The sequence below is a fragment of the Melospiza georgiana genome, chromosome 22 (assembly GCF_028018845.1).
Source record: "Melospiza georgiana isolate bMelGeo1 chromosome 22, bMelGeo1.pri, whole genome shotgun sequence".
Taxonomy (NCBI): Eukaryota; Metazoa; Chordata; class Aves; order Passeriformes; family Passerellidae; genus Melospiza; species Melospiza georgiana.
Genome location: NC_080451.1, coordinates 7,999,121 through 8,069,404, shown reverse-complemented (window position 1 = coordinate 8,069,404; position 70,284 = coordinate 7,999,121). Strand labels below are relative to the sequence as shown.

The window sequence follows — 70,284 nt, the reverse complement described above, 5'->3', positions numbered from 1 at the left end:
GCATTCCCAGCTCCAGGCAGTCTCTGAGCCTGGCATTCCTGTTCCAGGCAATCATTGAGCCTGGAGGGCACCAGGTCCCTCTGGGCTGGCACCTCCTGCTCTCCACTCCTGACCTGGACCTTGCCAGGTGGGAAAGTCTCCATCACTTCCAGGGAGTCACTGGCACCACCAACCTCCAGGAGAGCCAGAATTGCCCTCCATGCCTGCCTGTCCCCTCTGAGAGCCCCCAGGCAGGGGCTGAGCACCCCAGCTGCCCCTCTGCAATCACGTGCCTGTAAACCAGGGCAGTTCCACACCTGATATAGCCTAGATGCAAAATAAAACTGATTCCTTGCTCCTGCTTCCTCCCACAAACTCCTAGGAACAGCCCTCCAAGGGGAAGCTCCAAAGAAAGGAGCGATTAATTCTCGGTGGCACATTTAAACACCGTTTTTATTACAATTCAGCCTTTCACGCTCTTTGCCCTTTTCCGATTCATTCTTGCTCTTTTGAGGTGGAACAGAGGCTGATGTTTTGCAGCTCCTGTTTTCAAGGGGAGTTTTTTTTAACTCCTGGTTTGCTGTTGTGACTGTGCCAGGGATGGGAGCCTTTCCCAAGAGGATGCACCTGGGGAGCTGTGGGTGCATGATGTGGGTGCAATGGGATTCAATGGGGCACAATGGGGTGCAGTGGGCACAGCCAAGCCTCCAGTCCCCCTGATTCCACCCCACAGTGCTCCGTGCCGTGGTGTTTTACAACACACAGCAACAAAAAGCCTGAAATGTACTGGAAATAATTCTACTATCGAATGCATTCAGCTCTGTTTGTTTGCTTTTAAATTAACATCGGGGATGAAATGATTCACTGAACTACAAAGAGATCCCTCGACTTGACAAGAATCGCAGGCAGGATTCCTTCCACTTTCAGTTATCACAGGAAAAAACATTTCAACATCTTGTCTGCTCGGTGCAAGAAAAATAGTTCTGTGCTCTGTGCATAGGAAACAAGGAGCTTATCAAAACAATCTCCAGCATCAGAGGGACGAGATGGCAGAGCCTCCAGTGAGGCACCTTTTCTCTCACTGTGGAGCCGCTGCAAGGAAGGACAGAGCTCTGAGCAGCTCAGGGCCACTTTCATGGACTGCTGGTGACAAAGGGATGGATCCCAGAGGAGCCAGAGCAGGAGGAGCAGCCACTCTAAAAGGATGCTGCAGCTTGGACCCAAAGAAATGGGAAAAGGGGAATGATTCTCAGTGATTTACCCACAGAGGGAAGGAGGAAAGCGTCCCAGAGATACAGGGAGAGGACAAGCAGCAAGCTCTGTGCACCCATTGCCCCAGATCCTTTGGAGGTCACTCATCCCTCTACACTGTGCCCATCCTCTCAGCCAGAGCAAAACTGGGTGGATTCCATGATCCTAAAAGGTTTTTCCAACTTAAATGTTTCTCTGGATCTAAGAAAATCTTCTCCCTGCTCGCTGTGTGGATGAGGATCCTGTCTGCAACCACAGCAGGGCATTCCAGGCCCCTCCAGGAGCCACTTGAGGTTGGGATTAGGAGCCATGGCAGAGCAAGCACGGATGGATAAGCCGGACTAGTCAAAGAGCACTTAATCTTGGAGTCATAATTAGTCAGGTCTAACGGGGACAGGGGGACAGCAGCCACGACCTTGAAGGTATCAGGGAAGAGCACTGACAACAAGGAGGGAAAAGAGCTGCTTTACCTGTTCTGAAAAGTGATTCAAACAACTTGAACAAGTTCATTGCCAAGGAGTTTTGGAGGATGTGCTGACAAGTGCCAACAGTGGGCTGGCAGCAAGGCCAGGCTCTGCTGCACTCACCCCCAGCACTCACCCCCTCCTCAGGCTGCTCCTGCCACCAGCCAGGGATGGACCCTCGCATCCCAAACAGCTCCTGAGAATCTCCATCAGCCTGCCAAGGAGCAGGAGCATCTAACAGCTCCCTTTGCTCCTTTGTTTGTGCAGCAAACATTTCTGGGTGGTTTAGGGTTGGGGAAAGATGTGTAGCTCCAGGAAGGGACTGGGAAGGTTCTGCTTCTGGGAAAAGTAAATGGAAAGATGGATGTCAAGGAAATGCTGCGGGAAAGCATCATGTAAAAAGTCATAAATTTCCAAATCATTTTAATGAGCAAATTCCTTTAATTTTGATGCCGTGAGGCCAAACATAAAACAAAGAAGCCTAAGGAATTAAACGTTTCTCTCCTTGGGTTGCCCTTTATGAAGGAAATTTCAGTGTCCAGGTCTCCAGTTGTGCAAGGACTTCCAAAAGTTCCCTGCTTTGCCAAGGCCTTTTTCCTACAACACCAACACTTCTGTGGGTGGGCTTTGGGGGAAAGCCAGAGTTTGGACATATGCTGAGGTATGTGGAAGTGGAAACTTAAGTTGCGTTTTATTTCTTTTTTTAAAAAGGGATTTTTATTTCTTTTAAAGCTGGTTTACTAATTCCAGTTTGAAAGCTTCCGACTTTTCCAGAGCCAACAAGGTCATTCACCTGACAATCAAACTCCCTGGTTCCATCAAGGCCCTTCCACCCAGCTAATGAAAACAAATGCTGCTGGCACAAGGGCCATCCTTCTTTCTGTCCTCTGGGGCCCTGAGAACGGGCTGGCCTGAGGCTTCTCTTTATGAATGTTGTGTTAACAAATGAGCCCAGTGATATTCTGGCTGCTCCCAGGTCCATCATGGAGCTGCTCCTGGGTCACTAACGCTGACAAGTGTCTGGTCCTGGCACACCAAATTCATGCTCCTCTAAGGAGGCGCAGGGGCAGAAGAGGGGCTCAGAAGCCAATTAATGGTGGCTAATTGCCTCTTGCCTCCTTGCCCCTCAGAAAGAGGGAGCTGACACTGCCTGGTGGTGGCTGAGCTGCTGGAGGAGGTGGCTTAATCCCCTTTTATGAAGTTTGCGATCCCAGCTTTGTTGTAAACCCAGTGCTTCAGGTGGTGAAACGCCTTTTAAAAGCAGCATTGTCCTGGGTTGACTATATGATGCTTTTATCCCAAATTGTCTCATTCTGTTTATGCTGAATAGTGGGTGTTGCACCTTAAGACATGTTCCAGAGAGTGCAGGGGGGAGAGAAGAAGCATGCAGCTTGTTTTCAGACCCCGCACTCGCTCCTCCACATTCCTGCTCCTGGACTGTGCTGTCTGCGGATGGACAGACAGCGGGACAGAGCTCTTTTTTGCTTTTAGTTAGTTTAGATACCTGAGGCAAAGAAGTTCCCTGGACTGTGGTTTTTTCCCTTTTCTTTGGTCTTGTTCAAACCTGCTCTGGACTGATCAACCAGGGGAGCACCGGCAGCTGCACCTGAGGCCCACTAGGCCAGGCCTGGGCCGCGACATTTCCAGCACTGAGGGACTGATCAGAGACTGAGTGAGCTCAGCTGCACTCCAGGGAGGGACTTTCTCAGTTTGTCATCTCTTTTGGAGCAGCAAGGGGTTTTATTGTTTAATATTGTTTAGGTTTCATTGTTTAATAAACAGGTTTTTTCCACTTTTCTCCAAGGAAGTAGTTTCTCCCAGACCGACTGCGGGAAGGGCCGATTGAATCTGCTTTCCTACCAGAGCCTCTTTGGGATTCTCTCCCAAATTTGCTCTCAACCAGGAAAAGCATTAAACCTCCCCAGACAGGTCCTGACCAGGGGAAATGCCCAGAGAAACCAGGCAGCAGTGTTAGTATTCAGAAACACATAATCATGAGAATGATTACATGCAGGTGCTTTTATTGAAGAGCTCTGGGTGTCAGGGGTACAAACCCAAATCTGACCCCGACGTGGGTTCGGGATGAACATGTTTTTGTATTCTATTGTTAAATAACTTTCATGTTAATTATTAAGCTTATATTGTTCTATTGTATACATAGATTTCAGCAAAGCATGGGCTTTTCGTGGCCCCCCTCAAATTTCTAACATAGTTTCTCATGATTCTTCTTATGATTATACAATAATCATATTTAATTACTAAACAATCATCACATCTAACAATTATATCATTTATCATCCTGCTTACACGGGTGCAATTTCACATGATCTGGCAAAACACAAAGCCTGACATTTTCAGAGTCTATCTTTTAACATTTTTCCAGGGCCCCACTATCAGCAGGACAGCACAGGATGTTTGTGCCACAAGCCAGCCCTGAGGGAAGGCAAACATGACCTAATGGGGTTGGTTTGCAGCAGGACCTTGGCTGCAGCAGCTTCTATTTCCAGCTGCATCAAGCATCCCTCACTTCTAAGGGCCTCCAGCCTGTAGGATGTGGTTTTTTTTCCCCCTCAGTATTCAAGTGCTGGCACAGACTCTGGCTGCTGGCCCTGCGGGTACCGGGGGATGAATGAGGGCAGTTGGAACACAAGGGAAATAACAGCTTACTTTTATTGGGAGATAAAGAAATGGAGACAAGGCGGGAGTGGAGAAAGGCTTAAATAAAACTGTGCAGCTCAGGGATGGAGGCTGTGGGAAGCAGCAGGGGACAGAGGCAGGAGACGCCGTGGGCATCTCCAGGCTGGTGAGCAGATCCTTCCCGTCTGTCTGTCTGTCTGTCTGCAGCCTCAGCACCTCACAGCCTCTGGCACTGACTGCAGGAGCAAGTGAGCATCCCTTTGGAGGCAAACACAGGGAACCCGAGACCTCTGTTCTCCCCACTGCTTCCCTCTCCTCATTGCTGCTCAGCTGGAAAAAAGCTGCAGCTGTGGCACAAAAAAAAAAATAAAACCCAAAACAAAAAAAATTAAAAATAAAATAAAATAAAATAAAATAAAATAAAATAAAATAAAATAAAATAAAATAAAATAAAATAAAATAAAATAAAATAAAATAAAATAAAATAAAATAAAATAAAATAAAATGTGTTAAGTGCTTTGTTTGTGGAATAGCCCTAATATTTAGGCTTTTCTCCCAGATTCATTTCCGGGAGTGTTTCCTTCCTCCCTGCATTGAAACCAGCAGCAGGACCTGGGTGCATGAGGGGCAGGAGGATGTGCAGAGCTTTTCCCTGGCTGTTCTGGGGACAGCAAGCCAGGCTCCCCAGAGCTGTCACCTCTCCATGCACCCTGCCCTGTGTCTGTAGGGGCAAAGGAGCTGGGAGGGATGGTCAGGATGCTCTGGAACACCTGGTTCAATAATGTTTTACACCTCCCTCTCTGGGGAGACTGAGGAGAAGCTGTGTCCTTCAGCCAGAGGACAGTGCCATGCCAAGGGACATCCCACACTGTGAGAGCCAGGCAGGGCCACCCTCACTATGCTGGGAGCTGCAGCACCAGGGTTTTACCCTTGAGCTCTTGTTTTGCTGCTGTTCTCTGGAGCAAGACACCTTCTCTTCCCACAAACAAAGCCATAAATCCTGGAGCAAGCAGGCTTCACAGGGAGAAAAAGTGAAGCTGGGATGACAGCGCCAGGGAGTTGTGTGAGGAGGTAAATTACTTGAAATATTGCTGAAAACTTCCATGCCGTAAATATAGTTCTGATCCCAGCTAATCAATCATCACAATTATTCTATAAATAAGGGAAAGGTTGGCTCTGTGGTATGGGACTTTTTTTCCACAGGCCTCTGGTGCAAATTTGTTAGCATCTTAAAATAAACTATTTGCTCCAGGTAGTTTGTTTGTTCTCTCCAGGCTGCATCATCCTCTCATTCATTTTTCATCACCTTTGGATTGGTCAATGGGAATCTTTTAGTGCTCTTTTTTCCATGCCTGGCTCTCACAAAGGGATTTAAAAACCAACCAGACAAAACACGTCCAGGTAGGTCTCAGCCCAGAGTTCTCCCCCTCCAGCTCCTCCCAGTGCTCATGCTTAGGAAGCCTCTGTTTAATGTCTTTTCCACAGGGCTATAAACTCACAACAGGCCATTTTTTCCCCTTTTATAGATCAGCATTACTAATTTATTGGCAGTTTACTATTTGGAAATGTTCTCGTATAAATTAATGGGAAGGTGATATTACACCTGAGTCCCTGGGGGAGGAGGAAGCCAAACAAACACACGGTCCCGGTGCTCAGGGAATGGCAGCATGTTAAATCACCCCTTTGCTCTGCAGAACCTGCTGTTCCAAGGGCAGAGCTTGGCCTCTGGCTGTCCCAGAGCCCATCCTGAGGAGCCAGACCCATTCCAGGGCGCACATGTTGGCATTCTGTGCTTTCTACATAATCTGCTTCTCCCCAGCTCCCAGCACCACCTGATCTTCTTTTCTTCTTTCTCCACAGTGCTTTCCAGGTGTGCAGGCACTGCCAGCCTCTTCACCAGGGATTTAATTACACGCCAGGGGAAGAAGCACCAGCTCAGCCAGCTCCAGCCACTGCTGTGAAACAGCAGCATCCAGTGCAATTGTGTCAGTGAAAATGGGATAAAAGCAGCCAAACCCAGACAAATTGGGATGGGGAGTCACAGTATGTGGGAGGGGGAGGAGGAAGGGTTTTTATTAAAGGCTGATCCTCCATTTCATGCGCTTCAGGAGTAAAAATTGAACTTTTCTGCCCCAATAATACACCTCCTGCTTGATAGGAGTTTTCCCAGTCCCAGGTGCATCCCACTGCAAGCTTGGAGCTGGAGAAGAGCTGAATTCTCTGTCTCTGGGGTGTCCCACACAGAGGGCAGGATGCAAAGCCACTCAGCTGGAGGGGAACACTGTGTTCATCGACACGCTCCTTTTATTTTATCAAACCATTGCTATTTATGAGGGAAGCTTATTGAGTTAAATCACTCCTCCTGCAGTAATATAAAAACACTGGGGCTCGGGAATGCTGACAGGCAGGAGAGCCAGGCTCACTTTTCTTGCTGAGCAGACGAGGAACAGGAATGATTATTTTGTATCGCTTTACAAAAGAGACCTTCTTGTAATATACCTGCTGTGCATTGATAAATAGCACCAGCAGATAATAAGGGCCTTGGGCAAGGAGCAAGGAAGAAAAAAGGCTTTCCAGCATGTGAACACAAATGCTTTAAATGTGAACTAAATTGGCCTGATCATTCCTCAGATTTGCAGAATTAAACCGTGCCCAATTGTCAACATCAGTGAGATTGATGAGACAAATACAGCCAAAGCAAAGGGAATCTGTAACAGCCCTGCCAGAGAGCCACACACTGCTCATGAAACCCAGCGCTATAATTTCATCCCCCTCCCAGCAATGGGGAGCTGGGAAAGTTCATCAAACAGGGATGCAGGAGGTGGAGATAAGCCAAGCTTAGTGTCAGACCTCTGCTCTTACAAAAACCTCTTTGCATTTTGCCTGTGAGCACTGTGCACTCCATCGAGGTGAAACCCCGAAATTCAGCGCAGATAAAGGTCCTAGGAAGCAGAATAGGTTTCTTTATTTCACCCTCTGCAGCACACCAGGATGGGATTAGCTTTCCTTCCCCTTCCCTCTCCTTCACAGGGCAAGGAGACCTTTGCTTCAGCTCCACTTCTCTGGTTGTTAATGTCTCCCAGCTGACAGCCACCGTGAAGGAGAGAAACCTCGCTCCAGCCTGCAGCAGCTCAGTGCAAAACCTGGGGAAACCATGGCAATGCTGAGGCCAGGGTCACCCTTCTAATGCTGCCAAGGATTTCTCAGCAAAGCTCACAAAGGCAGGTACCTCTCCTGCTGGTGAAAGCACCGTTCCCAGGCTCCTGCAAGCGCTGTTTCTAAGGCTTCTGCTTTTGACCCCAGCCGTGCTCCAGGTTTCTCCATCCCCTGTCTCATCCTCCTGGGCTCTCCAGGCTCTGCTTGGCCCCCTTGGGCTCTCAGATCCCTGCCTGACCACCCTGGCTCTGCAGCCCACGTGCCAGAGATGAATCCAGCACTGCCAGTGCCTCCATCAAACCAAAAGGCGCCTGAGGACAGCGCTCAGGGTGGGCAGCTGGATTCCTGCTGCCTGTGCTGAAGGTGATTAAGATGCTCACTCATCTGTCCTCAGGGTCCTGCTTTGCAGCCTGGCCAGGGAAGCCAGTGAGTGACAGATGATTGATTTGAGCTCATTCCTATCAACCCTCACTCCTATCACCTATGCTGGAAGAGTGGCAGAGCCGGAGCAGTTTCATCAACACAGTCCTGGACCTGTGTTCAAGACTCTTGTACCTGGAGATATCTCACATAAGGAGCATGTACTGGACCTCTGTTCAGGACTCTTGTACCTGGAGATATCTCACAGGAGGAGTGTGTCCTGGACCTGTGTTCAGGATTCTTGTCCCTGGAGATATCTCACATAAGGAGCATGTCCCCATCCCACCCCACACACAGGCACGCTGAGCATCGTGGCATCCCACACTACCCTCAGCTCATAAATTTCTTAAGCCAGGGCTGGAAATAGGAGGTGTAGGAGAACCTCAGGGCTGCTCCTGAATACCAAGAAGAAGAGGCAGCACTGAGCTCCCTGCTCTGCTCCAAGGACAAAGCATTCCCCAGCTCCATCCCCATCCAGTGTCCCGTGAGTGGCTCCTAAGGGATCTGCAGGCACTTTAGGGTGACAACCAGAATCTGAGCAAGCTGTGGGGCTGTCAGGGATGGGGATTTTGGGGTTTGGCTCGCTCTGGGGCTGGAGAGAGCTATGGAGGGGGCAGGCATGTTCCCTGCCTTCATTAAAATCCGAGGCTTTAGCGCAGCTCTGCTGCCGGGCTGCTAAGTCAGGGCTTCACGCTTTCTAATTTTTTCTTTTGTCTTGCATACACACACGAGACAGATTTTGCTCTCACAAGGGATATTTATAGGACATATGTTGGAGCTTGAAGAAGCTGATTAGCGATGTTTAGCTTGAAAAACGGAAGAAACTGCATGAGAGCAGCCTGGCCAGACAAATACTACAGAAGATGTGAGCTTTGGGGAGCAGCTCTGTGAGAGACTGACATGTGCAAGGTTATGGACTCAAAGAACCATTTCCAAAGCATCAGGCGCCAGGTTTGCAGCCCAAATGGAAGAAGGGAAGGTTTTGTGGGTGTGGTATCTAAACTTCTGATTTTTGACATTTTTGGGGTCCTCCGTTGTGGGGAGGAGAGATGAATTTGACTCCATGTTCTTAGAAGGTTAATTTATATTATATTATATTATATTATATTATATTATATTATATTATATTACATTACATTACATTACATTATATTATATTATATTACATTATATTATACTACATTATAATATACTACATTATAATATATCATATTTCCTTTCCATTGCAACAAAATTGTTTTAAAATAAACTTCTCATATATATATATATACACACATAAAAAACACTGGTCATTTAATGTCATTTCACTCTGATTTGTCCCAAGGGGTCTATTAACAAGAACCTCAGCTCATTTTCAGCTCCCTCCCTCCCTCACTTGGCCCCAGGGGTGTCTGAGACCACTGGTGCTCCTGGAGCTGAGGTTGTGAGGTGGGCTCTGCCTCCCCTCCTTGGGGAAGGACTCTGAGACAGAGCACACCTCCCTGGAAAAGTGAGCTGGCTGACCCCCCCAAGCAGGCAGATCCCACAGCTGGGAGGCTCTGGGGGTTTCAATGACTCCTCTGGGCTTGCACAATGGACCCACAAAATCCCATCCAGCTTTTCCCCATCTCTGCCCTCTCCTTGTGCTCTCCTGCCTCGTGATTCTCTTTCTGTGGGTCCAGCCCGCCAGGTTGGAGCTGTGCCTTGCCAGACAATGTGGTTGAGACCATTAGAGGAGTTTGGGGCTGTGGAGGATGCTTTCTGAAGGGAATGCAAGTCTCAAGAGAGCTGCTCAGTGTACACAGTCCCCGGGGTGCTTTCCAGAATCCTATTCCCTGTCAGCACTGGTCTGAAGAACGAAAGGACGGCACTACAAGGAGGCAGAAATTGCATTATGCTCCTCTGTGCTTCACAAGCTCCAAGTAACACTTCTGCTTCTCCCGTATGAAAAGGAAAATGGGTAATGACAACCTACTTCTACTGAAGAGACAATTTTCACTCCTCCTTGGCAAGTGTAGCTGGGACAGTGCCTTTCTCTCCACTCAGAGGCAAATTAACAGATTTTGCCTCAGAACACGGCGGATGAAGTGCAGCTGGCAGCGTTTCCCTGCTGTGGTTCACAGCACTCTTGGGGTGCCCACACCTGGCCCAGCTCACAGTGGGTGAACACACGGGGGCTGTAATGGATAATCTGGGAAGTGCAGACCCCATTGAAAGGGAAACCCCCTCTTTTCTCCCCAAACACAGCCTCTGTGCACCACAGCCCAGCAGCCAGCCCCAGCCAGCGCCTGCAGCTTTGCACCAGCATCAGGAACTTTTACTCTCCCGGCACGATGACTCTGAGAAGAACAAGTTAGACAAATGAATTCGCTAATGACTTCCTTCCCTCCTCCTTCAACGGGGGGATAATTCACGGTTCCTGCTCCCGCAGCGGGGCTGCTCCATCGCCTGCCCGCGGCAGGCTGAGGAGATGAGTGAGACAAAGGGGGCCGAGATTGCCGGGTGGCACCGCCCGCCTTTTCAAACACCACAAAAACACAAAAACGCTGTGCTGGCTGCTCTGGGGAGGCACGGAGGGAGTGCTGCACGTGTGGCTGGGCCGGTGACAGGCAGGGCTCTCCAGAGAGCAGCAAGGATGCACACACACTCTGCCCAGGCATCTCCTTCCCTCTGAGGTTTCTGCTCCAAGCATCCCAAACCAGCCCTGAACCCAAATAATTGCCTCCATAGAAAACCTTTGCCTGCCCACCTGCTTTTGGTACTGTCGAAAACCTCAGCTGTCCTTTGATCTCTTTTGTTTCTGGAAGCTTCTGGCTGGTGGTGATGCAATGTGGAATGGAGCTTGAGAAGAGGTTCAGGGCCAGAGGAAGGCTGATGATGAGGGCATGGGGCCTTTCCATGCTTGCAGTCACTTGCCTCACCAAGATGTACAGATTATAACAGATATTTATAGCAAAAAATTCAGCCCTATTTTTATAGCAAAAATTCAGCCCTATTTTTAATAGCAAAAAAATCAGCCCTGTTTTTTATAGCAAAAAACCCCAACCCTGGCACTGCCAGGCCCCAGATCCCTAGCGTGGTCCTCCCTGCAATCTCCCCTTAGCTCCACACACTTGGTACAAATGGAGAAATAATATTTTTTTTAAGTGAGGCTGAGTTAAGAGGATTTGTTTGAGATACAAGATAGCTCCCATTAACGTTTGCTTGTTTGGGTTTATTTAAGCCTTAATTGAGTGTCTTTTACTTAACTGCGTTCCAGTATCTCTCTCAGCCTCTTAAGAAACAATCACATGCTCTTCCCTTCTTCTCTCTCAAGATCTTTCATGTTAGTGAGCTGGGTTTAATGGCTGATAAAGTCCATGGGCTTGCAATAGAGCTGAGCTTTCTTTCAAGTCCCTGCATACGCAGCACCAGGAAGGTGTGCCCAGGTCAGCCCTGGGTTTTGATACCTCTCTGCGGCAAAGCTGCCTTAATCAGCAGCTGTGAGCATTGTGATCATGGGATTTTTGGTCATGAACACCCTGGGGCTCGAGGCTCCTTGCCTCCCAGAGGCAGATTGGACAGACCCACAGCCAGTTTGTAACTGGTCTGGCTCCAGGAGGTGAGGAGTGGACAGTGGCACCACTGAGGGTGGAATTGATGGATGGCTGTGAGGGAACTAAGCCCTAACTACTCTGATAGACAAGGATTGTGTTTAATAAAAACCAAACACAGCCTGGCCATTATTTAGGTACTTTTGTTGGTTCTGTCTGGGCTGGGATGGGAGATGTTTGTTCCCCAGGCAGCTGCCACCTCCCAGCATTAGCTGGTCCACAGTTCAGCCCCTGGCATTTCATCCTTCCCACATGAGGCTCCTTCTGACCAAGAGGAAGGGACGTGGGGGTTTGGATGCTGAACTACAGCACCTCCAGCAGCAGCTGGAGCCGATCCAGTGGGAGCACACGTGAGCAGCACGGGCTGGCAAGGTGTCCAAGGGACAGTGCTGACCTTCCGTCCGGCTGCCCTGCTCACTGGAAGATTTCCTCTCTGAGGAATAAGTTTCTCTGGAGGCAAAAAAGAAACCCAGTGAGTCCGAAAGGCAGCAGAGACTCATCTTTACACAAGCCTTGCTTTCTGCTGTGGCTATTCAGAGCAGAGCTGTGGTCTCTGGGGTGCCCCTTCCCTGCAGGTGGTTTGTCCCTGGGAAGGGACACCCCAGCTCTGTGCATCACCATTCTGCTCCTCTTTCATATCCAGGAGCAGCTTTGAAGAATCTATCCCCAAATGCACACCAAAACTTATTTTATTGCAGCAGCTGAACAGAAAAGCAGCTCAGCTTTTGAGAGACACACTTTTCTTACAGTACAGCAGGAATAATGTCGCTCCTTACTGGCAGCACCCCCGGAAAGAGAGAAAAAACGCATCAGGCTCTGATGAAACACCTCCCAAAATAACCAGCGCCTCTCCCCGCACGCTCCCCTTTGTGCTCGGCTGTCTTTGGGCGAGCACGGAGCACGAAAGGCACTTCCAGCCGAAGGGAATTCGGTGGTGCGGGGGCCCGAGGCGGCGGCGGCGGATCCGCGCTCCCGCTGGCCCGGCATTGTACCTGCGGGCCAGCTGTGCAGCTCGGGATGGAAACTCTCCCAGGGCTGGCTCGGGAGCGGGATGCCCGCTCCGGGAGCAGGATGCCCGCTCTGCCGGCTGGTGGAGCCCGCTGCAGAAACAGCCGGGCCCGCTCCACCGGCCAGCGGGCCGGGGCTCCCGACCTGCGGGGGACCCCTCGCCCTGCCCGCAAAGCACGGACCGAACCCGCACTCCCCTGCTGCCCGCGGGGCCGGGACGGGCTGTACGGGACACCGGGGCTGCGCGCGGCCACACCGCGCTCCCGGGGCGCGCAGCCGCCGGGCCAGTGCCCACATGGGTTGGGCCAGTGCCCACCGGCGGAGCGGGGGCTCCGCGCTCCGGGGCCGCCGGCGAGCGGCTGCTCGCGGGGTCCGGGGAAAGGAGCTCTCCAGCGGGGGAGCGGCTGCCGGAGCGTCCCGGGGAGGGACGGGCCGATCCCCGGCGGGGTCCCGGCACTGCCCGGCCATCCCCAGCGGAGCCGGAGTCGCAAGCGGGTGCGAGCGCGGGTGCCGAGCCGGGTCCACCCCCGCTCGGCCGCGGCGCGGAGGGGCCGCGCTCCGCCCCCGCCTCCGCCCCGCGCAACTTCCCCGCGCCGCGGCCCCCCGCCCCCGCCCCGCGGGTGCGCGCAGAGACGCGCGCGCGCCCAGCCCCGCCGCGCCGAGCCGAGCCGAGCCGAGCCGAGCCGAGCCGAGCCCCGGTGAACCGCACCGCGCCGAGCCGAGCGGAGCCGCACCGAGCCGCGCATGGGGCGCGCAGCCTCCGCGGGCGCGCAGCTGCCCCGCCGGCGCTGAGGAGCCGGAGCACCGGAGCACCGGAGCACAGACACCCCGTCCTCGCCGCCGCCGCTGAGCGCCGCCGGGCATGCCCGCCCCGCCGGCCGCCGCCTGCCCCGCCGCTGAGCGCCGCCGCGGGCGCGGGGCGGCGCGCCCGGATGGAGCGCTGAGGCGCTGAGCCCCGCCGGGCCGGGCCGGGCCGAGACGTGACGATGTGGATGCGACGGCTCCCGGGAAGCAGGTAGGAACGGGGAGAGATGGCCCCGCCGGGCAGCGCTTAGGGCATCCCGGCGCCGGGCGCGCTCGGGGAGCGGCGGAGTTAAACCGTGAACTTGGAGAGGGCTGGGGAGCGGAGCGGGGTGCGGGATGGATGGAGAGCGGTGTGTGGAGCGGAGCGGGGAGCGCACGGTGCAGCCCGGGGAGGCGGCCGGTCCGCGCTCCGCGCCGTGCCGGGCTCCCCCCACCCGGTTCCCCCGCCCCGCTCGCCCGCCCTGCCCAGGAGATGGAGCCGCGGTCAGCGTCCCCTCGCCCGCTGCTCGCTCCCCTCTGGCCGCCCCGGCGGGGGCTGCTCGGGGGAAGGGGCTGGGGGGGCGTCCGGGGTGCGGGCAGATGGATGGATAGACGGATGGATGGATGGATGGATGAAGGGATGGACGGATAGATGGATGGATGTGTTTGGGAGATTAATCGAGAATTGCCAAGCAGAGGAGACGGAGGCAAAGTGTTACGTAACACATTTTCATTACCGCTGCGAAGTCATCTGAGCCGAAATCTTGTTATTTCCATGGTGCTGTGGCTGGAAAGCCCTGGCCCCGGCCCCTGCCTGTGTGCGGCCCCGGAGCCCCAGCAGTACCTGGGTTTTGGTGCTTTGAGCCCATCTCAGTGGCCTCAAATGCAAGCAGCAGCGGGTTAAGCAAGTGAGACCCTAAGGAAAAGTGAAATCCACGATCTGTTTTGTTCTCCCCAACTCGATTTTTTATTTGGAAAGCCCTGGCTTTGAGCGGTTGTGTCGGGCAGGGGTCAAACCCCAAACATCCCTCCAGCGAGCGGGACGGTGGCTCCGGCACATCACCTGCTGCTGGGGACAGGGGGTCCCAAGGCGAGCAGTCCCGAGCGGCCACCCCACTCCCGCCGCTCGCAGCGGGCCCTGTGGCTGCTCCCGGGGGAGCAGGGCTGCGTGGGCAGCGGAGCTGCGGGGTGAGCGGATGGTGGGTGCAGCACCATCAGCCCGCGCCGCCCCCCGCGCCCCTGCGCTCCGGCAGAGCGCGGCTGCAGCCTGGGGGCACGGAGGGAGGCAGGCAGGGCCCCCCGAATGCACCATGGACAGCGAGTGGTGATGCCAGAAGCCCTTTGTCCGCCAGCGTGGGAATCGCTGCTGGAGGCTTTGTTCCTCTGTCCGGGCTGTGCATGGAGTCCTGGAGGGTGAAACCTGAACTGAGGTTTTGTCTGTGCTGAGCAGCTGGGGGAGGCCCTTGGCCTCTCTCTCTCACGCTCCCGTGCCGCGCCGCATATTCCAGAGGCACGTGGCGAGCTGGCTGCCAATGCCCCCCTCCTTTGTCCCGTGCCTCTGGCTGGTGCCCCCCGACAGCCCGGGCACACGAGCACCTTCACGCTGCCGCTGGGGATGTCCGTCTGTCCGTCCGTCAGCCGAGGATGCGCTGCTGCGTGCGGGAAGGACAGAGTCTGTGGTGATGTAGTGACCTTAGGAATTCCTCCCGGCGAGAGCACCCGAGGGTTTTCTCAGGGTGCCACGCGTTTGGATTTATTTCGTGTCAGGTGAAAGCCCAGTGGAGCTGGAGGGCCGCTTCCCGAGGCTGGCGCGGCAGAAAGCTGTAATCCTGGGAACAGAGGACGCCCTCTGCTTTGTTATTTTTGAGGAGAGTTTAGCAATGGAAACAGGAGCCCTCTGCTCGCTTCCCTCCTCGATTCATTCGCCTTGCGAATTTCTGTGCTGTGCATCCTGGATCCCCAGCACCAGGCTGTCCTTTCTGCCACCTCATCAGCTTCCAGTCCCTCCGTGTTTTATTTTTAATAAGAGATAACTTTACTGCTAACCTTGCCTGCTGCTCTCCCTTCTCTCTTACTCTAATTGCTTCTGGCTTTATTTCTGACATTTCCCATGTCATTTCTCCTCATTTTCTCCAAGACTACTAGAAAAATAGCTTCGGGAGGAGCAGCGGAGCTTTGCAGAGCCCGTTTCACCCCGCGCAGCCTGTGCCTGGAGCGGCTGCCTGCGGCGGGGAGATGGTACCGTGCTGCTCCTTTCAAGTCGGATCCCTCTCGCCCGGGGCGGTGGCAGTGCCTGACCTCGCGGTGAGCTGCCGGGGAAGGGAGGGCAGGACCCGTGTGCAATTGCATTCTCAGAATTATTCGGTGAAGGGGAGCTGCCTCTCCCCGATTTGGAGCAGGGCAGAGCAAGCAGCGCTGCCCTGAAAGCCCCTGCGGGGTCCCAGCGATGCTCCAGCCCCGCTCTGCTCTTGGCAGGTGTGGGTGTTGCGGGGCAAAATCTGTTCTTTTTGGGAGTTGGCAGTGGCTCTGTCACTTCCCTGAGTGTGCACAGACATACGTGTGCGTGCACATGCCTGCGTCAGTGCCTGCGCCCGCCTGCGAGGGCACGGCAGCTCTCTGCAGCGTGCCAGGCTTCCAGAGCTGCCGAGGACTTCCCCTCCATAGCTATGAATATAATGTTTTAAACAATATGCCACGGTTTTTACAGCGTTGAGCTCTGGAGTGATTTGCAGTAGGAGTAAAAACCACCGTTCGCAATTTCTCGGCGATTGTATAAAGCAACTCATTAAAAGCATACATCCCTGCACGTCGGCTCCGTGGAAACTTTATGGGCCTTGTAGTTACTGCCAAAGCAAACATTTTCCATGAATTTCACTCATCGGGTTCACACTGTCAAATGTAGATTCAGCCGCTCGTCAAAGATGCAAGCCTTGCAGTCTGGGAAGTAATGAGAGCAGTAAGCAGTGGGAGTTAATGGCCTCCACTGAGGAGTCCTTACTCATCCTGCATCCACACAGGGGCTGAGCTTGCTGCTCCCGGGTGGATTGATTGCCACAGAAATTCATCTGGTGTCACTGGCTATGATACTTAACAGGCACAATAATGCTTGAATAAACTGCACTTTTATGCAGCGGTTCGTACCTCCGTGCTGGCAGCAATTTCCCAGATGAGGCGAGGGGAGCGGCGCTTCCCAGGGTGTGAATAATTGTTCTAATAACAGCAGAGCCTTGTCGTGGTGGTGCCTCCAGTGGGGTGGCAGGTGGGAGTTGTCGTGGTGCTGCTGGGGGGTTTGGGGCTTGGTGTCCTGTGTGGCAGCTGCTGTGCCAGCCTTGGGCAGGCGGGACAGGGACAGGCAAGCTGCCGGCCCAGCTGCTCCCGCGGCCGGAGCACCACGGCTTGGCTCTGCTGTGCATCGTGGTCATCTGCTGGAAAGAAGGGGTTGATAATGCCCCTTCAGAGCCCAGACTGAAACAGGGAAGGGCAGCCAGGCAGAGGACAGATCTCCAACTGTGTTTCCACCTTCCCTCAGCCAGCCTGATCCTCAGGCTGTCCCAGCGTGCCGTATTTACCTCGGTGTCTGTAGGTATGGATGGATGCAGCCTCCCAAGGGCAGCTCCGTAGGGTGTGAATAAGCAAAAGGACTTCCAGCAGGCCTGAGGTTTATTATGAAAATGTATGCATGCCTAAGCTTTTAAATATAGCTAATGGGAGAAGGACCGGGAGGAAAGATTACCAAGATTACTGGAAGCTCAGTGTGCTGAGCAGGAGCTGCTCTGCTCTGGGTTGTGGTGCCTGTTGTTCTCCTGGAGGGCTGGAGGTAACCAAGTGGGCAACAGCAGTTCAAGCCCAAGAGAGTTTGGGTTTGATAGCAACACTCCTCCAGCAGGATAATTCCTGGAGGCCGAGTGTGTTGGGTGGGATCAGTGGATGATGTGACATTGTTGGTGCTTTCACCCCCTCCTTTAAAAAAAAGAGGTTTTACTTCTGTTCTTCCTTCCATCTTTCCTCCCTCCCATCTTCCTTCACTCCCACATTGGGTGGTGCTGCTGGGAGAGGGCTCCTCTGCCAGCATCCCAGCAGTCACTGTGGGTTATGTGGGGCTGTTCCCAAACCTGCAGCTTGGCCCTTCTTTGTCTTGGCTCACTGTTTTCATCAGAGTGATTTTTTTCACTAAAAAAAACCATTAAACTCTGGACCTGAAGTGACTCCTTAAAAATGGAATTTGAGTAGATATGAATATTTCCTGTGGCTCTTCTTTACTGGGACTTGCACCTACAGACTTTGATAGCTTATATAATTTCCTGTGATGGAGATGTACTTCATCTAATTTCACTTGGAAATGCATTGATTAAATCAGAACTGCTGAGAGATTTAAACTGAGTCTCAGTGGCCTGAACTTAACCGTGGGAGGTTTACCTGCCTTCATCCTTCAACATTAATTTGGTTTTATGAGGATTCCTTGTGAAATGAGCTTTTGTCTGCTGCTGAATCTCTTCTGCTTTCTGGGTTTATCAGTTACTTTCTCCGGCCTCAGCAGCTCTGCAAGGCGAAGCTGCACTAAAGCCTCCGTTCAGTGCAGCACTGAGATCCTTCACTGGCGACACAGTGGGGACTGATGAGCATTTTGGCTCCATCACCCTCCAGTGCTCCCAAAACTGCCCAAGCTGGAGGTAGAGCGCCCACACTGCCTGTGGTGTGGTGGCAGGGCTGGGTGCTGTGCTCACAATGGGGCCAGGGATGCTGGGTGTGATGCTGTAGGAGCAGGGTGGGGACCTGCCCCAGGTGCAGCTGTGTGGGTGTGTGCTCCCATCAGTGCTGAGAGATTTGGCATTTATGGTCCCAAGCAACACCCAGAAAAGGAGGAACAACCCAGCTTGGTTGGAGGTGGATGAGCAGCTCCATGGAGATGAGCAGGGGTGGGGTCAGCAGGCGCTGGGTGCCTGGGGCAGGGGGCCAAACACCCACTGGGACTCGCCTGAGGACTTTATGGAAATAAATAAATCCAGTCATTCACAAAGTGCTCATTTCCAACTCCGATCTGCAAAATGTCTCCTTGTGACTTGGAAATGATGTGTAGGCAGGAGATACACTTTGACATGCGATGATTTCTGTTGAAGTTTGCTCTGAAGGTCTTTCTCAGCAGCTCCGCTTTCCTGGCAGTGCTGGAGCATCCCAGGGGCACTGTGTCCCCGCTGCCAGTGGCTGCTGTGTCCCCATGAGCCAGAGCCATTGGGAGCAGAAGCTGTTCCCTGGCAGAGCATCTCTGTGGGTATGGAAAGGACTGTTCAGCTCCTGCGGCAGGAGCTGGCAGGGAGGAGAAGCAGCGCCTTGGCTGCGGCGCTGCTCCGGACCCTGGTGAAGCATCCATGGGATGAGGCTTAGCTGTGGCAAGGCAGGAGCAGTGAAGCTTTGCTGGCCTGGCTGCGATGCCAGCACTTCCAACTCCACTGACTTCCAAATAAAGGCTGAGCAAAAGCTGCTTCAAAAACATCACGTAGCCTGGGAGCAGCGAGGCGCTTCCTCCAAGAGGCGAGTCTGGATGACTGAGGTGGAAAACACTGGAGCTCACCAGAGGGCACGTGCTGTAGCACAGGAGAAGCGTGGAGATGGGGACGTGCTGGCACAGGGGTGACCGTGTGCCTCGGGACAACGGCAGCACAGCACACACCACGTGTGGGACCGTGCTGTGCCACACAGGAGAGCAGATTTGTGACTTTCAGCTACAACTTAGTGAGAATTGATGGCTCCTGTCCATGAGGGTTTTGGCTGTGCCTCTTCTGCAGCGTCCTGGGATGGTCAGGAGAAACTCCTGAGGCTGCTGAGGAGGGAATGTGGCCAGCTGAGGAGCTGTGTAGAGCTGCTGTGCTCAGCATGGGAAGGCCGGGGACTCGCTGCTCAGCAGCAGCGTTGGAGGCGCCGGTGAGAGCAAATGCCGCTAATTGATGTTGCCGCTCGACTGCACGCCATTCAGGTTGAAGATGTGACAAGGTCGGGGCCAGCCCAGGTTGTGCCCCCTGGGAATTGCCTGCCTAGCAAGCACAAGCACACGTGGCTCCCTCAGGGACGCGTCCTGTAATTGCCTGAGTCCCGTGCCGTGACCCCAGCCCCGCTCCCCGCGCCTGCCACAGCATCTCTGCTCCCTTTGCAGGACTCGGGTAATGAAGCAGCAGTTAATTGACATGGACGAGGACATCCACTTAAGGACCCACCGGAACGTGGGTGATGAATGCCAGGAGATGAAGCCACACACCCCGCCGGGAGCGTGGTTGGCTCTGCCTCTTCCTGGCCAGAGCCAAAGCTTGGCGGAGTCCGCAGCGGCGGGGCGTTTATGTAGGGAAAGTGTGACCGCTCCGGATGCTGGCAAGTGTTATTTTAGAAAGAACTCCCAAAATGAATCAACCTTTTTTTTTCCTACAAGTATCTGTCATTCATGGGTTTTCTTTTGAGAAGTTTTTCATGGAAAGGATAAGGATGAGTTATTCATCTTCTTGTTTCTTGTCTTTGTAAGAGGCTCTACCTCAGCATCATCTGACGTGACACGCTCAGGACTTACTCTGGGCTCCTGTCAAAGTGACATATTCTCTGGCAAAATCAATTTTGCTAATTTTGATGGATGAGGATGGAAGTAAAGCTGCTGGCACAGGTGCCTTTGAAGGAAGCTGAGATAGTAAGGAATACAGGAGGTCATCCCCTGCTGCCAGCCCATTGGAGATAATGCTGCAAAAGTTTAATCTCTCTCGCAAAGGGGATTATTGGGTTTTTTTTAATGAGATGCAGAGCACAGTGATCCCTGACACACTGGCAGTTGGGCTTCGAGGGGCTGTGCCCCCAATGGCAGAGTGTTCTTGAGGTGCTGGAGGTAAATCCTCATCGTCACTTTGATCCATCAGGATTTTCCATGGCTGCAGTGGGAGAGCCTGTGAGCTGCCTGGTTGCTGTATTGCACAGTGAGATGGCCATGGCAGAGAGAATGGCTCTTCTCCATGGAAAAGAAATTGCTTGGTGCTAAAAGGGATTTAGAACTTTCTGTGACAGGATCAAGAGTCTTTGCCCCGGAGTTCATTCCCGCTGCCTTTGCTTTCTATTTTAGCTTGGCTTTTTCATCATCTTTTTGGGCTGTTCTTTCTCCATGCTGCGTGTCACGCTGACCCTTCTCTGGCAGCAGGATGTCCCTGTGGTGGGGCTGGGCAGAGCCAGTGCTGTCTCAGGAGCCAGGGGGGCTGGGGGCTCCCCAGGACCACCAGCCAGAGCCTCAGCTGGGCAATGCAGTGCCCTGCACTGAGCTCCCAGCTCCTGGGCTTTGGCTTTCTCCAGGCTTCCCTACTGACGTTTCACACCTTCAAAGAGAGCTCTGCTGCTCCATTTTTTCCTATTGTATTTCTTGCTCCATAAAAGCCATCTGTTCCTCTTTCTGCTTTCAGAGTCTTCATTCCTCTCATCTTCTCCATCTCTGTTAGAGTTTATGGAGCTTTTGAAATTATTGACGTGTTCCCTGTGTTCGTTTCTGAGGATGGCTGCTGAGGTTTCTGGGCAGGCTGTGCATCTCTATGCTGCCAGGGACTTCCCAGGAGAAAGACAGGTTTGGATCTCAGTCACTGCAGGGCACATTGAGAGCAGCTCCATTCAGAGACCGTGGTGCTGGAATAAGGATCTGAGTTAGATGGACATCCCTATGTGGACATCCAGCCTCTGCCATGGGGAAGGGTTGGCTGGGCCCTGTGCTGGCCATCCAGATGCTTCCAGTGGGTCAGCACTTGTCTTTGCTCCTGGGAAAGCAGAGCACTTTGTGAGGTCATCATTAAAAATCCCATGATGAGGTCTTTTCTCCCTGGATGTGTTCCATGGTTGGAGGCATTTCCCATTGATACGGATACCACAGCAGGCTCTGATGCGCAGCTCCCGCGAAGGCACATTGTGTCACAAAGACACCACAGACCTCTTTTAATTGTTTTGCTTTAAAGCTTGTTAAGCTGCTACTTTAGATGTATTGAGCCAACTTATTTTTTTTTTTAGATCAAAGCGTTTCCTGCTTTCATTGTAATGACATGCTCGAGCACATTCATTTAGAAAATACGATCAGCGCTGGGTTATTTATCTGGAAAGCGCTGGGGTTGAAGGGCAGCATAAGCCGTAGATTTGTGCCATGGTTTTCCTCACTGTAGGTCCTTCAGAGCTATGGGCTGGGTTGACTCAGTTGCTATCTCTTGGAATCACTTTGTGGATGTGTATTCAGAGGAACAAAACCCCTTATAAGGCTGCAGCTCCAGTCTGGGATCTGGCAGCACTATTGCCATCTCAGTGGGAAGATCTTTGCTTCTGCCTTGCCATGCCAGGCCATCCCATTCCATCCTGTCCCATCCAACAGCACTGAGCATTTCATCCTGCTTGGGACACACCAATGAAGACCTTTTATCCAAGGGGGATGCCTGATCATCCTGCAGTTGATTGTACACGAGGCAGATGTGTGGCAATGGAAGAAAATTCACGAGCAAAGCAGAGAAAGCAGAATTTTTTTGGATGGTGGCTGTGGGGAAGTGCAGTGTCCTGCCTGTGCCTGTATCCACAACAGGGAGCCCCTCAGCTCAGCTGCTGGCCTTATTTATTGTGGGCAGCATTAACTAACACCAGGGATGATCTCTAAGCTCTGGTTTTAACGTGCTCCAGCGTATGTTGCAGTCCTGTTCCCTCAGCAGACTGATTTTGGTACATGGGGGAGTGTTTTCCACTGCTGTCATGGGGATGGGAGAAGGCAGCACCCTCTCGAGTGCCAGGTCACCAACAGCATGTAAAGTCTGGGCAGAGATTCTGTGATGTGCATGAGGAGCTGGAACACACGAGGAGGCTTAGGTGGAAGCTGAAATGAGGGGGAAAGCCCTGATTTGCTTAGGTTTATGGACTGTTTTTAATATCAGCAAGAGCAGAGCTTGACACCGCAGCTCTTCAACAAGATTTTGGTGGATCTGGAAATCTGAAACTTCCCAGCAAGTTGTGTCTGAGCTGGAGCTCTTGCTGCTGCCTGGTCCCCAGCGCTGCTGTGGAACTCGAGGGGGGGACGAGTGGGGTAAGTTGGCGACAGGTGCCGGTTTGGGCTGGAAAGCCCAGTGCTCACAAACCCCCTTTATCCCCGAGGGACAAAAGGCGAGTGTTATCGCTGCTGGGTTGATGAAACACCCCACTGTCCAGCCCTGCCACGCTAAATGCACGCAGTGTTTGCTGCCTGGGGCGGCGGTGGGGGGAGCGACGGCCGTGCTGAGGGGGATGCTCCAGCAGTGCCATCACTGTGTGTGCTCAGGGGGATGCTGTGGTGGTACTCACACTGTGTGTGCTGGGAGGGATGCTTTCATGGTACTCACACTGTGTGTGCTGGGAGGGATGCTCCAGCAGTGCCATCACTGTGTGTGCTGGGAGGGATGCTGTGGTGGTACTCACACTGTGTGTGCTAGGAGGGATGCTTTCATGGTACTCACACTGTGTGTGCTGAAGGGGATGCTCCAGTGGTACTCGTACTGTGTGTGCTGAGGAGGATGCTCCAGTGGTACCCACACTGTGTGTGCTGAAGGGGATGCTCCAGTGGTACCCATGTTTGCTGGGAGGGATGCTCTGGTGGTACTCATACTGTGTGTGCTTAGGGGGATGCTCCAGCAGTGCCATCACTGTGTGTGCTGAGGGGGATTCTATGGTGGTGCTCACACTGTGTGGGCTGAAGGGGATACACCAGTGGTACCCACCCCAGGTTTGCTGGAAGGGATGCTTTGCTGGTATTCAACACTGTATGTGCTGAGGGGGATGCTCCAGTGGTGCCCATGTTTGCTGGGAGGGATGTTCTGGTGGTACTCATGCTGTGTCTGCTGAGGGGGATGCTCCAGTGGTACCCAAGCTGTGCTCACTGAGGGGGATGTTCTGGTGGTACCCAAGCTGTGCCCACTGTGGGGGATGCTCTGGTGGTACCCAGGCTGTGCTCACTGTGGGGATGCTCTGGTGGTACCCAGGCTGTGCCCATGAGGGGGATGCTCAGGTGGTACCCAGGCTGTGCCCATGAGGGGGATGCTCAGGTGGTACCCAAGCTGTGCCCACTGCGGGCGATGCTCTGGTGGTACCCAGGCTGTGCCCACTGAGGGGGATGCTCTGGTGGTACCCAGGCTGTGCTGCTGAGGGAAGATTTTCCAGTGGTACTTGCCCCATGCCCGCTGGGAGGGATGCTCCAGGAGCACCCACACTCTGCCTTGCCAGGAGGGATGCTCCAGCAGTACCCTGGGATTCAGGGCCTGAGCTTGCCACTGTGTTAACCCCCTTGGGAAGCACTTGAGACAGTTCATCCCCTGGCTTGGCTGGGACCTGTCTTGCCACACTGACAGATGAACCTGCAGCATTCTGAGTCTTCCCAGGGGAGCCAGACTAAGCTCAGAGCTGCAGCTGCCAGAGCGGTGGCAGGTCAATTACCAAGCACTGGTCTTGCACGGGAAATTTTGAGGCATGTTTTTGTCTGAAGATGCATGCAAACTTCTGGGCTTCCCCACCCTGGCACTTTTCAAATCCTGTCTGAAATAATCCCTGAAGACCAGAGAAAACTCTCTCAAGCAGATATCCTGCCCTCTCTTGAGCAAGCTAATCCGGGCTGACCATAATTGACAGTGTTGGCCAGCTCACTGTGTTAGCTCTCACTCTCATCCTCAGGCTGGCTGGAGGCACTGGACGTTTTGTCCTGTCAGTGTCTTTTAAAATATTTGAAAGTGGGAACTGAACTTGAAACTCGGGGTTAAAGGCTGGCTCAACTTTGGCGTCAACTGGGCACAGCTCTTGCCTTCGCAGCGATGCCACGTGGGCTTGCTCTCTGCCCGCTCCTTTTTACTCTTCCCCACCTTGCTCTGCCGCATCCTGCGGGTGTGGGATGCACCAGAGGGGCCCTGCACCGGTGGGCACCAGCAGCAGGGTGCTGCAAGGCTTTGCCCTTCCCCTGCCTGTGGCAAAGGACGGGCCTGGAGGCGAGAGCAGCCGGGGCCAGCCCTGCAGAGCCAGCACTGAGCGCTGCCGGCGCTGGCAGGGGCTGCACCTCCCGCATCAGCACATTGGCTGATGGTACCGCTGGGTATTAATTATGCCTTCCGCACTCGCGGCTATTCAAATGGTAAAATTGTTTATTTGCAGCTGGGTGAGCTCAAGGCAGAGGCAGAAGAGCGAGTGGCTCCCCCCCGGCACGGCCGCCCTGCTGCCCCCCTCTCATGACTCTCAGGGTTGGATCCAGCTGCCCCCACCTTGGTATTTCCATCCTTGGGGGGCATCCGTGGCTTCCCAGCCCCACCCAACCTCTCCCTGCCCCATTTTCCCGGGGAAGTGGGTGTTTGCTGTCTGCCTGGCCAACAGGCAGCAGCGTGGCGGGGAGGATTCAACCTATTTCACCCTCTGCTGATTTCCCTCCGTGATAAACCCCATCCCCTCCGCTGCGGGAAGCGGCGTCGGTTTAATTACTTGTGGGGAGAAGGGGGCAGCGGAGGAACTTAGGACTTGTTTTAAATATCACTTTTATTAGCAGGTAATCCTGAAGCTCAGGACTGTAATATAGATAGGTAGTGATGTGGCACATTTAATTTACTTAGGTGCTACTGTGTGTCAGCCTTTGTGCCTTAAGTCCCAGTCTTGGCTTTAAAGAGCTTGGCAGCCATATTTTCACAAATTTATAATTATCTGTGAAGAGACTGGGGCTACAGATGGCAGAGTGTGTTGTATGTTCCCAGTTCCCATTGGGTCTGGGATCAGAAAAGCTCATCCTGTAGCAGAACATGGCTCAGGAGAGAGGTCTCCATGGTGCTGCTGATGCTTGGGGTGTGGGGTGGGACATGGTGGATGCCATGTGGGAGTGGTCCACAAGGTCACCTGCTGATCCTGTATTGGACTTAAATACTGGAATACTGGAATTAAATAAGTATTGGAATTAAATTAAAGACAAATGATACCTGGATGGCCCAATGTCCCCCAGGGCTGAGAGGCATCTTTTGAACTTCGCCAATCACACAACGCCCTTTCTGGAATGCCAAGATTGACAGACAGCACTTAGCAGGGGGCAAGGAAGGGGAAGGGAGAGGTTATTGGCACACCTGGGGAAGGAGCTGGGGTACTGAGACAGGCTATTACACCGCACCACAACAATCCTGTGCCATAACTTGCCACATGCCTTTTGGCACTCACCCATGGGATGGTGCATCTCCCCTCCTCCCAGCCCTGCGGAGAGTCCCGGCCCAGCCCAGAGTGCAGAATGGCAATGCTCCATTTCCATGGTGATGGTTGGTAGTGTGACAACAAAGGACAGTCTCTGCACTGCAGGGATCATCACACAGGACAGCGGGATGGAGAGGAGAGCTGCTGCAGCGGTGGCTGCAGTCCCCACCTCAGCGAGGACACACCGTCGCGGGCCAAGTATCTGCCACTGAAGTTTTCCCCCCTTCCTCCTGCTCCAGTGTGAAAGTCACCCACTGGGATGCAGCGGCCTCGTTCTACTCCGTGTGGAGCCACTGAGTTCCTGCGTGTACTCTCATAACCTGCCCTGCTCCCAATGCCTTTGTAGGACACGCAGCCGCGCTGCCAAGGATGCTTTTCCTAGAGCGTGGTGCCTGCTTTCCTGCTTTGTCTTGCCTGGGTCAAGGAAACATCACCCCAGCTCTCTGACCACAGCTCCTGCTCCAGGCATTCACAGGAATATTTCTGTCCCTGCCTCGCTTGGTGTTTGGAGATATGAAATGCTCAGAGTTCGTAAATCACCCCAACAAGGACATAACCTTGATTCCCTGTGCAATACCGATAGATTACCTAACAGGAGGCATGAAATGGAAGAATGGCTCCATTTGTATAATTCTGCATTAAAAATCAGCCTATTCTACAGTTAATGCTCCTGTGAAGTGTCTCCACAGGCACGGGAGAAAGGGGCTGATGCTGGAGAGCAAAAAAGGACCTTATGAAAGGGACTGCACTCAAGTGAGCCTTTGAGGCTTTGGGGAAGTGGGTTAGTGCTGACGGGTGGCGTTTTGATGTTTGTCAGAGCCGTGATCCCAGCTAATTTTCAGACGCATTACCAGAGCCGGGGGGTTCTGGGAGCACGGCGGGTGCACTGCATTAATCCATGTCCTGTCTGCAGTGTCAGGGCTGCCTGAGATGCTGCCACCCCTGAGGGTTCCCAAGCTTGGGGCAGGGGTTGTTCTGTCCCATTCCATGCTGGATGCTGCTCCATTCCCTCCCTGCGTATGGAGGTTGGTACCAAGTGCACAGTAATGCCAAGTTCCACAGCAGCCTCTTCCCCACTGCTGAGGACCATGGTGAGCTCAGATCCTCCAGCACCTTTGAAATTATTCTCTTTCACATTAAGTGCCAACTGTCCTCCTCTTCAAAGCACACAGCTGCACCTGGAAAGATTCAGGAAGGGGTTTCACACAGGGGAGGGCTCTGAAAGGTGCGTTGGGTGGGGAAGCTGTGGTGGCTCCAGTGCAACATTCAGTTCCATCACCTTTGGAACTGGAATGGGCTTGGATTGGCTCAGGAAATAGTCCTGGAGTGCCTGATCTATGTCATTAACCCAGCAGTTTCCTTGAAATCTGCTCTAGTGCTTGTTGCAGGTAAATATTTGTAGGAGTTTCATTTCCTGTGTGTGAGTGTGGCCACCTCACCATCCATGGAGCCAGGGAAGTGGATTTGTGACAAGGCCTTGGATGAGAAGATCAAGGACAGGATTTCATTTTCTCAAATATATCCGCTCCGTGTTCCTTTATCTAACCCAGTTTCAGAGTTTTATTGAGTTTTTCCTGGAGTTCGAGCAGTATTTTGGGACAACATTCCCATTCACCTCCAAGATGGGAAAAGAAGGAATGTGAAAATTGCCCACGCTCCTCAAATTTCTTTGCAAAATGGGTTGTGTGTGCTTGTAGGGGGGTGAGGAAAGCCCTGATTCCTGAGTGAGGAGTGTAACCACAGCCCTGCTCCATACATCCCTCGGGTCTACATGTACCTCCAGCCAGGGCTGGCTCCGTGCCCCCAAACCAAGGCGGATGGATGCTGTGTGTGGGTCTGGATGATGTGTTCCCTTCCCTATGCCACAGCCCCTCTCTGGGTGCACTTAGGGTGCTCTCCCATGCACTGGGAGCAGCTCAGGGTCCTCTGCTGTCCCTGAGGAGCAGCTGGTGCCGTTGGAGAGGTGTTTGAGCCGTTTGATGTCTCGGCAGAGCAGGAACGCCCTCCCGGCCTCCGAGCAGCGGTGACTTTGTGCGGGCGCTCCCGAGAGGCGAGCGATGCTCTCCTCCTGCCTGTTCTGCCGGCAGGGACTCCCGGGGCGCTGTGCCGGGCCGGGCCGTGCTGTGCCAGCCGCAGCGGCCTCTCCTGGGGCAGCCCAGGTTTTTCTGGGGCAAGGACAAGGTGGTGGCAGGAGGTGCGGGCGGGATGTGTCCTCGCTCCGATACGCGCGCTCCTCGCCGTGTGTTATCCTCGCTCCGTGGGTGTCCTTCGGGACGTGCCGCTCTCTCTGCCAGCCCTGGCAGGGTGCTGGCGTGGGGAGGGGGCGCGGGAGGCAGGGGAGGGCAGGGTGGTCCCGTCTCTGGCCGCGCCACGCTGCCGCATCCATCCCCGCTGCCGCCGCCGCGCCGGGCACATCACGCTGCGTTGCCAGGACAACGGCAACTCCTACACGCTGCTATTTATTCTGAAGGACACTTGCTCTTATCTGTTGTTGCAAAGCCCTCAGAAGATCGCATGCCACGCAAAATTCCTCCGAGGTAACCGGACTGGCTGCTGCTGTCGCTGGAGCCATCTCCTGGGGACGTGCCAGCTGGTGTGGTGGCAAGGAGGACACTCCAGGGGTGACAGCCCCTTGCTCGATGGGATGTTGGTGGGAGGGTGACCCAAGCTGTCCTTGGGACAGAGTGGGATCTGCCCCATCTGGGTGTCCCTTCCTGTGTCCATCCCCATGCCAGAGCCCGTGACCTGGGCAGCAGTGAGGGACGCCGGTGTCCTGGGTGTCACCAGCACTGCCTGGCCATGCTGGGACACAAATTTCCAGCATGGCCCAGGGCAAGGCAAGGGCTGGGTGTTGCCTCTGCCCACACATCCTCCCGATGCTGCTGTGAATGATGCAGCTGTGTCAGGCAGGTTCTGCAGAAGCAAGCCCCTGCAAGTTCACTCTGCCTGAAATGTCACAAGGAGACAGGAGGAGATGGAAATATCTGTTTTTCCTGTGTGCTGCCAATCCCAAGCAGCAAGGACTGGCATTTTGTCTTTCAGAAGTTTCCAGGCAATGGCTGGGATGCAGTGAGCGCCAAGTTTGGGCTGGGCACATCTTCCCTGGCTCTGTTCAGCAGCTGTTCTTAAAAGTTCTGAGTGTGAGCAGCACAGAGAGCTGGGAAGAGGATGAGATCTGGGGGTGGGCACAGATGGTGTGAGAGGTGGCACCTGAGGTGAGTGCCATGTCAGGAGGTGCCCAGCACCTTTCCTTCCTTGCAAGGAGACATTTCAGGTGATGCTGGGGAGCTGGGCAGAGGCTGAAATCAAGCCTGAGGTGCTACAGGAGTGATCCTGAGCATTGCAAAGGTGAGTCTGTGCTGGATGATCCTGCTGGAGCATGAGCTTGTGGCTCCTCACCAGTGGAAGCACTGCCTGCAGCACGTGGGGGACACTCTTCGTGCTGCCACCACTCTGTCGTCCTCTAAAAAAACCCACCACCACCACCACGGTTTGGGTGGTTTGTGGTTTTTTTGAAGCTTTGAAATCCTTCCTCCCCCAGCCTGAACTATTTTGGTTCCTGTTGTCTGTTTCTGGCTCTTCCCTTTCTCCTTCTGCGCTCTTTCCTTGCGTTGCCTTCTCCCTCCCCAAAATAAATGTTGTTACGCTTTGAAAAAATACCCAATTAGGAAAAAAGCAGAGATCCTCTGAGCAGAAAAAGCCTGTGCCTGGGAGTATCCAGGTCAGCTCCTTTAGCTTCGCTTGCTCACACACAGAGGGAGTGTACAAATGCTTCTGTCAACCAGATGCACATTCTGTCGTGCTCCCAAGGACTGTGCGGGCGCTGCTGCAGAGGATTAGCCCGTTTAGCCATGTAAAGCTCTCATTAACTCCTGCTGAGTTCGACAAAAGTCTTTCTCCTGTAAAAGCGAAGTAAAATGGAGTAAAGATTTTTGGGTTTTGGCCTGATGATTTTTTTTTTCTTTCCAGGGGGGTAGGATGGGGAGAAGGCAACAGAAATTTGCCTAGGAGAGTTTTTCTTGCTGATTTATGTGGGGGAGCATCACTGAGGAGACGTGAGGGGAGCAGAGCCTCAGTGTGCTGTCACTGGGGAAGGGAGAAGGCTGTGACATGACGTGATGTGATGGTGACATGAAAGCAAAATTCCAACTGCTCAAGCTGCCAGCAGCTCAGGGGTGTTCCAGCTGCTCTGTGGCAGAAAGGGCAGCAAAAGGGGCTGCTCCTCCTGCAGGGTCACGTTCAGCCTGGGTGCTCCATGCTGTGGGAGGGGATGTGCCGTGGGAGGATGTTCCTGCTGCAGCGTGGGTGACTGCCATAGTGGGAGATGGGCCACACGTGCATACACCAGAGCCCACGGACTCGTCTGCTCCAGCCCTTCGAGGGATTCATCATGCTGCCTGTGGGACTGGGAAGCAAAGGATGGGTTCTCTGGTACCCCTGCATCTCAGTGTCCCTGGAGTGAAAGCTTGTGCTGCTGGAGCTGTCCTGGCTCGTCTGCTTTGGATAATTCACCCAACAGGGCTGAGTTTGGGCAAAGCAGGCATTGGCCGCTCCTCTAGAGTGTTTCCTGGTAAAATCCATCCTCAGGTCATTCCCACCCTCCCCAGACCAACTGAAAAGTCACAGTTGTGAGTGGGGATCCTCAGCCTGCCATGTTGGTGGTGGTAGTTTTCAGGGGGATGGGGTGCTGCATGCCTATGAAGCCATTTTGGGGACCTCTGGCTGGAGAACCAGGGAGGACAACGACACCCGTGTGTCTGGGGGATGTTTTGGGTGGCTGGGCTCAGAGATCTAGGGTGATACTGAACGGGACAACGGGGTTACCCCACTGCCCTTCTAACACAATCCCTATCTATCCACAGGTCAGCTTGCCCGCTCGGAAGCCATGCTTGGATTCTAATAGCCATGTTCCACCTAGCCATGGACCTTGCCAGCTGCCAGCCCGCAGCAGCCGCCGGCCCCGGCGCGAAGCTCTCGGCGCGGCCGGCGCTCCGGCACAGACTGTCCCGCGGCTCGCTCTGGGGCACGGCGGGCACGGAGGAGCTGCACCGCCCCGGCCCGGCCTGGACCTGCGGCCCCGCTCCCCCCGTGCCGAGACCCCGCTCCCGCCGGCCGCCCCCCGCCGTGCCCGCCGCCCGCCCCGTGCGCCGCCCGCGCTCCCGGAGGGGCCGGCGGCATCTCCGCGGCCGCGGCTTCGCCCCGCGGGACGGGAGACCCACGGCGCTGCCCGAGGTCATCGTGTGGGGCCCCACGGGCGAGGAGGACTCCCTGGAGAGCAGCACGCTGCCCAGCGCCTTCGCCACCACCACCACCACCGCCGCCGCCGCCGCCGCCGCTGCCACCACCTCCGCCAGCACTGCCGCCGCCGCTGTCACCTCCGTCACGGCCGCCACGCCGCCCCGGGTGCCCCCCAGCACCGCGGCTCCAGTGCCCGGCGGGGACGGGTCCCGCAGCGGCCCCGGGCGCAGCAGCACCGCCGAGCCGGCCGCAGGGCACAGCAGCGGGGGGAAGGATGCTCGCCCGCCGCGCGGGCTGGGAGACAGCACAGGTAGGGGGACAGCGAGGTGTTGGGGACATCAGTCGGGCTCACAAGTGTCCCCGTGGCAGCGCTGCCCGGCACAGGAGTTAGTGTGACATTAAACAGGCGCTCGGCGCTGATTATCGCTTTTATCCGAGGCGTTTTCCAGCCGCTCGCTGTGTTTTCCCATTACAGTCTCCATCCGCAGCCCATCTCCCCGTAATCGCGCTGAGCATCACGCTCGGCACAGCAATGCCTTCCCCCGGCGCCGGCTGCTGCGTGGACATGGATGGGAAAGCTGCTTCCCATTTATTGCAAATTATATTTGTTATTGCTGATATTAAACCGTGGGATACCGGTGGATAGTTTACAGAGTTTACTCACTGTGCATCGACTGCTTTGAGCCCACTGCGATTTTCTAGTCGAAATGAAAAGGAATTTTACGGCCTAATCTTAATCCCAATTAATTTATCCAGCCTGCCCCGCTTGGCAAAAAGAGACGATGCAACCAGGATGTTGTTCCTGACTTAAAGGGGTTATTTATAGCCGAAAAATAACTCCCAGCCTACACACCTTTTACAAAACGCTGAAATGGGCTGGGTAGATCAGCGAGGGAGTATTGATAAGGGCTGAGGGTTTTGCTGCTCTCTGCATGATGAGAGCATCAGCCTGGTCTCCCCCCGCTGGGGTCAGTGCCTCTGGCCTCAGTGGCATCATCCAGTCCAGGAGGGTGGGGTGCAGTGGACTTGTTGCCATCAGCCAGCTGCAGGAGCCCCTCTGCCTGCGCCAGCTGTGGGAGGATGGCTCCTGGCATGTGCTGGGGCTCTGGGACTTGCTGGAGTGGGCTGCCTTGTTTAGGCGAAGCTGAGCTGGCAGTGATGCCACCCACCTGCCTGTGCCACCACTGCTGTCCTGCAGAACAAAGGGAGCTGCAGCCCCAGCAGCTCCCAGGGGGCCAGCTGCTTTAATCTGCAGGCTTTTGCTCTCATTAGGGGCTTTCTCCATGATCGGAGTTTTTGCTAATTAACTTCTCTTCAAGCAGTGAATGTGATAAACTTCTTCCCGGGTCTAAAGGCCCTGTTTGATCCCAGCTCATCCACCCTCACTTGAAAAGCTCCTGAGGTCCAGATCCGCTTTTCCTTCCAGTGCTGGGGCTGAGCACCCAGGAGAGCTCTCAGTATGCTCCCAGTGGGAGCTCCATGCCCCTGCTATGCCTCAGGACAGCGTTTTGGGAGCGAGCAGCCGGCTCTGTCTCAAAGCAGAGTCCGTGCCAGTTTTGCTGGTGCGGCGCCTGTGCGAAGCCGTGCAGCTTCCCAGCCCTGCTCCGCTCTGTTATATAAGCTGTAGCGGCTGGAAGTGTTTGTTCTCTGCTGGGAAAAACATATGGCTACAAATGAGGATGAGGTAACTCGCCTGTTGGGTTTATGTGCCTCAGCGAGCATTGCCAGTCCCTGCCCGGTGCGGCGCCTTGACGGGAGCCCGCGGTGGGTGCGGTGCTGCTCTCGCTGCCTGTGGTCCCTCAGCTGTCCCCAGCACATGGGGAGGGGGGTCAGGGTGGAACCACCTGTGTGTGGCACCCACAGGAGCTGGCAGAGCTGTCCCAAGGCTCCTGGAGCCACGCAGATCCCCCCACATTTAATTCCATCAGAGCAGGTGGCTGCTGTTGTGCTGCTGCCCCCATATCCCTCCTGTTCTGCATCCTTGTATCCCTCTGTGCTTTTCCCCTGGGTCCCTGGTGGTTGTGCAGGACCATGGGGTCCTTGGGGTGCACACAAGGTGGTAAAAAAGACCCACTTCACTTCAGCAGAGGCAGCGGTGCTGGCTGAGATGAGCAATGGGAGCAGCTCTGCTCTGTCAGATCATCCTCTCGCCCCCCTTCCTCCTCGCTGAGGAGTGAGAGAAAAAAGCCAGAAACAATGCCTCCGTGAGTCGCTGACAGCAAAAACAAGCTTAAAAAAATTCCCCTGGAATAGGAATCACTCATCTCATAGGCAGGAGAGGCAGCAGAGGAGTGATGGCAGGTAATGCTTGGGATGAGAGCAGAGGCAGGTGCATGTGCTGGCCCTGTGGGTGCTGCTGGGGGGGTTCAGGTGACCTGTGGCTCAGGTGCTCCTGTCCCTGTGCCACCCCTGCCATGCAGCACAGCACTGCTGGCATCAGCTGGGCGTGCAGGATGTTCACCCAGGCGTAGTTTATGCTTGTGCTTTTCAAAAATGTGCTTCCTTCTTCAGGGCTGTCACAATCGTTTTACTCTGGAGCAGGCAAAGAGGGGAATAATTAAAATTCCAGCATGCTGCAAGTGGGAAGGGCTGTGAGGAGTGTTCACCGGGCACTCTCCACGTGGGCTGGGCTCCTCCAGCAAGGCAGAGCATCCCCGGGTCCCGCAGCCTCAGCCAAAGCAAGGAAGAGTGGAATGAATCAGAGCTGTCAGCGCGAGGCAGGAATTGCACTCGCTGGTTTGTCTGAGCCTCCTTTCAGGAGCTTTAGGATAAAGCCGTCTTTAATTAAACCTTTAAGTGCTTTATAAGGCAGAAAACTCCATGTGCTGTCTGCTGCTCTTAGTGGTGTTTGATGACCGGTCGCAGCGCGTTTGGCACCGCAGTCTGTGAGCTTGTGGCAGAGCTGGTGCTCAGGGACACCCCTTCACCAGGGCTGGGGTTCTCCTGGGGGAATGTGGGGGCCATGGGGTGTTGGCAGCTGGATCTGAGCTGGTGGTGGCCCCAGGCCACCCCTCCCCATGTCCAGCCAGCTGTGTGTCAGGAATAAATAATAACAGAGGCGTTGCCTCCCGCTGGTGATGACCCTGCCTCCAGAAAGAGGGTGCAGTAGGGGGTTGCTGGAGGCGAGGAGATAGTAGATGCAAAAAGCTTCAAAGGAATTAATTAAAGATAAAATGTGTTTAGAAGAGAAAACGCTGGGCAGCGAGGATGGAGCTGCCTCTTTGATCCGCCGTGCCGAGGCGTGGGGTGGTGCCGCAGCTCGGGGACGGAGAGGAGGTGAAGGAGCTGGATGATGTCTCCTGGGCTGGCAACCATGATTACCCTTCCTGGGAGCTGCCCAAAGCATCCCTTGTAGGGCCATGCATAGCTGCAGCTTTGCTGAAGGGTGGAGGATGATGATGGAAGCCAGAAAGGAGCGTGGCATCAGCTGAGCTCTCCCTACAAGGGAGTGGGGACACTCCCGGGGATGCGCGGATGGCGAACGTGCCTGTGCACATCCTCCCACGTGCCTCTCACTGAGCCAGAAACTCCCCTCTGCTGCTCTCCAAGTATTTATTGCTCGGTGATATTTGCTGTAACACCTGAGAAGATAAGTCCCAGTGTCTTTAGCATAAACCTCCAGGATTTTCCTTCTTGGCAAAAACATTTTGCAGCAGCAGCAGCAGCGGCAGCGGGAAGATATTTTCTTTCTTTCATCAGTCCAGCTCAAAATACCAGGAAGTTGCCAGGAGCCGTGGTGGGTTTTTTGCTGAAAAGCTGCATTTTCACCTCAGGATGTCTAACACTCCCTGGGCTGGGTTTCAGAGAGATCACTGATTTACCAGGTGAAAAACCAAAGCAGCTTTGCTGACCTCAGCTTTGCCAGCAAGGTGTTGGGAAGAGCAGAGCCAATTGTGGCATGGTGGATTGGGCAGCAGAGGAACTGGCTGTGTACTGTGACAAGGCTTTTCAAGAAGATTTCTGCTGTGTCTCCACCCCTGTATCAAACCCTTGTGGCTTTTGTAAATTATTTTCCTTACAAGCTATTAACCAGCAGTAGGTTCACGTTACGGCCAAATCTGGCTGATCCCCCCTGGGAAAGGCCGGCGGTGGCAGCAGGGAGGCCACACCACGCTCCTGATTGAATTGTTCTGTCTGCAAGCAGCTTTATCAGGGCATGAGGTTTTTGGGGCTCAGATGTGATTTCTGATGGCTGGGGAAGCTGTAAAGCCTCTTGAGTCCAGCAGCTTTGCCCCAGCTTCTCCACAATGCTCAGGAGGAGGCATTGGCATCCTGGTGCTCAGGGCATGTGAGAACAGAGGAAGGGGACTCATGCCAGGGCTGAGGATGGGATGCTGAGGAGAGGGAGATCCACACAGCACAAGTGTGGGAAGAGACCGGGGGTAGCAATATCTGGCCTGTAAGAGTAACGCCAGTTTTCTCCCTTTCAAATGAAATAGAGCTGTTTTCTCCTTTTTCTAATTTTATGCAGCTTCAAGGCCTTGACGAGGGTCTTCAAAGAGTTGCAGCTCGTAGCTGTTTTTATTGGGAAAATGAAAAATACAGGCTCCCTAACCAGAGCTGTTGAAATAAAGGCCTTGGGGGATAGAGGTTCTCTTTGTTTTTAATTAAGAGCTTATATCTCCTGTTCGCTGCCATGGCGTGCTCCTGCAGTAGCAAGACATTAGTCTCGAATGGATTTTTCTCATGGAATTAATTCCATTGATGCAGAGCTGTCCGGGAGCCGTTTCAAAAGGTGGCCAGAAAGGCCAAACCTCAGCACTTTCATCTCAGCAGCAAATATACGGTCTTTAAAATAACAGATAAAAAAAAAGAAAAAAAAGAAGCAAGCCCTGGCATTGGCTTGCTCTGAGAAGATTGGGGTTTTGCCCGGGATGTGGGGAATATGGAGCTGGGTTGTGCCGCCTTGCTGGGGATTCTGTGGCCCCTCTCCCCCCCACCTTGGGGATTTAGAGGCCCTAGTGAGAGCGGACGGCACGAGAGTGGAAAAACCCAGAGATATTTCAGCATTTCTGAGGGTTCAGAGAGCGCCTTTGAAGAGCTTTCCCTCCTGGCAGGCGGCGTGCGGAATTCTGCTGCACTAGCAGAAGCGCAGAGAGGCTTGGACACACTTTCGGCTCCATTAAATACTTCTCCTGTAATTACCCTCCAGTTAAATGGTCACTGCGTCAAATTGCCTGGTAAAAGCCTTGGCAGGGGGAGCCCTCGCCGGGCTGAGGCGTTTGCAGGTGAGAGGGGCCGGGGCTGGGTGTCCCTCCCCGCTGCAGCTCCCTGTTTCCACGGCTCATAACGTGTAATTACACGGCCACGGGGCCCCGTGACCTGCTGGGATCGGAGCTTTTGCCAAGGAGATGAGCAAACAAAGCCCAGGCGCTGTAATCCCTGCTCCCGGGGTCTCTCTCTGGGGGCACTGGCTCTCATGGGGAGTTCCCTACACTGGAGGAAGAGGATTTTGCCCCGTGAGCTGTTGATTTTATCTTCCAAGTCCCGTTCCTCCATCCCGTTGGGCTTAATCTAAAACACTGCTTTGCCCTTGGCAGCATCTCTGTCCACCTCACTTCACCCACCAGGGTGCTTTATGTCCCTTACAGGGCATTTCCCTCTCAGAGGATGCCCCACACATTAACCCCATCTCTGACAGACTGGATATTTGCTTGATCTTGCTCCGTTTGGCCCTACATGCTTTGAGGGCCTAATAGAAAATATTTGATATATTCATAAATTGATATATTTGTAAATTAAGAATAAAGACCTGGTAGTGTTTATTGCAGCAGGCATTGCTATAGGGAACCACCTGTTGGGTGCCTTCCCTCTGCCCATCACCAGCCTTGAGACAAAAGTCTCCTGTCCCCTTCAAACCCCCCTGGCTTCTGCAGAATCTATACATGATGTAAAGGAACTTTGCTGTGCCGGTACATATGGCATCTTATGTGTGTGACGGAGTCTAAAATTATCCAGCCTTTCTTAAAATCCATGTGTCCTGCTCCAAGGAGCTGCCATCCTTCCCAGTGCTCAGCCACCTGCAATCTGTTCTGCCTGTGCCTTTCCCATTACGTAAATGCAAGGATTAATTGCATCGTTAGGTTCTCCCGTGGCCCTGCCACCGCTGCCTCAGCTCCCAGCATTGCAGCAGGTCTCGTCCCCGACTCCGCTTCTGTTTTCAAAGGAATCGGGCACTGGGCTGGCTTGATTTTATTTTTAGAGCCTTTCCTTTTATCTTTCCCAGCAGCGTCCCACTGGGAGCTGCTCCAAGGCTGCCGTGCAGGATGCGGCCGGGCTGGCTGCTGCCAGGGTGGGCGTCACTCCCGACCTGCCACGAGCTGCCACCGCCCTCCTCGGGCCCGTGGGGACATGCTCCCATCGCCATCACCCTCTGGGAACTCAGAAGTCCTTCTCTGGGCCTCACCTTCAGCAGGTGGGGTGCCACTGGGAGGTGGGGAGCCTCCCAGTGTGGTATTTTCCCTGTGAGGTGAAACCTAGAGGTGGAGCAGCTGAGGATTGAGCTGGAATTGGCTGCTGCCCACCCTGCCAGCACAGGGGCCACGAGTGAGTCCTTCCCCAGGAGCAGAGGCTGCCCCAGTGCTGCCCCTGGCTCCCCCTGCCACCCCCTGCTCCAGCTGAGCCATGGCCCTGGCACTGACTCCGTCCTTGCCACAGACACATACAGATATATATATAAAACTGCTTATTTTCCTGTCATTCTAGGACTTATTTATTTATTAAAACTACCATCCATCAGGAGCTGCAACATCTGTTTGTGAAAAATAGCACATCCTTGGGCTGCAGCCAGGAAAAATCATTTCATTACGAAATTGCAACTGTAAGGCAGCACAAAATCACAAACATAGTGTACAGCGAGCCGCTTTTGTTTCCAAACTGCTCATTAGGAATGATCCACGAGCCAAAATGATACCCCGTGGAAGGTGAAGAGGGGGAAATGAGCCCACCCGACCTGCGAGGCGAGCAGCCGCCAGCGCTGTAATTATTCTCCCTGGTGAATCCCGCACCCGGTGCAGGGCCGTGCTCGTCTCCCTTTCCGTCCCAGAGGGGAGACGTCTTCACTTCTCTTCCGTTCTTCGTGCCTAATTCGGGCTGACAAGGAACATACTTGAGAGGATAGGAAATGAGGAGCCTGGCTTACAGATTTGTTTTGTGTAAGGCAGGAGAGAGGATTGCGGCGCCGCTGCCGGGGGCTGTGTGTGGCCTCGTGCTGGGAGGGGGTGGTGGGGGGCTGTGTGGGGATGGGGGGGCTCTGCCAGGGTCCCCTCAGTTCCCATCCCCACTGTCTCTTTTATTCTGTCTGCAGGTCTGGCTGTTCATCAGATAATCACTATTACCGTGTCCCTCATCATGGTCATAGCTGCGCTGATAACAACTCTTGTCTTAAAAAATTGGTAAGGTCCCTCCTGCTCTGCTTGGCTTGGGGGGGTGGCATGGGATGGGGACAGGATGGGGATGGAGGTGCCCATCCCGCTGCAGGCGCCAAAGCCTGTGGCACCTGCCGGGATTGCAGGAGAAAATGGGGGGTTTACGGCAAAACCTCCAAAGGAGGCTGGTGCATCGGGGTTCAGCTGTCCCCCTGCAGCTTCCCCACCTCACACCACCTGGCCAGTGGCTTTGGGGACCAGCATGTGCCCAGGCTGGGTGGACAAGTCTCATGGGACACGTGCCTCAGCACAGTGCCACCTGGAGAGGTCAGAGCCGTGTGTTGGGCCACAGCAGGTGTTCTCAGGATCTGTCCAGTGCCATCAGCTCCTCCGCTGCCTTCCCTAAGGAGCTTTGATGCTGCTCCTAAAATCCCCAGCCTGGCTTGGCAAGAAGCAGCTGCACCTCCTGCCCTTCCCTGTGACCCCAGGGACAGAAGGGCATCTTCGAAGCCCCTCAGGTGCCACGGTTTGAAGCATGCCCCAACCCCCAGGGCGCTGCTGTGCTCCTCCAGCTTCATGTGCTCCGGTTTGTTCTCTCAGTGTGGCTTGGGCGTATGGCAAAATAGGTTAGCTTTCGCTCCAGGCACTCCTCACTTTACCTATTTTCCCAGGGAATCTGGCCTACTTTGAGGTCAGCGTTGCTGGCATAGCGACACGGCTGCAGCACGGGGCTGGGGGAGCCTGGCTGGTGGCTCTCCCTTCCGGCCTGGCCGAGCTCTGCGTGGGTGCTGCAGCAAATCAATTTCTGCAGCCAGGAGGCAATTACAGCACCGGGTTGATGAGGAGCCTGCTGGCTAGCTGGGATGAGAGGAGAAGCCCTTTGCAGGGCTATGGAGGCATCTTCATCTTGGTATAGCTGTAATGCTGAGCAGCAGCCAACTGAAAGCACACAGGTTCTGTCCCCACAGCTGAACTTGTGGGGAGCAGCCAGTGAGGCTCCCTGCTTTATCTCGAGTGGTATTTAATTCACTGAACTCCCCTGGTTGCTGCAGTGTTTCAGTGAAGGAGCAGGGAGAATAGTTTATGAAACACTTGTGGGATTTGTCTCCAGTCGCAGCAGTGAGCGGTACGAGTCATTGATCCGGCTGACCACAGCTTGGCAGAACAGCTCAGTAACTGCTGCTGGAGCCAAAAGGGGCGAAAAAATAAATCCAGTGATCAGTGTGGAACAGAAATGCTTTACAGTAAGTGAAATTGAGAAATCACCGGTGAAAATCCTCAGCAGGAGAGTGTGGGCAGCACCCAGGTGTGTCCAAGGTGAAGAAGAAACAGTACCTGGGAGTTTGCTCAACTCTACCCAAACTGCCTCGGTTCATTGGGTGATTTCAGGCTGCGTTCAGTGACCCACACCACATGCTCTGGCCCTGTCCCCAGCAGGGACACAGTCACTGTCCCCATCCTTTGGCTGGCATTTGTCCCCTTCAAGCAGGATGGGTGAGTGATGGCTGCGTGCCAAGCCAGCATCCTTCTTGTCACTGCTCCTCCTGCACACGTGCCGTGGGGAGACAGCTGTTGGTTTAGGGCTGTCTCCTTCACTTGCATCAAGCAGAGCGGAGCCAGCAGTCAGATGCTGTCACCCTGGCCAGCACTGCTCCCAGCAGAGCCCCACATTCCTGTCCCCAGGAGTGCCCCTCCACAGATCGCCAGCTCTCACCACCCTCAGAGCTGCCACCTCCCAAAACTCCAGCGTTCTGCAAGGCGCTGTCAATCCCATCTGGAAAAAGTGGCATCTTAATTAAATCAGTGTCTAGACCCTGAAATAGGACCAGGCTGATTGAGGGCGGCTCCTGCGAGCTGGGGTTCTCCTCGTCTCTGACGTACTGAGGCAGAAGTGTTGTGCAGCCACGAGATCCTTATGAAGCCTCCAGAGCTGGAGGAGCCCCCGGAGAGCAGGGCTGCCCTGCCAGCCATCCCTCTGCTGTGTCACTCCAGGTCCTGAGCTCGTTTATCCTGAGAAGTTCCAACCTGTTGGTGTCTCCCAAATGGAAAGGGTTTCACTTCATTGTTCTCACCTACATATTTTCACTTAAGAAAAGGCTTTTGCTTCCTGCAGGTACAAAAGTGTGACTCATTAAGTCATTCCTCTGATGGGAAAGAGCTTGTGTCTAAAATGTAAATTTGGTTCTTATAAAAAAGCACCGAGCCAAATGACTGCTTGTGGCTGATCTTTCCAATTCTGAATTGGAATTGGAATTTCTGAATTCTAATATAATATGGAACAATCTGGTCAATCAGGTGAGTTCCCTTGCCAAGTTTCAGGGATACACTGTGCCTCCCATCCCTTCTGCTTTGGCCTTTCAGGCCATAACAGACTTATAATGGAGGGAAAGTTTTCACACAGACAGACAGTGGGATGGGACAGGGGGAATGGTTTTCAACTAAAGGGAAGATTTAGATTAAATCTTAAGGGAAACTTCTTCCTTATGAGGGTGGTAAGGACCTAGCACAGGCTGCCCAGAGAAGCTGTGGCCCTGGAAGAATCCAAAGCCAGGTTGGACAGGGTTGAACAACCCAATCTAGTGGAAGGCATCTCTGCCCACGGCAGGGGGATGGAACTGGAGGATTTTTAAGGCCCCTTCCAGCCCAGACCATGCCATGACTGTCCGATTCTCTCTGCCCCCGCCCAGCTGTGCGCAGAGCGGGCGCCCCCGGCGCAACAGCCACCAACGCAAGCTGGACCAGCAGGAGGAGAGCTGCCAGAACCTGACGGACTTCGCCCCCGCCCGCGTGCCCAGCGCCCTCGACATCTTCACCGCCTACAACGAGACGCTGCAGTGCTCCCACGAGTGCGTGCGGACCCCCGTGCCCGTCTACGCCGAGGACACCTTGCACTCGCCCGGGGATTATAAAACCACCTTCAATGGAAACAGGTGAGCTGGGCGCCGTGGTTTGGGTGTGGGGGCAGCACCCCGGGGTGATGGGGGCTCGTCACTGAAATGTTTTCTGAAAAATCCCTTTGGCAAGATTTTTTTTTCTCCTGAGAAGTTAGGAGGCCTCAGAAACAAAATGTAAGCAATAATTATCTGATTGCTCAGAATGTGGTTTGGAGGTTGTTTACCAACAGGTGTGTGATGGCATTCACAGGGGTCTTAGGATGAGGGAAGAGACGAGGATCTGACTCCACATTTCAGAAGGCTTGATTTATTATTTTATGATGTATATTATATTAAAACTATACTAAAAGAATAGAAGAGAAGGTTTCATCAGAAGGCTAGCTAAGAATAGAATAGGAAAGAATGATAACAAAGGTTTGTGGCTCAGCTCTCTCTCCGACTGTGATTGGCCATTAATTACAAACATCCAACACGGACCAATCCCAGATGCACCTGTTGCATTCCACAGCAGCAGATAACCATTGTTTACATTTTGTTCCTGAGGCCTTTCAGCTTCTCAGGAGGAAAAGTCCTAAGGAAAGAGTTTTTCATAAAAGATGTTTGCGACACAGGTGCATCTTTGATTGGTCTCGTGTAGATTGTTTTTACTTAATGACCAATCACAGGTCCAGCAGTATTGATATTATGGTCAGTCGCAAGATTGTATTATCATTCTTGCCTAGCCTTCTATCTGTATCCTGTCTCTATTTCTTTTAGTATAGCATTTTTAATATAATATATATCATAAAATAATGAATCAGCCTTCTGAAACATGGAGTCAAGATTCTCATCTCTTCCCTTGTCGAGGCTGCCTGCAAATTCCACAAGGGGTGACGTTCCAAGAGCATTTGGAAGAGCCTCCTACCTCTTGGGTGCTCACCCACTCATAGTTCAGTGTGGAACCGGCCCCCTGACCCCAGCTCTGGTGGTGAGGCTGGATGGGTGCCTCAGCGGGCTGGGAGAGCTCAGCACCACACACGGTGTTCATGTCCCAGCTGCTGCTGCTCCTGCCAGCACATAAAATGCCACTGGATCCATTTTTCCAGCACCCGTGCTGTCTCCTCAGTGGCATCGGCTGCAAACAAGCAGGTGATTAATGGAGGAGCAGGCAGCGAGAGCCAAATGAGCCGTTTGGCTGCTGCAAAACAACGGCACAGCGCTAACAAGGAGCGTCGTTTGCAGCCAAGGGATGTGGCCCTGCTCTGCCAGCCCCTTGCCTGCCCAGGGAGGGGGGATCAGGAGCAGCGGGGTTGGGAGCGATGTTTCCCGCACCACGGGCTGTCTCCAGAGTGCTTTCACTGGGTGCTGGCGTGGTTTCACCATATGGTAAATGTGTGTCCCCATCAAAGGTGGAGGGGAAGCCAGGCAGAGAGTTTTGAGGGAGAAAATGAGCAGCTGATGCTCCAGACAGCCTTGAGGAACCACGGCATGTGTGGCAGCCGCAGCCCAGATCTGCCTGCCCCAAGGACAGGCCTGGAGCCAACAATTTAATGCCTTTCAGCCAGCACTGATGCCTTTGCAATCAGCATTTCTTACATGTGTGCAGAGTTCTGCTCGTCTGCATTTTCCAGGGTTTCTTCACATCTCAGGAGGTGGAGAACTGGCAGGGATTGTCACACCATTTTGTTGGGTGTCCAAAAGCCTTGGTTTGATATGAACTCCAGCCAGGTGACAGAGAGTGCCTGTGTTATGACTAGCAAAGATCATGGCTTTATCACCATCCAGGGATGCTTTTCTGGGACCCTCTATCCCAGAGCACTTCCAGGCAGCCTGGTGCACCCAAGCCCACTCAAAGCATCACTCCAGAGAGATGTAGAACAGCTGAGTGTGCAGCAGGCCAGCCCGGCTTGCGCCGTGTGTGTTACGTACCAGCGTGTACAAGCCCCTCTTTCTGCTCACTGCAGACCCTCTTCTTCTGACCGGCATCTTATTCCCGTGGCCTTTGTGTCTGAGAAATGGTTTGAAATCTCCTGCTGACTGGCCGAAGCCTGTTTGACTTCTGGGCGCAGGGCAGACGCCAGCGGGCTGTTTCCTGGTACGTACCGCGCTCCCCGCATCCATCCCGCACCCATCCTGTGTCCCTGCTGTGCCCATCACACCCTGCCCGGTGCCATCCTTCCCCCTGCACTTCCTTCAGTGCGACTGGAACTCATTCCATGCCTGGATGGGGCATTGGGAGACAAACAAGGCTCACTTTTCCAGGGAGGTTAATTGCAGACAGGCCAACACTAACAGGGCAGGACTGGGATGGACAAAGACTCAAAAGCAAAGGGTGCCTGGGGCAGCCTTGAAGTTCAGCCTGATCCCATGGTTCCAGCCCACCTCTGAAACCTCAGCAAGTCACAGTAATTTCCGTGCTGGGAAATGGCCTGATCTGTAATTAACCTCTGGTGGCATGATGGACAGCCCGCCTCGTCGGAGCGTGCACGCTCCACCAGTATCTGAAAGCTCATTTGGTGATGTTGGCTGTCATGAACACTTCCATGCTCACTGCAAGGGTGCTGGGGTCCTCCTCCTCCTCCTCCTCCTCCTCCTCCTCCTCCTCCTCCTCCTCCTCCTCCTCCTCCTCCTCCTCCTCCTCCTCCTCCTGCTGCTCTGCAAGGCCAGCCCTTCAAGCACAGTCCCCATCAGCCGGTCACACCTGGGGTGTTGCTGTGACTGAAGGAGTGCAGCGATGTTAAGGTTGCAACAGTACAATCTTTGGGGATTTCCTTCTCTTTTGTTGAGTTGCCCTGAGCCGTTTTCACCTCCTTGTGTCACTTTTGAAGGTGGCACAGCTGATGGCAGTGGCAGGAAAAGTCTGTGTGTGCCAGCTCGCCCTGGGCAGCGGTGCCCGCTTGAGCCACGTGCTCAGGTGAATTAATTGCTCTGTCCCAAGTCCCTGCTGTAATGAATCATATATTCAGTGTAAATGAAATTTCCAGCCTTCCCTGGCTGCAGCTCACTTGGAATAGCCTGTTTAACATTATGCACAGCTATTGAACACAGAAATATAATTAGATTAGAATGGAAGGGAATAAAAAGTTAATGATCTTGGCCGTGCTGGGGCTGTGGTGTCTAGACAGGGCAGGTGAGGTGTGTGCCAGCACAGTGGGGCACAGAGAGCAGGGATTCACCTGGCATGGCCCCACTGCCCCCCCAGAGCCTCTTCTGGCTGCAGCAGCTTCACTGGTGAAGGTGAGAGGCTCTCACTCCCCATCCACTGATATGCTCATGTTTTTTCTCTGATTCTGTTGTTGTGGCCATTGTCTCAGGGAACAGAGGGCAAAGGAACCCAGGCAGGAGCCGGTGCCAGGAGTGAGGGCAGCAGGAGAATGAGCATGGAGGATCTGCAGGGAACACCAGCCTCAGCAATAACCCACTGGGCCTTTTCCATCCTCAGTTTTGTAGTTTGGGAAGTCTTTCCATTGGCTTAAAGTGAATTGAAAAGAAATAAGACAGCTACACTCAATGCCATCTACAGCTCTCCATGCCTCGGGTAGAGGGGAAGGAAGGAGCAGCTTGAAGCACTGTAGGAATCCTGTGTGGATCCCACTGCTCCTGCCCCAGGTCCTGTGAAACCCCAGGCCAAAACTATGCCCTGGTCACCTGCATAGATTTCTTTAAATAGCCTGAAGCCATTCCATTACGCCTTATTAAATCCTTGAAATTCTCATTGATCCGTTTTCATGGAATCCATGAAACGCACATTGACGCGCTCTGGAAAAATCTATCGGGCTCGTACCTGGAGCATTAGCTCTGTAATGGCACTTCAATTACAGACTCAATTCTGGAAGCTGCTGTTTGGTTTCATTAAGGATAACAAAATGAGATTGATCCCCAAACCTGTTCTACCTGTTCCCTGCATGTTTACTCTGCACAGGTGTGTTTGCACCAGCGTGTTTCTGGGACACACTTGCATAAGCGGCGTGTCCCAGCTGAAACCAGGTGCTGTTGGGAAATCCCTCAGGTGAAATGAGCATTCCAAGTTTTCATGTGTCACTGTGTGAGGTGCAGATGGCGCGGAGACGAGCTCCCTGCTAGGCTGTCCCTGCCAGGCTGTCCCTGCCACCGCGGTTGCCTTGTGCTGTCACCAGCTGCCAAGTGCCAGAGGAGCAGTGGGATGGAGGGAAGCAGAGGAGTGCGGGCATGGAGGATGCCTCTCCAGCTCTTGTTTCTAGGGGAGAGGCTGGTGGAGAAGGAGATGCAGCTGCTTGGGCTGCACCGTTTCCGGGGGAATGAGTATTTCCTGGCTGGCATCCACAGCTGCAGCAAGGTCACCTGAAGGGGACAGTTGCTGTTGACCCACTGCACCACAGCAGAGGAGGAGGATAATCTGGAGCACGTGCAGCTTTCTGGCTGGAGGGGCCACATGCAGCTCTCTCCTCACACCCCCTTTCTCCTGGTGTTTTACACATTTTAATTGACAGCATTTCACAGCTCTGAGCTGTCTTGTGTGCACATTGGTGCTTCTGATGGTGTGGGGCCAGAGCTGGAGGCACAAGGCAGGTGGCATGTCCCAGGACAGGGGTGGCAGGACAGAGGTACTACAGTTGTTGAAATGACCACCAAGTTGGAATTTAATGTCAACTTCACATCTGACAGTCTGTGAGCCTGGTGTGAGGACTGGCCACAGTGCTGCCCAGCTGTCACCCTGGCCTTGGGTGATGCCGACAGCATCATCAGGCTGGGCTGAGCAGTTGAGGCAGCAGATATAATGGACAGCACTGCAGAGCATCTCCAGCCCAGAGAGCTGCAGGCAGCGCCACGTTTGTGTCAGGAAACCTGGTAAAACTCATCCAGGTACACAGGGAGCAGATGTTGAAGCTGTTTCCTGGGGTCAGGTTCCTCCTGTGCCAGCAGGAGCCACGGGGAGGGCTCCTGTGCTGCAGGCATGGTCCCTGTCAGGGCACCATCCCTGCCCACAGCAGGCAATGCTGCCCCTGGCAAGCAGCTGGTGAAGCTTTCCAGCAGACTGCCTGTACTGGTTTCTGGGCCCCGCTGGAGCACCAGCTCCTTGGTAGATGCCACAGCTCAGCAGCAGCTGCTCCTGCAGGCAGAGAAGTCAGTCTGTCTGCAGCAGTGCAGCCTCAGTGCAGCCCTGGGCTGGCTAGGTAAGGAAGCTCTCAGGAGTTACCTGAAGGGAGGGATGAAAAGGAAAACTTCTCTTGCCTGGTGCCAGTGGTGCTGGAGGAGGACCCAGACAGAAGCAGGAGCAGCACCGCTCTGCAGACCAGCGCAGGACACGTGCCAAAGACTTGAGTGGCTTTGTCCAGGCACCACAGCACAGGATGGCTGGTTTGGCTTGATTTCATCCTGGCTTTGGGGCTTTCTGAAATGAAGTTTGAGATTCCGCATTATTCTTGTCCTTAATCCCGCTCTCTTTGACTGAAAAACCCCATGGAATGAGATTATACAAAAATCTGTAAGGTTGATCAAGCGCTGACCTACTTTGCACAAAGAGGCTATTTGGGATACAATACCAATTGTACACCCTGCTGTTGTGCATTAACCAGTGCCCACCAGGAGCCACGGGACGCTGGGCACCTCTGGCAGGCAGGGGACACTTTGGGGCAGCAGCTGAGCTGGTTTGGTGACACCAGCCTGACCCTGCCCTGGCACAGAGCTGACAGCAACGTGTGGAAAAGCCACGCTGGAACACGGCAGCAGCTGCTGCTGGCCCCGTTCTGCCTAACAACAGCAAATGGTTTGTGTTAACATTAACAGATAATGAGTCATCATAAAAGATCCCAGCTTGTCTTTGGAGGAGTAGCAGCAGTCCCAGCACAGCCCCAGCACAGGAGATTAAGGACTCTGGAAAATCTGTCTCGCTAATTAAGACTTCGGGGTTGTTCTTGGAGATGGTGAATTGGGCATCTTGCTTAAAAATAGTGGTTTTTTAGAGAAAGGATCCTGGAACAAAAAACACAGCACATTGTGGATGCTGATCCCAGCCAGGCAGAGGGCACAGGTTAGGGATGTGTGGGTCAGGAATGTGTATCCTGAGCATGGCTGTACAGGGTGTAGGTACCTGCTGGCAGCTGTCTTTGGCACACCCATCTGTGCTACAGCTCATTAAATGTCCCAGACATGTAGAGCAAGTGGCCACACGCCAGTGATGGGGAGTGATTGTCTTCACATTGAGGGTCCAAAATTGCATAGGAAGGCATCATCCAGTAGATGGTAAATAAATAGCTTAAGGACTTTGATAGGATCTCTGGTTTGGTGCTTAACCAATTCCCTATTGATTCTTTAGATTTAACTTTAGAAAATCTCGTTAGTGCTTGTCATCATCTGCTCGTCTGCCAGAGCACTCGCTGCTCGAGGCCCGAGTGTGAGAATCTGCAGAATGCAGGGATGATCTGGAGTAAATCCCACTCTGGTAAAGGCCCTGAGGAGAGAGAAGTAGTGGTCCCAATCCCCAGAACAGACCAGAAGCTGCAGAGAAGGAGGAGGAGGAGGAGGTCACTGATAGCCCCAGGAATCCCACAGCTCCACAGCCAAGGGGGAAGGAGGAGGAAACCTCTAGGCTGTGAGAGATCATCCAAGCAGTGATGCAAGACTTGGTGCAAATCCCCTGTCGTGACTTAATCTTTCTTTTTCTTCTCGTCCTCAACAGGATTCCATTGGTGAACCTGTAAAAAATATAAAAAAAATAATGGGTTACCTGTACCTACCATTTCTGTTTACCAGTAGGAGACTCAAAGAGCAGCGTTCTATGGGCCAAATATATTTTTATAAAAATGAACACGCCTATAGGTAACTGCGTTGTCAAGGAGCACGTTTTTGGGAGGAGAGAAAGGAAAGTGTGCGAGTAAAGAATCCCGTGGAGGAGGAGGAGGAGGAAGAGGAGGAGGAACCAGCAAAGGGATGGAAAGGGAAGGAATGAGCGCCTGGAGCCCGGCCATGGATGGTGACTCTGAACCTGTGCCAATAATTACCATTATGTGCCATGAACCGATGCAAAGACTTTGCAAAGAGCTGAGACAATAACGCCTGGAAATGTTGTGGAGGACAAGTGGGGCATCTCTTCTGGTGGGGTCATCCATTCCAGTCCATACATACGGTATATGTAGAGAGAAAATATATATATATATATACACACACAAACACTTTTTGTACTGTAGCAATTTTTGAAGATCTTAAATACTCATTTTTAAAGAAGATGTCATGGGCTAAAAGTCTCATTTCTTTAACACGCATCATGCAAACTGGGTGATCTGATGTTTTCTACTTTGGCAGCTTGCCTGTCAACCTATATGTGTATATATAGGTAGACATATATACATATATATACGTGTGTGTGTGTATGTATAGACATATATATGTACGTATACATATATATATATAATTTTGGTTCTTTTTGGAAATGCTTTTTCAGCGACGCGACCGTGGTGGGAGACAGCTGGGGCTGTGCTGCCGGCGGGAAGCAGAGGAAAAGCTTCCCAAAACCATCCAGAGCACAGCTCAAGGCGGTGCTGAAGGTATTTCCAGGCTTCTGTATCCCAAGACATCATCAAGGTCGATGGGAAGAAGCTGGAAATCCTGAGCCTGCCCCGTTTCCACAGTGCTGTGATTTCTGCCATGCTAGGCATGACACCTCGGGGCCAGACGGGGCAGATTTTAGGGTGGACTTCCAAGAGATGGGCCTCTCATGGCACAGAAGAAAGAAATTTAGGAATGGGGTGTGGGAAGGATTTTGGAAAATGGCTTCTGAATTGGCCACAGCACCAAAGTTTACTCAGCCCTGTGTGAGAAACCAGAGGAAGGAGCTCGTGTCCTCCTCCCCCAGCCTGGGGCTGTGGGATTGAGAGAGCCTCTTCCTTTGTTCTCCCAGTCTTGGCTGGCTCTGCTGCAGCAGGAGAAGACACAGCCGGCTGTCCACAATCCTGGAGATCTCTTAATAATGTTCAAAGGGAATTTTTGCCAGGGAAGCACGATTCTGCAGGCTCCAGTTTGGCGTGTTGCTCTAGAAACACGTCCACGCCCGTCCAGCTCCTGCTGGGGTGGGTGGCGTTCGTGGGTGCTGACCCTAAACCCTCTGTCCAAGTCTTTCCATGGAGTCAGGTGCTGCCATGCCGTGCTGCACATCAGACACTGGGATGGGTCTCACTTGGGTCCCTTCAATGCTAAAAGGGTGGAAACGACAGCAGAGATCAGACCAAAGTCCTCCAGTTCTTTTTTGTAAACTGCCCTTGGTAAATACTAGTGGTTTTTTAGAATTGTCCAGATCCACGTTTCTACTCCCCCACTGATTACTCAGCTCCTTTTCTTTATGATAATGAACGTGCAGTTTAAAAACAAACAAAAAAAAAAAAAACAAAAAAACAAAGCAGAACCCTGTGGTGTTGCGCATAGCCACGCGTGCAGTCTCTTGTTCCCGTGTCCTTTTCTGTCCTTTTCCCATGGAATTGCACAGTCTGGATTATTTGTCCTGAATTTTTTGGACGCTGCCTCAGACAGAAGTCTTCCTTGCCAGCCCTGACAATTACCTGCGGACTTGAGCCAAGCATCCCCTGGGCAGAGCTGTGTCTCCTGGGTGGCTCGTGTCCTGCTCTCCAGAGCGTTGGATGCCTCCAGGGAGAAGAGGAGACAGTGTTTTGCTAGAGCAGTGGCCCCCAAAGCTTTAGGTGTCCCTGGGGAACGTGGGGAGTGTCTGTCCTTGGGAACTGTGGAGTCTGAGCAACTGCTCCAGGGTCATCTCAGTGTCTTGGGGCTTTCCTGTGATGCTGATCAGTGGTGCAGCCCTTGCCCACAGGTTCTCCTCCCTTTGTGACTTCTTAGGAATCCATCCACACCAGCTTTGAGCCATGTTCCTTGTGCTTCTCCCCTTAATCTTCCTATTTATTTGATTCCCACAGGTATTCCGGTGTAATCGCGGTAGCAGTGTGACAAGAAATATATCTCAGCTCCTTCATTGCAGGGCACCTGAAGCAGCGTTCTGTGTTTCTGCATGGATGGAACCTGCTGCCCGCAGGGAAGTTGTCAGGCAGAGCTGGGAGATGCCAGGGCAGCACTGGTGCAAGCAGTGATGGTGATGATGGCAGTGGTGATGGAGAGGCACCTGGCTCACAGGGAATTCCCTGTGGAGCTGGGGAAGAGGAAGGGAAAACGTGTGTGTGTGTGTGTGTGTGTGTGTGTGTGTGTGTGTTTGTGTGAGAGAGAGAGAGAAGGAAGGTGAATCACTGCAACCCTGAGGACGGGCACAGGTTTCAGAGGGCAGGACTTGCATGAGCTTCCCTCCCCGCAGTCTGCAGCAGGACATGTCCTGGTCTCCCCAGAGCTGAGCAGTGAACCAGGGAACAAAAGTAGATGCACAATCTTCCCTTATTTATAAGGACCAACAGCACTTGCACTTTATCAGAGGAAGCCTCCCCCCATCCATGCTGGGCCACTGCGGTGGAGGGAGAGGAGGAGGAGGAAGGGCTGGCATGGAGCTGCTGATGCAGTGATGGACAAGGCAGGATCCAGGCGTCCCAAGGTCTTGCACAGTGAAGAGAAATGAACTGTGTTGATCTCATTCCCTCCTATTGATGAAAGCCAAAAAACAGGAAAGAAATGAGAATAGAAAGTCGCATTTCCATGGCTTAGTCTATTGAGGAGATCTTCCCACCGTGGAAAGGCAGGGAAGCATGGTGTTCTCAGACACGCTCCTGTGGGAGCTTTGTCATGTTTTGGGCACATCGTCTCACCCCAAGGTCCTGGAAGCTTGAAAAAAGAAAAGTTTTGCTCCTTGCTTTGCTGTAAGCCCTCAGCCCGCTGCTGCTTCTTTGTTTTCAGTTCATTTTCCAGATTCCTTAGCCCCTTGAACAGACCCTGAGAAACACACCATGGCAGCCAAGAGGCTGCCACATTCCCCGGACACGTCATGGGGTGTCTGTGTGTCACTTGTGGCTCTGTCTTGGAGAAAGTGGTGTGGCACACACCACCCATGGCAAGGAGAGGTTGGCTCTCCTTGGGCTCTGCAGCAAGCCCAGGCTTCCCAGGGCTGTCTGGGACTCTCCTCCCTCCACATCCCTTGCAAACCCTGAGCAGGAGCCACAGGATGTGCCGCTCCCACCGGGCCAGGGGTGGTCCCACTGCTGCCACCGGCACCGGTGGGCTTTATCCTGCACCAAACTGAGCAGATTTGGGGCTCCAGGTCCGAGCTCCCACATCATGGCACCAACAGGTAGGACAGGCAGGGTTTGCTCCTCAACCCCCTGACCTTTGGAAGCCCCGAGGGCGGCTTCACCCCACAGCACCCCGGGCAGGGCCGGCCCTGGGGCTCTCAGCCGCCTGTCTCTCCAGATCCGATCGTTTACCTTCACTCTGTCTTCCCAGCTGGAGAAAGGGCGGCCGGTGGTGGTGGCAGGAGCCGTGCTCCGGAGAACACCAGAGCTCCATGGGACACCATGGACACCGAGCCTGCCAGGAGGTCACCGCAACGATGGCAGAGCTGGCGCGGGGACGGATTTCAGGTTACCTCTTCTCCACTGGCAGCTTGTTTGCGAAGGAAGGAAGGTAGTTCGGCTGAAACGGTAGTTAAAAATAGTAGATATTCTACACATAATATATATTTTGTAAAAAAAAAAATTAAAAAAAAAAATAAAATAGAACAAAAAATATATCTATCCTATCTCAGCCCACCCATTTCAGGATGAATGTGGTTGGAATTTTCGTTCAACCAGATATTAAATCTGTACGCGATTTTTTCAAAACCAGCAAGAAATCCCTTGCCATTTCCAAGTCTGTGGGTTTGGTCTCCCGAGCTCATCTAACGCTTCTCACACATTTTTAAGAATTACTCTCAGCATTTGTAGGTACATTTTTAATAGTGTCACGAGTGAAGATAATATTTACTTTGAAAAAAGTATATGTTGCACAAAAATGTACACTAAGGGCACAGATTTCTGACCCAGATTCTTCTATTTTAGGTTCCGAGGGGTTTATTTTTTTGTTTGATAGGACATGTACAGTGAAGTTTACACTTTATTTTTATTTTGCCAAAACCCGTTTTCTAACATGAGACAGTTTTCCTTTGTAACCGGTTTTACATCACTGAGTACTTCTTTCTTTTCCTGGGGAAAATCCTGCACCAGGAGGCACCCGGTGGAAGCGCCGTCGCCTTTTGGCACTGTGGCTGCCCAACCCGCGCACGGCACGAGCTGGGGCAGTGCCAAAAGGATCTTTTTCTCTTCCTGAGCGGTTTTTAATTTGTCTCTGTCCGTGGAAGCCGTGTATTTGGAAGCACTGTAAATGCCACCCTGTCCCCTTGCCCTCTGTATATTTAGTACTCTGATGTTGCTATTAAAACTGATATGAGAACCGCGCAGCCGCTGGTCACTGGGTTCCTCCGCGCGCGGTCCCCGGGGAGGGGACGGGGTTGGTTTGGTCTCCAGAGGAATCCATGTCTCAGCAAGGATTTCCTGGGGAAATTTCCCTGTTCCCAGCTGTGCACATCTCTGGTGACCAGCAGGGAAATAGCCCTGCCTTGATCCTGAGAAGAGGGTCTTGTGCATCCCGTTGGAATCTCCACCACAGCAGTGCCACCTCCACGCCCTGTGGCATAGGCAGGAGCGTGCCAGGTCCCCAAGCTCACCCAGTGTCCCCCAGGGCTTTGAGGGGACCCTGTGTGCCTTGGGACAGCTGCTTGGAAGAGGGAAGACTTTGAACAGCACCGTTGGGGAGTTAATTAAGCATCACTAAAGATGCCTTAAACAAGCAGCTCTGCTGTGAAATCACTTCACCCAGCTACATCTTTTACCCAAGGAGGAGTCCTGGCCATGAGCAGGTAAGTGGTGGCTCTGGTTTGCACGTTGGGTGTGGAGCAGGTGATGATGGGTCACACTCAGGCTGGCCCTGCTGTGCTGCTCAGCAGATGGACAGACAGATGGACAGACGGATGTGGGGACTGGGCAGCACAAGGAGGGCTCTTGCCAGGCAGCAGGGACAGCTCCCATAGCCCCCCTGGCTCCCACAGCACCCCCCTTCCCCAGGGCACTGCGAGACAGCACAGCTGTCATCCTCACAATGCCATCTGACCTGGAAAAAGGGGGAAAAGCTTTCATTGGTGTCCCTGTTGGCTTTGAAGAGGCATGGCCTGGGATGACAGAGACCAGCACAGCCACCTGCCACTTGCATTCCCAGGCTGTGACAGCAGCCTTCCCGCAGTGCCAGCACCCTCCACAGCTCTCCGTGCCAGACCAGAGAGGATGCCCAGCCCCAGCCCAGCCAATCTCCAAGAGCTCCATTCTGCAGGAAAATATATAGAAAAATTGGGAGGGACAAAGTGAGCTGCTCTTCATTTTAGGGCCAAATTGCCAGCTTAAATCACCGAGACAATGTGTACAAGCGAACAGGATGCGAATGGCCTCAGAGCTGCATATATCAACCGGAGAACTCTGTTCATTTCCAGATGCAAGTGGGATTTCAGGGCATGAAATACAGTGTTAGGTTCTCGTTGCTTTCCCTGCTATTTATCACAGCCGGAAACGTACTCACCAGCCCGAGCTGTTCCAAGCGACGCTGCTGGGAGCGTGGAGGAGAAATATTGTGCTGAGCTGTGGGAGAGGGATTGGGGTGGGACGAGGCAAGCAGCCAAAGGGAAGAACCAGCATCCTTACTCCCTCCAGCACCCATTGCCCCAGCATGGAGCCAGGAGCATCCCCTCCTGCTGCTCGTGCCACCACGCAGCGAGGGCACGGCCACCACACACCATGCCCTGGGTTAAACGGTGCCACGAGTGGTGCCCAGGGCTGGAGGGGTTGTGACAGGGCCACTGTCCCCTTGTCAGCACTGGAGACTGCCAGCTCATGTCCCTTCCAGCGCTGCTCGGCGGGGCGAGGCTGGAAAATGAGGCTGGGAAACAAAACACCACACGCTGGTGCCGCAGCGCACAGTTCTGATAGAAAGTAGGACTAAGCATTATCCAAGTTTAATTATTATAATTATACCGGGGCGAAGTAATTGCTGGGGATATTTTAAGCTTCAATCAACACGCTATTTTGAAAACCGAAGCCCTGATTTACCCAGGGCGAGGTGGTAACCATCAACAGGCACCCGTGCTGCTGGCAGCCAGAGGAGCCCACCGGGAGGGTTTGTGAGCTGCTTGGAGCTTCTTGTCTTAAAACAGGGATTTGGGAGGGTGGAGGGGAGTGAGACAAGCAGTGGGAAGGTGGAAAGGGGTCCCCCATGTCCCACAAAGCATTGACTAGAAGCCTGGATGCAGCAACAGGATGGGCTGCAGGAGCAGCATCAGCTTCAGGAAGGGGAGCCATGCAGGATAGGCAACCCCAGCTCTGAGGAAGATTGGCTGGGGCTGGATGATGTAGTGATGCTGAAATCATTTAAGCTTGTTATGGTGGCTTCTATGGCTCTCTGGCTGGATGTAACAAATTGTCTGCATCATTTTCCAGATGGATCATTCTTAAATCATCCAGGACAGGCTTCAGGGCTCTGCGCTGAAGCAGCGGAAGGCACTTTGGTTCAATAAATGCTGGAACCGTTCTGTATCAAGTGCTATTTCTTATTAAAAGTGTAAGTACATCACCCCAAGCTGATGGGTCTCACAGCCAAGATCTCCATGCTCTGCAGCCCTCTGAGTGCCCTTAGGTCCCCAAGGGGATGGGGGACAGGAATGGGGGGCCACATGTGGGTGCCTGCGGTGGCAGGCAGAGTGTCTCAGGGGCACAGCAGAGGGAACACTGATGGATAAGGTTGCCCAGCAGCTCATCCCTACTCCCTGCTTCCCCCTCCCTATGCAGGTACCAACCCCCAGCACATGCCCAGCTCCTGACAGATGACGCAGCCCAAGCAAGCCTGAACAAAACCTCTTATTAAAACTGGAATTAGCTGACCCCTTATTATTATTAGCTGACCCCTCTGTGTGAGGAGAGCTGCAGCCACAATCCCTCAGTCAGCTCTGCTGCAGAACAGAGGGTTTATCACTGCTGCCCCACGGCACAGCGAGATGCCGACATGCCCGGCTCTGTCACCGCTCTTGGCCGTGCCCGGCGCTCCTGGTGAATGATGAGGGCTGAGAGAGCAGTTTGTTACTGCCAGGCAATTTGGGCTAATAAGCAGTTCAAGGCAGCGACGCCTCTCAGCAGAGATGAGTTATGGCAGGAGGGCTTGGAGAGGAAGAGCCCTGAGGGTGCTGCAGTGGAGGAGCCTGCATGGCACATGTGGACACAGCCCATGGTGGGGCTTGTCATGGTGGGTTCAGTCCAGAGTGGGCCCAAAATCTCCTCCAGCCCACCATGGAATGGACACTGCAGCTGCTCATGACCTGTGCTGTGGACTGGCTTTCCCCTGGGACTTCTCCTAAGGACTCAGGATGCAGTCCCCAGGTTTCAAATGCCAGGCTTGCATTGGGATCTAATCTTGGGTATTCCTGACTGAGCCGCAGGGCTGTGGGACCTGCTTGGCTCTGCCAGCAGTGACATGTCTCTCTGTGTTTAATAAACGTAGCAGAATGAAATCCCTGTTGCTCCTGCTCATCTTCCGAGCATGATTTTAACTGAATTCTGACATTTATCTTAGCTCCTTGTCAGGCCAAAACAGGGACAGACTTTCTTGGGGGGGTTATTATCTTTCCCTTGCAAATTTTCAAGCGTGAATAATGCTGTGTCTGGCACAGAGGACGGAGGCAGGAGCTGGTGGTGGATGTGCTGGGAGCCTCTGCCACAGCAGGATGAGAGCAGGAGCAGCAAAAGCCCTGGTGGCACTTGGTGGGGCAAGGTGACATTGCAGTGTGAAGCCCGTGTGACAGCCAGGTCACAGAGCACAGCAGGGCATCGCTCAAGCAGCAATGCCAGGGGAAGCACATCCACCCCTGCAGGCAGCGTGTCCTCCCAGGTGTGATTATTGACCTGCCTGAGGGCTCTGAGGTGGCTGACCGCGCTTTCCCCCTGCAGCAATTGATTCCAGTCGGCTTAGATCAGGGAACACTTGATTTCTCTGCCTGATACTCACTCTGGCCTTCAATAACACCGTGTTTAGGAATAGAGCCCAGGATTCACTGGCAGGAAAACATCGCCTGATGTGTCCGATGGACAGCACTGACAGGTTTGGCCACGTGTGGCCTTGAGGGTTTAGTTTCCCATGTCACAGACATCTTTTATGGAAAATCCTTTCCTTAAGATTTTTACTCCTGAGAAGCTGAGAGGCCTCAGGAACAAAATGTAAACAATGGTTATCTGCTGCTGTGGAATGCAACAGGTGCATCTGTGATTGGTCTCATGTTGCTGTTTCTAATTAATGGCCAATCACAGTCAGCTGGCTGGGACAGAGAGTCCAAGCCACAAACCTTTGTTATCATTCCTTCTTATTCTATTCTTAGCTAGCCTTCTGATGAAACCTTTTCTTCTATTCTTTCATATAGTTTTAATGTAATATATATCATAAAATAATAAATCAAGCCTTCTGAAACATGGAGTCAGATCCTCGTCTCTTCCCTCATCCAAGAACCCCTGTGAACACGGTCACAGCATCCCAGCCCAGGGCTGGCTGGCCAGGGGTCCTGAGTGCTTGCAGGTACCCCTGCCACCCTCCCTCCAACACTTTTCCAATTACCAGCCCATCTTTCCCTTCTTAAAAGCCCAGCCAGTGCTCTGCCCTTGCTCTATAAAAAGCACAGCTTGACATTTGTTTTTCCCTGTCTATTTCTCATCCCTGTTTTCCTCCTCGTCGCTTCAGCCTCCACGACCATGTCCCAACCAGCAGCTCGGCACAGAGCAGTGGATTGCAGCCAGCACCATTTGTGAAATGGGTCTGTGAAGCCATGGGAAGAGCCATATCCATGTAACAGTCCATAAAGCTGTCCATTGGAGCAGTTAGCCATGCTCAGCCCCTGGGAGAGAAACAGCCCCACAATCACCAATTTGCTTTCAATCAGCCCTAGGAGTCTCTTGGCCAAAGCCATTCAGCATCCATGGATGCTGTTAATGCTTGGGCTGCTGCTTTTGCCCTGGCATTCTCCCAGGGGTTAAGGAGATAGGAACCCTTAAAACCTCTCCCTTCTGGGCAGACACTGGCAGGCTGAAGCTTTGCTGTGGCTGCATGTCCCAAAATACCTGGGCAGAACCTGGCTCAGTGTCCCTTGTCCCAGAATCTGGCTCAGTGTCCATTATCCCAGAAGGTGGCTCAGTGTCCATTATCCCAGAACTGACTCAGTGTCCCTTATCCCAGAACCTTGCTCAGTGTCCCTTATCCCAGAACCTGGCTCAGTGTCCATTATCCCAGAACTGACTCAGTGTCCCTTATCCCAGAACCTGGCTCAGTGTCCCTTATCCCAGAACCTGGCTCAGTGTCCATTATCCCAGAACTGACTCAGTGTCCCTTATCCCAGAACCTGGCTCAGTGTCCCTTATCCCAGAACCTGGCTCAATATGCCTCATCCCAGAACCTGGCTCAGTGTCCCTTGTCCCAGAACCTGTCTCAGTGTCCAGCATTTTTCCAAGTCCAGCAGAGAGCGTGGCTGAAAACCAGGTGCCAGGACTGATAGTTTAAATGCCAATAAACCCCTTTCCCTGAGTGTTGGCAGGTTTTAGAATTGTCTGGCTTTGAGTAATTGGCTCCCATTGGCGACTGAGGTCGCCTCCCCTTGAGCAGAGGGGAGGGCACAGCAGTGCTCACATCCCAGAGGAGCAGCTCTGAGGCTGGATGGGATAAAAAGCAATGAAGAAAACTCCCTTCAGAGCCCACAGCACTGCTTGGGAGACTGGGAGTGGGTGAGAAACCCCTTTCCCAGCAGGGACACAGCCTGCTGGCAGGGACAAAGGCAGTGACAGCTGAGTGGCACCGAGCAGCAGCTGCCAAAGCTGAGCATCCCATCCCCAGGGGGCTGGGAAGGGACTGGACAGTGCGGCCTCGCTGGTGGCAGCCAGCCAAAAGCCCTGGGCACATGGACAGAGCAGACAAAGCAGGGGAATGAGAGGCCCCCAAGCCACTGGAGACCACTGAGGGTTGCTGGGCCCCACTGAAAGGATTTGGAGCTGTTTGGTGGCCAAGAACTGCCCTCAGTCGTGCCAGAGAGGCATGAAGTGTCAGCTCAGGGAGTGCCAGCCCGGCTTGCAAAGAGAGGGAAGAAAAGGGGAAGTGAAGGTTCCCAAGCTCCATGAAATTCCTTCCCAGGGTCCAGCTGCAGCCCCAAGTGAGGGAGCCAAGAGGGGGAATGGATGCAGCATCCCCCACAGGGGCAGGGCCAGTGCTGCAGTTCCCAGGGAAGTGAGGGCATTGAGGTTGTGCTTTCAAGGTGAAAAGGATGAGAAAAGGGAAAGGGGTGTGAGAAAGAAAGAAAGAAGAGGCAGTGGTAGGATGCAGCAGGAACGGTACCAAATGGGCACTTCTCAACTAGAGGAAAGCTTGGGAGAGCCATTAAAGCCAGAGATCAGTGAAGGGGGAAATTGAAATGTTAGGGGCTGGAACGGAAAATTAGGCTCAGATAACGGCCCTGGGGTTTAAAGCACCCTCCAATAATCTGCGGTGAGATTAACACTCCGTTTCTTTTTACCTTGGAGGTTCCAGCACGTGTGCAATTTTATCTTGTGTCCTATAGTGACACACATGGACTGTGTGTGGGAAGCTGAGGGAATCTTGAACATGGCACACATGGATGTGCCAGAGGCTGCAGCTGGAGGCAGCTGAGCCAAAGCAGAGCTCTGAAAGTCAGCTCCTCCTGTGGGACAGGAGCCTTCCAGGCTTGATTAGGCCAGGGCAGAGGTTATTTAGGAGCCAGGCAAAGAACCAGGGGCTCATCCCTGCTTGTCCTTTCTAAATGCCCAGTGGCAGCTCACCCCTAGCAGGGATGTGGCAGTCAGGAGGAGTTGCTCCTGTTTCCCAACACATTCCCTCCCAGCCCTTCCCCTCGTGGTGCTAAGCCTGGCTTAGGGAGAAGTGCTAATCTGGCAGTTGCTATGAGACCCACTTGATGCCTTTGATGCAGTGTGGAGGCAGGTGAATCATTAGGAGGAAAATCAGGTTTTCTGGCACAGCTTGGGGAGACGCAGAAGTTTCCTGTGAGATGCTCAGTGAGATGCAAACACTGAGGTCCCAGCAGCTGGGACAGGCATAGCCTGGAGAAGCTGGGAGCATCAATCTCTCCTCTTTGTGGCTTTCCCTGCCACAATCTCTCCTCTTTGTGGCTTTCCAGTCTCCAGCTGCTGCTGGGTCCTTACAGAACAACATTTCCCAGAGTGGATTCTGAGCTGAGGATGAGCTTTGCTCCAATCCTGGCATCCTCTGCCAGCTGAGCCTGCTCCTGGGGCTCCCAGTGCTTGTGGCTCTCCAAAGTGCAGACAGAGAGAGCAGGGAATGACATCTGGCAGAGCTGAGAATGCAGAGCCAGTGCTACAGCAGTGGGGGCAAAGGAAAGGTGCAGCTCATCCCTCCTGGTGCTGGCATTTACCACAATCAGGACCACCAAACTGGGGTCCCAGCTGTGGTGCTGCACCCTGCACAGTAATTTATGTAACTGGGGGGAAGGAACCAGCACAGCAGAAATTTTTAATTATGTATTTGACTGGAATAGTCTCGGTTTGAGTTCATGCAACGGTGGTTAGTTACCTCAGATAATTAGAAATTTTACAGCTGGATAAAAAGTTTATAAAGCACAGAAAAGGGTAGGGCATTTGGGATGGAGATATTAGGTCCCTCTGCTTGTTGTGGAGAAGGGAAGTGGTTTTGGGGCTTTCCATGGAGTCCCAGGTGCTGCTGGCCCCTGGAAGTGATTCTGCTGGGAGGTTTGGCCCTGCTCCCTCCATGCTCCTTGGCCAGGGACAGAGGGTTCAGCGGGTTCCCTCCAGCTCCTCACAGGTACCAAAACCCCTGCGTGGGAATCAGCTCTCCTCCTTGAGCACACCCACCAGGATCCCTCCCTGGACAAATTCATGTCCGTACAATTTAAATTCTTTTTTTAAAGGCTGTGTGATGACCACAATAGGAATGGCTCTTCCTATTAAATGAGAAGAGCTGTGAGTGAAGGGTTAAGTGCGTGGTGGCTCAGGCAGATGTGAAGTCTCCTCGCAAGCACGCAGCCTTGCAAATGGAATAAAAGTGTTTTTTAAAGTGTTTGAAATCAGTTTTGTTTATGTAATCTGACAAGTTATTATGCGCAGTCCTTATCTGACTTCATGATTTATGGGAAAGAACCTCAAATCTATATTTAAAATTACTATTAAACACAATTTTTTGCCTCTTCAGCTGAGATAGAAGCACCATTAGCAGTTGTTGCCCTGGAGCTCAAGTACTTCATTAGTTTAGGAAAATTAATTTTTTTCCATTAAATCTTCCTAAGATCCTGATGCTATATTTGCTTGTAAATGTTCAATAATAATAATTATTAAGAAAAATAAGGTTCAGCTAGCTGTGATCTCTGGTTTTCTCTTCTCTTTAAGCTCCTGGGAGTGCATGGCTGTGGCTTGAGACCACAGGGGCAGGTGTGTGTGGGCAGACTGAGACCTGGTAATGGAGAAGGAGAAGAAAAGACCCATCTGGTTCAGAGAACCCCATCTTGTTCAGTTTATTGTAATGACCTTTCAGAGCATCACTGGGAAAGCTGGAATTTGTGTGGCTCAGCCCTTGGTTCAGCTCCTGTCCTGGGCACAGCAATTCTGGGTGCTGGGAGATGCTCTGGAGGCTCCTGGTGCTCCTGCTCTCCATCCATCTGCTGCTCCAGCCCTGCAGAGAAGTGGCTTTTCAAGTGCAGATGAATCTGAATTCATTTGGCTTTCTCCTCATGAGCCCAGCGAAATGCCAAAGCCTCTCCTCATGTCTCAGCTACTCCTGGCAGGTTTGAGCCCAGATAGGAGACGAGTTTCTGTTTTCATGCTCCTCCAGCTTCAGAACAAAAGAGCTGATGGCAGTTGTGCATACATACACATGTACTGCTCCCACCTGGAATATTAATTTATACTCAATTCAATCACATTTTGTTACATCTTCCTGGTTTAACTTTTTTTCCCTTACTTGAACACTATTCCCACATTTTAAAGTTAAAGGAGTTGGGGTGCAGGTCCCCTCCAGGGGTTTGTGTCTCTCTGAGGATGCTGCAGGCATCATATCCACAATTACTATAAGGATTGTGGAGGGGAGGATCCTGACACTGAGCTGAACAGGGAGGCAGTGACTCTCCAGAGAGCCAACCTGTGCAGTGGGATTTATGCAGAGATTCAATTATGGACAGCACAGTAAATTTCTCTTTAATAGAGCCTTAAATATTCACTGGCAATATTTACATAAGCATTGTAACAGCTGCGAAGGAGTCATTAAGGACTACTCACAGACATAATCTCGATTTTAAAATTCCTTTAATGTGCATTTTCAGAGAGATTACAGCCACAGCTATCTGGTCAATAAAAAACCTATCCTCCTCCACAGGGTCTGCAAGCAGACTGGAAGGACAATCACAAATAACCAGGCAAAACTATCTGGATTGAGCTGGGGATTTTTCTGTCTCCTGTTCATTTTTTTGGCAGCCAAATGCCATTTCCAAGGGGATGTCTGTCATGTGAGGCAGTCAGACACCAAAGCTGTGCAATCAACCACACACGATCAAATAACCAACTGCCCCAGTGGAAGGTTTTCTTCCTCCAGCTCATTCCCTGCAGTTATTCATGTTTCTGGGGAAATGCAGTAGGGATTCCCCTCTTCCCCAACTCCTGCACAAGGATGTTCTGCAGGAGCTGCTGCTGTGGCCAGCTGCAGATCACTGAGCTGTTCCTGGGGCCAGTTTGTTGTTGTAGGTTGGTTTGGTCGGTTGGTTTACATTTTTATAACCATCCTGCTGAAACCCTGCCTGTGGTACCTTTGGCTTAACTGCTCCTGCTTCTCTGTCTTGTGTACAAATTAACCTCCTCAGAGCCTTGTCTGAGATCCCTGTGCAAAAGGCTTGCTCTATGGCTTCTCCAAGAAGAGCTAAGTTCCCATCTGAGAGGAGACGGAGACATCCAATTTCCAAAGGCACCCATCGGCAGTGTGTAACAGAAGCTGAACAAACTCTAAAGGCTGGAAGATCCTGACTCCTTCTCCTCCTCCAGCAGCTCAGTTGTGTGAGGAGATGCTAATTTGAGCTGGCAGCAATTCATGTTCACTTTGGAGGACAACAAGGCATCAGAGGATAGGCAGGAGCAGAGCGCGGCTGGAGAGCGGCGGCGAGGCGCGGGCAGCACCGGGGCAGCTGCTCACGGTGGATTCCCAGGGAAAAGGACAGATTAGGCTGCTGGGTTCTACCTATTTATTAAGAAAAATAAGGTTCAGCTATGGTTTTCCCTTCTCTTTAAGCTCCTGGGGGTGTGTGGCTGTGCGTTGTCCACCTGCCTTTCTCCAAGGCTGTGGGAGGTGCTGGTTTGTGTTTTCCTGGAGGGGAAGGAGTGGGAGATAAGGGGTAGGAGGATGATGTTGGCAAGGGCAAGTTTCTTCTGCAGACTCTTCCTTGTGCAGGTGGGCAAGCAGAGCAGCAATCATGGTCAGTTGTGGCATTTACATTCTCTGAAAAAATCCTTTTGTGTAGGATATTTCTCCTGGGAAGCTGAGAAGCATCAGAGAAAAGGAAAACAATTCTTATTTTATTTGCTTTTTTTGTGGTTTTTTTTTTTCATGTAGAATGTGTTTACCCACAGGTGGTTGTTTCATTGGGTTCTGCTGTGAGTTGTTTTAACTCTTTGGCCAATCAGGGCCAAGTTGTGTTGGGACTCTGGAAAGAGTCACAAGTTTTTATTATTATCTTTTTAGCATTTTGTAAGTATCCTTTCTGTATTCTTTAGTATAGTATTCTTTAATATAATGTAGTATTATAAAGTAATAAATTAGCCTTCTGAGAACATGGAGTCAGATTCATTATTCCTGCCTTCATTGGGACACTCTCAGCAAATACAATAGTCAGTCTGCACAGACCCATGTGTGACCCTCTGGCAGAGCTGGCACAGCAGCACGAGCATTTTCTGCCTCCCCTTAATCTCACCAAATGGGAAGATTTCAGTCAGAACCATCAAGAGATAATAAATATGGATCGCGTTGTTTTACGACTTTCCCACACGGAACAGCACTTTAAATTAAGCACTGTAAAGCTCAGCTGAACATGGTGAAAGAACAACCCAGGGTTGAGCTGAATGTACAATTGCCTTTGCCTTTCCTTTCCTTCCTCCCTGGTCCTGGTAAATCCAGCACGCCGGGAACCGCAGCCGGGAGCTGTCCCTGGTCCTGTGCGATGCTCTGGGCTCAGTTCTGGCAGAGTTTGGCCCCAGCTGCTCACCTCGAACATTTCCATGGGGGTTTACACAGCAGCTTAGCCCCAAACCTGCCCATTGAGAGCTATTTCAGTCACTCTGCCCTGCCTCGGCATCTGCAAAGTTTATAGAATAAACCTGTTTGGCACTGGGGCTGGTTTGGAATGTCTCTGCAGCAACAGCCCTGAGCCAGGATGTTTGGTTTGAAACCTCTTTAGTCCCATGAACTTTCTCTGACTCCCAGGCTGGGGTCTGGACTTGGCTACTTGCCCTGCACTCAGAGACTTGCTCTGGAACAAGCCCAGATGCAGCAAAAATGTGTTTTTTGGATTTCCTTCTGCTTCACTCTGCCCCAGCAAATTCTGGTTCCAGCAGGGATGCCCCAGAGCCACTGAGCAGCAGCTGCCTGGCCTGTGGAGAGAAGGTTTTGGTGGGGAGGCTGCTGGCTTGAGCTGCTCCTGGGGATGGGCATGGACATGGGAAAAGTAGCCAGGGGGTTTTTCAGGAAACCCAGGCTTTCTCTGAGCAGTGCTGTGGGAATTCTGTGTCGTAATTCAAGTGCTGTGTCCACCTGCAGGTGGACATTGGAATTCTGGCTCCATTCACCAGCTCCAGGAGTGCTTTTTTTGCCACATCCCTGCTCTGATGTTCACTGCAGGCAGTGGGGGCATCTCTTCCCACATCCCACTGCAGAGGCTCTCTCGTTTTTAAGACCCTGCTTTCCTGCGCCTGCTTTACTCCGAGCCAGATTTCCATCCCTGGCTCCATAGAAACCGCAGTTTTCCTGGGCTGTCAAATATTGTTTTGCCCGTAATCCCAGAGGAGACAAATGAAAAATTTCAAAGTAAACACTTGCCAGCAGGTGTAGGGGAGAGGAGCCAAGACCCTCCAGATATTTTCCCTCTCTGCCAGGACTGTACATGCTCCTTTTAATTTCCAGAGGTATTTATAGCTCCTTCCTTCCTTTCCAATTATCTCCATGAGAAAATGGTGGAGGGGAAGAGAAAGCAGGAGGGAACTGGCTCTGAAGTGTGTCAATGGGGAATTTCCTCCTTCCTGGTCCACTGTGGTCCCTCCTGCAAACATTTGAGGCTGGAGCATGTGCCAGGGTGAGAGAAGCATCCTGGTGCTCAAGAAAATCCAAAAAGTGCTGCCTTCTCCCCTGCAAGAGAAGGGAGCTGGGGAGGGGGAGCAAAGGGCAGAAAACAAGCTGTGGTTGCAACTTGTGATTGTATTTGGTTTGTAACAGCCAAAGCAATAATCGTGTTTGCGGACCCGAAAAGGGAAGGGAGACAAATGGCTTAATTTGGATCAATATTAATTTTATGCAATTTAACTTTTTATTACAGCAAATCGTTCAATTATCGTTCTAGGGATCCATCAAGGAAGAAAAATGCCCTTTTAGCTCAGAAAATGCCCAGCTGACTGGGGAAGGTGTTTGTGGGCTGAGGGAATTTTTTTATTGCTTCGTGTTTGATCGGCCACACGTTTCTGTGTGGGAAGAGCCATTGCCTGCAGGAGCAGCAGCAGCTCTGCAGGGATGGGAATCAGGGATCACTGCCAGGATCCCTGTGGAGAGCAAGGGTCAACGAGGCACCTGAACCTCTTCTCCACTGCTGCTGGCTTTTCCCTGGCACTTGGGGCAGCCTCTAATCAGGAAAATGTAGGAATTAAACCTGTGGCATTAGCTTAGAAAGAAGCAGCAAGAATCCATGCCCCTTGTCCTCTCTCTGAGGAGACATCCATGCAACGAGTAATTAAACTGCTGTGGGCTAATGAGGAGCCTTGTTGGCATCTCTCATGTTCTGCTGGGCCATGGTGACCCACGGGCTCGGGGCTGACACTGATGCTCTGATCCAGAGCCTCTGGTGAGAGCAGGCAGGGCTGAGGCAGGGACCTGAATAAACTTTCTGCTTTCACTGAAACAAATGATGCTCGTAAATTGAACAATCCACTGTGGTTCCGTGGTGAATTTCACATCCCCCACTGACCTTTCACAAACTCTGAAAGGCTCCTGCGGACAAAACCAATCTTTTCCTTACAAGTCTGAGCGAGGTGCTGCTGGTTTTGCTGAGTTGAAAGGCTTGAGAAGGTCATCAAAACTGGTATCATGCTGGTCCCAGTGAGGCTCTTCCAGTGGGACATGGGTGTCACTACAGGACACGAAAAAAACACAAGTGCACACCACTGTTCTCAAGGTGAAGAAAAAAAGGGAAGTTTATTTTCTGACTCCAACATTTATAGTTTTTTAAGAGTGACAGCAGATTGGAGGGTGACAATGCCACCTCTCCAATGACACTGGTCAAACCAACAGTCCATCAGTGTTCTCCTCCTCCATAAAGGAATGTAAAACAATGATGTATTTACAGAAAGTGTGTGAGAAAGTTCACTACAAGAACGTCAACATCAGAAGGCTTAGAAAATCTTTAAAAAACCAGGGTGACACATGGGGGCTGGGCAGTGCATTCTTGGCACATCCTCAGGAACTGTGCTGCCTCGGTTTGGCATGGAAGCCCAATTCCGAATTTGTCCCAGGGAGATGCGGCTGACAAACCCAGAGTGTCGGCATCCTCTAAAGTCATTCAGTGTGAAATGCTGTGAAAGGAGCTCTCACAAGGGCCTGGTTTAGCTGTTTTTCTCCTCAATCTGCAGAACCACCTCACCAGTACAAAGGCATTAACTGGGAGCCACTGGCACCACCTCACGAGCGCCGAGGACGCAAAGTGTTAAACACGGCATTTATCTCTCTGAAAATTGGTACAGGCTTTGAACATTGATTTTTACCTTAGGGCTAACGTGTTGCTTTGGGGAAAAGGCTGTAGAATAAAGGATGTTTTGATCTGTTTTGCTTTAACCTTTTTAAATACATCTCAAGCACAAATGCTGACTGCTCGTTTGCTGCCCGTTCTTGATCGCCTGCAACACTGGGGGGAAGAGTTGGGGGAAAATCAGAAGGACAGAGGGGTTAGTGCTGATTCCAGCAGCTCAGACCACAGGCTGGGGCTCAGCATGTGCCCCAGGGCCCTGCCAGGGGGATGGCACTAGGTAGATATTCAGCCTGCAAGTGGAGGTGTTAGCATTCAGAAACACATAATCACAAAAATTATTATATGTCGGTGCTTTTATTGAAGAGCTCTGGGTGACAGGGGTATTCAATCCAAATTTGACTCCGATATGCATTCGGGATGAACAGGTTTTTATATTCTATCGTTATATAACTTTCATGTTAATTATTAAACTTATATTGTTCTATTGTATACATAGATTTCAGCCAAGCATGGCTCCACCTTTAAATTTCTAACATAGTTTCTCATGATTCTCCTTATGATTATTACAATAATTATATTTAATTACTAAACAATCATCACATCTAACAATTATACCATTTATCATACACTGCTTGCGCAGGTGCAATGATCTGGCAAAACACAAAGCCTGACAATTTCAGAGTCTAACATTTTCCAGGGCCTCACTGTCAGAGGGACCAGCTGTGACACAGCGTGGTGACCAGGCACAGCCAGTGTTCTGCCTCAGGATTCATCTCCTCTACATCCAAGCACCAGGAACTTGGTGCATCACTCAGGCTCAGGGCCCTCAGCATCCCCCACCAAAAGGGAAGGGAAGTGCCTGCAGGAACCTGGGGATGTTCAACATGTTCTTGTGTGTGAGCACTGGAAGCCACCACTGGCCTCCCACCAGGTGCTGTGACCATGTCCCAAAGCCACTTGTGGGGCAGAGCCCAGGGATGGGGCAAGTCCTGAGTAGTCACAGACATGTTTTATGAAAAATCCTTTCCTTAGGATTTTTCCTCCTGAGAAGCTGAAAGGCCTCAGGAACAAAACATAAACATTGATTATCTGCTGCTGTGGAATGCAACAGGTGCACCTGTGATTGGCCCATGTTGGTTGTTGCTAATTAATGGCCAATCACAGCCCAGTTGGCTCAGACAGAGAGCTCGAGCCACAAACCTTTGTTATCATTCTTTCCTACTCTATTCTTAACCAGCCTTCTGATTAAATCCTTTCTTCTATTCTTTTAGTATAGTTTTAATGTAATATATATCATAAAATAATAAATCAAGCCTTCTGAAACATGGAGTCAGATCCTCATCTCTTCCCTCAACCTGAGACCCCTGTGAACATCACACTGAGTCCCCAAAAATCATGAAGAAAAACCTGCCTTTGGGTCAGATCCTTGCAGAGGGCACCTCTCCCTGTGCTGACACAGAGATGCTCAGGCACTGCTCCAGCCAAAGATTTTTGGCAGGAGCAGCAGGACAGCCAGAATAGCTCCTGCTTTCTGCACAGGCCTGAGGGAGGTCTGTCTCTGTTACTTCTTTCTGAAGAACCACAGAGAAACCCATCAGAGACAGATGTCCGAATTTTAAGGTCATTTGTTCCCTTTTTATATAGTAATACATTAGCTGAGCAGAGCAATACTCGGTAAGTGCCTTAGGACAGCAGAGCTGTTTTAGGGAATTGGCTGAGAGATACCATCTCTCCCTTAAAGTGCAATAAATAAATGTACTTTCCTCTTCAAAAAACATGGGGAAGCTGTGCCATGAATCTTCCAGAAAGTTAGAAGGCCTTTGAAGCATCTGGTTTGAGGCATAATCACTCATGTTACGCATTTAAAAACGAGCAGACCTGGAAACCAAACTGCAAACCTTTCCTTCATGTGCAAAAGTTTGGGAAAATTCCATTTCTCAGGGTGAGTGATAGCAGAGAGGGCCCAGCCTCGTGCCCAGATCTGCATAAGGATTGAATTAGGGGAAAATGTATGGGTTTGTAACATCTTTCACACGCTCTACTGAATTCCTCGTGTTTTGCGCCACATCCTTCACAGCGCTGGGTTCGTGGTGTTGTGTAACACCTCTGGAAGATTTATGGATGAGCTCCTGGTGCCACGGGAATGATGTGTGACCTCAATGGCTCTGCCCTCATGCCATGGCAAGGGGGGATCCAGCTGCTGTGCTGGTGTGGGGGTCCCCAGGGAGCCAAATCAGCAGCCAGAGGGGCAGGGGCTTGTCGCAGACATCTTTTCATTGAAAATCCTTTCTTAGGATTTTTCCTTCTGAGAAGCTGAGAGGCCTCAGAAACAAAATGTAAACAAATGGTTATCTGCTGATGTGGAATGCAACAGGTGGATCTGTGATTGGTTTCGTGTGGATGTGTGGAATTAGTGACCAGTCATGGCAGAGCTCTTTCTCCGAGCCACAGACCTTTGTTTTCATTCCTTTCTGTTCTTAGCTTAGCTTAGCTACCCTTCTGAGATGAAACCTTTCCTTCTATTCTTTTTAGTATAATTTTAATGCAATATATATCATAAAATAATAAACCGAGCCTCCTGAACATGGAGCCAACATTCTCGTCTCTTCCCTCCCCTGAAACCCCTGTGAACACCATCCCAGGGGCTGGGGGCAGACACAGGGTGAAGACCCCAGCACCACAACAGATCCAATGCTGTGACGGAGACAGTGTTCCTCGTGCTGAATGCTCAGACTTCAGCTGCATCTGATTTTCACAGATGCCATTTCCCTAACAGGAGGTCCCCAAGCCTCCATCTCCTTGGCCAGAGTTCCCCTGCTGCAAGCCAGGGCCAGGCCAGAGAGCCTGGTTAAGGGCTTGCCCTCCATCCCAGCCATCTCTCAATTACCCTATTCATCAGCAAACACAAAAAACAGAACAGAATCAAGGAGTTTTTCGGGACAAAGCAAGCTGGCACATAAGACTATTCGCAAATAAAACTTATTTGGAATTCATTGTTCCCTTGCAGCAAATCGCACTTTTAAGGTAAAAAAGCCTTTTGGCTAAGTGCAAAAGCTTGTTCTGTGTTCTGCTGCAAAGGAAAACGTGTGATTTGCGTTGTTTTTAGTGCAGAGCCCTCCCAAACCTACGGAGCAGGACTGTGAGTGGACTCTGGAGATGCCACATGCAGCACAGGGTGGTGAGTGCAGCCTCTGCCCAAAAACTCCCAAAAATGCTCCTGGGGAGCCCAGGAAACCCTTCTCCAGGTCCCAGCAGCTGCCCAAGACTGATATCACATCAAGCACTTCCCTCCATGGTGGTTCCACCCCAATTTCACTTGAAATGCATCAGAGGTCACAAATTCCAGAGGAAACAGCCTGGCATCTCTTTCCCATGAAATCTCCCCAAAAGGAGGCAAAGCAGCCAAGTGTTTTGGGTATCTCTGCAAGGTTCCCACAATGTGTGTGGTCTGTCCTTGGCCACTGCTTTGCTTCTGTCCCCACTCTGTCAGGGGGTCTCCAGCTGGGTCATGATGGGGTTTGTAGCCTGAAAAAGGGATGAAACACAATTTGTTGTGTCCACAGTTCTCGCTCTCGGTGGCATTCACCATCCAGAGGCAGCAAAGTGCACAAAAACTTGGTGGGTCAAGTGGAACAAGGTGAAACAGCCCCTTCCCAGGGCTGCAGCTCCCGGCAAGTTTTGCTCATTTCAATAATAGAAAAACACTTCAGTGTATTCCTGACATTTTCACTTCAAAACATAATTATGTTTCACTATTCAAATATTTAGAAGACAGTTCTTAACCGATCCTTGCTCCATTAATTTTTCCTATTAATTATGTATAGATTTATAAATAGCAATATAATTAATATTTAACAGTATTTTTATTGGAGAATTTCAAAAGCTTATTGAAAATCTGCATATCTGAAGCCCTACCTTTTAAGTGGAAGGACAGTTTGCCGCTTCATCTTCCTCCTCTCTGTCTTATCAGCTTAAACACTGGCCACACTTCTCCCAGGGGAGATATTTTTAGTTCAGGGTTTTTTGCTTTATTCATCATCATTTGTAGTGGGATGTATAATTGGATGCTGCTAATTACAGCTGATGCCATGCAGGTTTTATTCCCAGGTGGGAGCCAGGGGAGGGCTGCGCCTCTGCCCTGTCCTGTCCCAGGGGAGCGCTGCACCTGAGGCTATGGCTGGGTAATTAATCACCGTGAAGATGATTGGATTCCTCCTGGGAGGGCTCAGAACAGACGGGCAATGTCCTTCTGACTGCCTGTAGGCTGGGATGGCCACAAGGGTGGCATGTGCTGGGATGGCTGGGATGTGC

The 70,284-nt window shown here is 52.4% G+C and overlaps 1 protein-coding gene across 1 annotated transcript; it reads left to right on the top strand.

The window, feature by feature from the left end:
• The first annotated feature begins 13,408 nt into the window (after window positions 1-13,408).
• AJAP1 (adherens junctions associated protein 1) lies at window positions 13,409-52,314 on the top strand. The gene is made up of 6 exons (XM_058039570.1): window positions 13,409-13,502; window positions 30,346-31,031; window positions 38,028-38,115; window positions 40,776-41,018; window positions 42,926-43,056; window positions 47,620-52,314. The coding sequence occupies exons 1-5, from the start codon at window positions 13,474-13,476 to the stop codon at window positions 42,996-42,998; spliced, it is 1,119 nt and encodes a 372-aa protein (XP_057895553.1). The 5' UTR covers window positions 13,409-13,473; the 3' UTR covers window positions 42,999-43,056; window positions 47,620-52,314.
• Window positions 52,315-70,284: the final 17,970 nt, after the last annotated feature.

Coding starts and splice junctions, on each gene's coding strand:
- AJAP1 (XM_058039570.1), top strand. CDS start 13,474: ATGTGGATGCGACGGCTCCCGGGAAGCAG. Junction 13,503..30,345: donor CGACGGCTCCCGGGAAGCAG/GTAGGAACGGGG, acceptor ATCTATCCACAG/GTCAGCTTGCCCGCTCGGAA. Junction 31,032..38,027: donor CGGGCTGGGAGACAGCACAG/GTAGGGGGACAG, acceptor TTCTGTCTGCAG/GTCTGGCTGTTCATCAGATA.